General features: G+C 38.0%; 1 protein-coding gene across 1 annotated transcript; it reads left to right on the top strand.

Annotated features, from left to right (window-relative positions):
* Nucleotides 1-34331: 34331 nt before the first annotated feature.
* LOC149189358 (exocyst complex component EXO70B1-like) lies at nt 34332-35539 on the top strand. Its single transcript, XM_089410202.1, has 3 exons — nt 34332-34599; nt 34836-35109; nt 35239-35539. Exons 1-3 carry the CDS (start codon nt 34332-34334, stop codon nt 35537-35539), a joined length of 843 nt encoding a protein of 280 aa, XP_089266328.1.
* The last annotated feature ends 36550 nt before the right edge of the window (nt 35540-72089 follow it).

The raw sequence follows: 72089 nt of genomic DNA, 5'->3' as shown, positions 1-72089 counted from the left end.
ATGGTGTATGATAGTTGCTGCTGACTATCATGTTCTTGTTTAGATTACTAGTCATTGTTATAAAAGTCTGTATATCATTTGATGTAAAGGTCATGAAAAGACCTAATTTGTAACCCCACTTTGCATGGGAAGGATGATGTAATAATGTCTATTTCAGTCATGTATAAACATTTAGTATATCCCCACTTGGTTGGGTGGATGAGTCAAAATGGTGTATCCCCACATGGTTGGGAGATTGATGTATGTATGAGTCATTGGTGATAGGAAGGTCATACTCACTTAGTTGAGTTGTAGAGTCATGTTATTCTTTTGAAAAATATTTTTTGCAAACTCTACATGTGCTCAGGGGGAGCATGGATGGATTGGTACATCTTAGCATGTACAAAGGGAGAGATCAATCAGAGATTTTAGCATATACTCAGGGGGAGTATGGACAACGTAATGTATATCAAAGGGAGAGAATACCTTGGTGTGCCCTTTGCCCTTGATTTCAAAGGGGGAGAGTGGCTTACTATGGTTGTTGCCATCAAGTCCAAAGGGGGAGATTGTTGGCATTATGATACAGGTATGACACAAGTGTTGTCCTTGATGGAAACTCTCTCAGATGAAAGATCACAGTATAGCAGGTAAACAGCAAGAATGAAGAAAGAAAGGTATACGCAGGTTCACTATATACCAAGTCGCGTATACACGCAGGTTCACTATATACAAAGGCACGTATAACGTACACACGCACTTTCACAAAAGGAAAGGCACGTACATGTTGGAAAACTAAGTTTTGGTCCGTGGTATTTGGTCCATGGTATCTTGGTATTGGTCCATGGTATTTGGTCCAAGCTATTGACCCTAGGTATTGAGTCTAAGGTATTGGTCCTGCATGGTTTTGGACCATGGTATTCAGAGAGGCTTAAACCTATATAAGGAAGAGAAGATCATTAGGCCAAATTGTGGAGGTGAGGCAAGTATTGAATATCTATTGAAGTGTGAGATCCAGTATGCTGGTTATGGATTTGTGAGGCTTTACTTGATTTGAACCAAGCATGCACCTATGTGGATGTTGATGAATGATGGATCGGGATCATAAGGCTTGGAATGTATTATCATTATGTGGTCTGATGATGGATAGAATAGATCTGAGTTACTAACGCATATTTTATTGTATAAATGTTATGATTTGGGTATGACTTTTGTCCGGCATAGCTGCAAAAGCTATGAGTAAATATTTGCAGATCTGTACGTTGGTTCGCCTCGGTAAAAGCATGTATACACGATGGTTCAGCTCATTAGAGTCACATAATACTGTATGAAGTATGATATTTGAAGTTACAGTTGAATCTGGTTGTTGTTGTAGAGTTATGGGTTTTGCTCTATGTTCTGGTGACTAGGTTTTGATGACAGGTTTCAGTGATTCAGTTGTTGGGTGATTCAGAGATTGATAATGCAGTTGTAGATGATGGTTGTATTGTAGTGGTGATTGATTTTGAGCTTCAATGTTGTTGATGGGTCCAGTATGAAAATTGGATGAAACATGGCCTTCAGATTATGGTGTTGTACTTAAGGAGTATCTAGTTTGAAAATTTATGAAATGTGGTCCCTGGAGGAAGAGAGAAGGTAGTAGCCTTCTATAGGTTGGCGCCTATGTACTGGTAAACATATCAGCCAGTACAAGAGCCAGGGGGTTGGAGCTCCCTTCCAATAGCAGCTGGAAAACGAGTGAAGGTTGGAGCCTTCAGTAGGTCAGCGCCTACGTACTAGTAAACATATCAGCTAGTACAAGAGCTAGGGGGTTGTAGCTCCCTTCCAGTAGTAGCTGGAGAACAAGAGAAGTTTATAGCTTTCTGCAGGTGGGTGCCTGCGTACTGGTATGAGTCTGCGCCAGTACAAGATTGTAAATAGGTTTTTCTTATATTAAAGGAAGACAGCAGCAGGTGGCTTTTGTCCTGCATTGGGTTTCCACCTTATATCATGGTGTTCATGTGTGTTTCTTATGTGTGATGATCTGTTCTATTTTATTGCACCTGTTTATTGTTTATATGGTTAATGAAGTTCTGATGCACTGGTTAAAGATCAACATATAATGGATTAATTGAATCATAAGTTTACAGGATATACGCTAGTTGCATTAAACACAGTTGCGTGTACACACGGGTTCCCTTAACTGAAGTAACATATATGAATCTGATTATGGAAATGAAAAAGTTAGTGATTAGCTAATACTGATTCACCCCCCCCCCCCTCAGTGTTATTTCCAACAATAATCCATAGTTAACTCATAGTCATTAGACATAATCCTACAACTCTCACCTCCTATGCTCAACTACATATCAACTGTCTCGACACATATGTGTTTGTACAATCATCTCAAAACAAGATAATTGGAACACATACTTGTATTATGCAACTCATCAAACATTCAACCAACTTGCAAACATACCATGTTAAATAAATCAACTAGATGACATGATAGACACCAAACACTCAACATCAAATAGACAAAATAATCAATAATGAAGCACCAAGTATGCTACATAAGAAAACTCATAGCTTAGTGTAACTTAGGGGTGGTTATCTTGTCTGCACAATCAATCTAATTAGCAAGATATAAATTTACAACATGTAAACTCAAACATAAATAATATCACGATATCCATAACACTAACTAACAAACATGTTCACATCATAAACTCATAAGCATGTATCGTTCATGCATAACAACCATGTGCGCAAACTCATCACAAATATGTCAGCCCATACCTAAATATCGTAACAATAATCATCTACATATTCCAATCCAATTTAGCATGATACATATAACATTAAGATATTAATTTTATAACCTTAATCGTCAAGTTAACTAACATATAACAACAATCAGTTAAAATATAACTTGCTCATCAACAACATATAACCTAATCATCAAGCTAACTATCATATAACAACAATACATTAACCTATAGCATACTCATCAACAACATATAACATGATCATCAAGTTATCTAACATAAAACAAAATCAACAATGCATACAACCACATGTTAATATCGTTCATGACTATCTAACAGATGTGAATGTGACTATACTAATCAACTATCATCTATCATGTATGTAACCATAACATCAAAAACATGCACACAAACCTAATGTATATAAAACTAATGCATATGACAATCCTTAACTTAGATACTTGCATGCCAAACATATAATACTTGTATGACAATCTGCGCTTTCCTCGAGGTCCAATGCTGCAACTTCACTTTAATGATCTGCATCTTCTATTCTATCTCAGCCAACACATTAGCATCATAACCATCAATAGCACCATGATGACCTAAATTCTCATATAATGACATCACAAGGCATTTTTGACCTACTATTCATGCATAACTATAACCAAGACCATACATGCATAACAATTGTGTATAGACATGTAACTCATGAGTACCGAAACATATACACATCATTTTAGCTAGAGTTCAGTCATAAATCATGGCCATATCAACTACATAAACCATGACCTCATACATGACAACAACAACCACCTGACGTGCATTTGATAACATGTGAACACTAATGTGCATAAAAATGCATTATCAACCATACACACATGAAGACATACTCCACGAAAACACCCTCAACCTTCACATGGCAACATCACTACAACCATGATCAACACCATGCAAATGCAACAACATGAAGAAATGATAAACACACAAACCAAGGAGAGTGCAACCACGCTTTGATAAAACTTTGTAACACCCTCCTCCCACATCTACCTAAGCAACTGGCCAGCCAGGGTAAACATGCCATGAGAGACCACTATGATAAGACTCAACCTCCTAGGTAACCTTTAGGAAATGGAGTCAAAAAAACAAGACCTTACAAACCTCCCTCATGTGCTTCAAGACCCCCAGGAGCTAATCCACCACTCTAGGTGCTAAACCCTTGATTTAACCTAACATTTCAATGAAATAAACCCAAATTCACTCCCATGACAAGGCATGCATGCTACTGGAATCCTATAGTCACTCCAACAATGCTTGCAATGGAGATACTACAGTCTTTTTCAGTTAGTTCTGTGCCAGAGACTGCAAGATTTAAGCCACTTTTTCAGGGATAGTCTCCAAATCAATGCCTAGAACTTGATGAGACTTTCCAAGGCAATAAATGACACAAAGGAAAATCCTCTAACACAAAACTTGATTAAGGGATTGACCTAACCCAACCTAACCATGACAAACACTTTTTCAAACACTTAGTAAATATGCAACATATAGGTGTAAATAACAGATCTGAGCATAGGGGTCTCATACTTATCTGAGGTTTTCCATGAAGAATTGTTTCCTTATCACTTTAACTCCCATTCCATCCATTAGTTCATAGATACATTGTTCATTAATTTACAATTAAAAACATGATGAGAGCCATACATAGCTGCTGTCATAAAACTTATACATAACCAACATAATATGGACATAAATATCAATGAAATCACAACCATATACACCACATATAATCCATCATAATACTCATAAAAATACCAAGAGAAATAACATTTCATTAATGATGCAAAATCCAAAACTGGGATGAGACTTCCATGTTCCATCCGACCATAGAATGGCCGAGAAAATCTCTCTTCATCCATTCACCTCTGTGCCATATTCCAAGCATGAATGTGGTATCTCATAGAGCACATCAATAAAAAACCATCAAGGGATTCCAAATGCCATGCACCTCAACCCATCAGATAGTGATTCCACCTCACATCGTACATCACAAAAACCATCATCTGATTTGTCTTTATCCCAGCCTTCCGAGGCTCTAGAGCATTTGTTCCAACTTGTCTCCCAGGACTAGTAACTCAACCCACGAATGCTGCTTGGATTCAGAGTGTTTGTCCAACCAAGGCTCCAGGACTAGTAACACAACCCACAACTGTTGTTGAGCTTCAAGAGTGTTTGTCCAACCAAGGCTTCTAGGACTAGTAACTCAACCCACCAAAGGCTTCCAAAACATTTGTCCAACCAAGGATTTCAGCACTAATAACTCAACCCAAGTTGTTACAGGGATTCCAGAGCATTTGTCCAACCAAGGCTACAGGACTAGTAACTCAACCCAAGTTGTTACAGGGCTTCCAGAGCATTTGTCCAACCAAGGCTTCCAAGAACTAATAACTCAACCCAAGCTAAGGAAACATGAGAACCAACCAAAACAAAACAAGGAAATAAACCCACAATCTCCATGGCTATCCAGGAAATGGCAAGGCTAGGCAAATCCATTGTCAATCCAGGCAATCCTCCATGCCAGTGATAGATCATAACCAAGAAACCACATGCATGTGCCATGTATGCAAAAAATAGTGAGAAAAACATACATGCAACTCGATACCTGCAAGCAAAAAAGTTGTAGTTGCTGATCCCAATGCCTTCTTATGCTTTCCTTCTCTTCCTTTGCCTTCTTGCTCCAAAAATCCAAGAATGCCACATCCTCCAAGAGTGCTCCAAGAAAAATCTAAGTATCTAAGAGTATGAGAGAAAGAGAATAGAAGGGAGCTCCACCAAAACCTATTAAAATCTTACCAATTGATATTCAGAAGCCTTTTTATGAATGAGGCCTCTATTTTCTTCATTTTCCATTATTTTTCTTCATTTTCCTCCTCACATGCAACCTGTGACCTTTCACCTCCTTTTTATCCTAATTTCCATTATTTTCATAAATAAATGTCAATTAATGCCTCATGCCTTTCCAAAACCTTAGCCATTTCCTTTGCCAATTTCCTTAGCCATAATAAACTAAATCAACACCCACTAGGATGTTTCTTGTTAGAATTTCTAAGTCTAACTGTTAGAAACCTTTCATGTACTTTCTGATTTATTTTTGCCTACTTTTTCTAATTAATTAATAAGTTATTTACCATGTAAATACTAAAAATAAATACAAGTACATGCTCAACACATTACAGATCATCAACTGAAGGAAACAAAACAAGCACACAAGTGACGCTGTTGTTTTTGGACCAATGTCCCCGGAAAAATCTAATGCGGGAAAACCGGTGCAGCCATATGAGGGTTTTATTATCATGCAGTTTCTAAATACAATATGGATGCCAAAACTGGCTCACCCAATAGAGAATAATTTCGGCAGTAATTCCTCTCAGTCGGAGATAAATGTTCTGGCTGGAACCACGAATAAACACTCCGACAACTCCCAACTCCAATCTGCCCCACGAAAACCCCAACGTCTGCCTCTAGATACTATGTGAGTCCTTCCTGGCCCAACGTCAACCCTTCCTGGCCCAGCGTCAGCCCTTCCTGGCCTAGCGTCAGCCCAATAACTCATGTATCAACCTCTGGAGGCACTATGTCAGCCTCTAGAGCCTCTGTGTTACCCACACTGGATCTCTGAGGCACTACGCAGCTCCTACCTACCTCTACATGGGCTCTAGCTGGCTCTATGTGGTCTCTGACTAGCCCTACGTCCCTCTCTCCCAGATTCTGCACTGATTCTCCTATTACCCTCTCTGCCTATCTGCTTCTGTATTCATTACCCCTCAGCTGCAACTCTAATCACTCTTTCGACTTCCTCAACAAACCCTACCCCAGAAAATCAAAATCTTGATCAACTCGATGTGTTCTCCAAGTGACCCTCAAGCCTCCTCTTATACTTTTCTTGTTGACAAATAAACGGTCGAGATTATGTCCCTAATCAACAGCTAAGATTAAATATGGCTTGATCCATGACTTTTAGACCCTTCTAACAGAGTTTTATATTAATTCACATTAATATTTTATTTTCCCTAAGTTTAGACTTAGGGACTCCATTAAAAATATTAATTATTTTAATATCTCTCAAACTGTTTAGAATCTTCCCAAACCATTTTTGGCTATTGGAGATCTCATCCGCTTTAGCCTCTCCACCCATTTTTGTGGCTAGAACACATCTGATGCTATCCCAAATAGACGCTCCCTCTTATCGAGAACTGTGCTCTAGTAATACTCCTTACTGAGCATCACCCTGATTATACAAAATCGGTCTCTGTGCTAATGCTAGGCCTGCTGCCCAACATCCTCTGCACTATTGCATCATGTACTGTTACCATGGCCCTACCATTGCTGCATCAGTACGATAGCTCCCTCTACATTCGTATTACTACCCATGGCCCTACCACTGCCACTATTGCATCTGCAATTCAACCCCTCTCATCATGTTGCATCGTGCTACCCATATCGCTGCCACTGCTAATTGATACACTACAACTCAATTACTGAGAAATAACTAACTGATCTCCCAACTTTGACATCTCCTTCAGGCTAGAAACACTCCCGATGTTGAAGCTCCCTTTGGCACTGACAAGTGCTCCCTCTCTGACCTTTGCGCTGCTGCCACAACTCTATGCATCTCGCACTGATACCTCACCCTGTCCTGGGACTCCTGCACTGTAGCTCCCTATCTCACTTTATCTGCATCCGTCTCTACCTACATCTTCTAGTCCTGCTACTCCTCTTTGGGGCTCCCATAGCAAGGTATAATCCAAGAGGTTGGGTACCTCGAGGATCCTGGGCCTCTTCGCTTGCAGTCCATCTAAATACAACTCGATGTATCCCCACTTCCACTCAAGTGGCATATGAGCACTCATTGCACAGTCATTATTTGTCTCCAATTCCTTCTCCACCCTTGCTGGCGCAGCCTTGGTCTCGGAAGGCTCTCCTTTGATCTTCTTCCTCGGACATTGGCTCACATAGTGACCTAGTTCCCCACAATTGAAGCATTTGACCTTAGAGAGGTCCTTCTTCTTCTGTTTCTCCTGCTTTCCCTCAGATGCTAGGGTATCATCCTACTCGTCCTCCTTCTTGATTCTGATTCCCTTGCCATTGCTTCCTACCTTGCTTAGCCTTCTTATCTCTTCTTGGCGAAGAGCCGCCCACATTTACTCCCAATGTCAAAGGGTCGCCCTACCCAGTATGCTCTGGACAAACACCTTCCAATCTTCTGAGACTATGTTCAGGGTTGTCCTCACCATCAATTCTTTATCTGGCGTGGCTCCTATGGAAGTCAAATGATCCCGGATCTCCTTCAATCGACCGAGGAAGGGGTCGATTTGTTCTCCCTTCTACATCTGGTATGATGTAGCGGATTTTCTAGTAGCATCTTCCTCTGCATGAAAGTATGCTGATACAACTTCTTTAGGGCCTCCCACATCGCATTTTCCATATTCTTCTCGGCAATGTGTGGTACTACATGGTCCTTGACCCCTTCAAGGATCATTCTCTTGGCCCTTGCCATTGCATCCTCGTACTTATCGTTATCAGTTGGGTCAACAGGGACCACTATTTTCCTCAAGACAACTTGCTTGAGATAGCTCTTATCTAGAATGGATAAGATTCTGGCCTTCCAAACTACGAAGTTTGAGGCTCCGTCAAGTCTGTTTTGGTCTCTTACCCCATTCACTGCCATATCGATGCTCCTCTACTTCCCTTCTAGAATTTCTCGGTGTGAATCCCTCTGAGCCTCGATTTCCCTCCTGGAAAACCCTCTGTCAATGTCGAGATGCCCCCACTCCGATCCTGAGTGCAAATGCACCACTGATCTGGATTTCTTAGCTAGAAATCCTCGATAGCAACTCCCTCCTCCTTGGTCTTGCCTTGTTAGGTACTGTTCTGACTACAGTACCTCACCAGCTTCACTATGCAACTTACCCACAAACTCCTAAGCCCCAACAAACTAAGGGTTGGAGCTTCTAGGCTCTGCGCAATCCCGACATTGGCAAAATTCGCACCTCCTGGCCATGGGCGTCAATCCTTCATGACTGAGAAATATGACTGGGCACTGCGTAGGTCGAGTCTGCTCCCCTCTGCCACTGCACTAATCCTCTTCCTGGCTCAAACTTGATGACGCAAGCAGTGCGTCACCCCTTCCTTGCTACTTCTCTACTAGGAACAACTTCTGTCACTCGGGACAACTGTTTTATGCTGCTGCTACACTGCTTGGCTGATGTCCTCAGTTCTCCTATGACCTGTAACCGCATTCTGATACCACGTTGGAATTTCTAAGTCTAACTGTTAGAAACCATTCATGTACTTTCTGATTTATTTTTGCCTACTTGTTCTGATTAATTAACAAGTCATTTACCATGTAAATACTAAAAATAAAGACAAGTACATGCTCAATGCATTACAGATCATCAACTGAAGGAAACAAGAAGGATGATGCAACAACATTGTTTCTCATCTAATAAGTCTTGGATGAAAGTATTCGTCCCAAAACTGCAATAATAACTAGGTCTAGAGAAGCTTCGAATATATGGAAATGAGATATAGTGAAAGGGGGAACAACACCTCTCATCATCAAGTTGAGTCACATAAAATTCTAGTTGTTCATAAAGTGGTCATCATAATAGAAGAAGCTTTTGAAGAAGTTGTGGAAGAGCTAGACATCAACACTACAATTGTTGCAAAGAAATTTGTTTAAAAAATTGCAGAAGACAAAGGTGATTTTGTATGAGATGTAGAGAAAGAGCATGGTAAAGAAATTGAGGTTAATGAAGAAATGAAATTGCATTCGTAGTAGTAGAAAAATGTCAAGCGAGTTTAGTTGTAATGAATGTAGAGGATGACTATGAGGTAGTGTTAGCATTTCTTGAGGAATGACTTGCAAATCCCGAGTATGATGAGATGACAGTGGATATGGAAAAATATGTAATAAAAGAAGGGAAAAAAAAAGAAAATCATTAGAGTAATGTAAGAATTTGCAATAGTGAAAGAAAAGATGGAAGAAAATGAACATGTTCAAAAATATGAAAAAAGAAGAACCACATGAACAAAATAAAGAATATGAAGAAATATTGAATAAAAAGACCGTAACAAAGTTAAAGTTAAAAAAGAATAAAATGTAGATAGAATACAAGTATGGAACAAGAGGAAGAAAAGGCTTGTAAGGCCTAGACCTAAACACAAATTGTACTCACATATAAAATAAGTTTTTAAGTTTGGTCAAGTTATATCAATACCTAAAAAAAATAGGTATTAAAGTATAAAAGTAAATTGAATATATTTTATAAAAAAATTGAAAAAATTCTATATTATCTCTTACACATGACCCTCCTCTTCAACTTCTCCTTGTGGAATTTGAACCAATAAGGTGACTAAATCACACACTAACCAATTAATGTACACCTTAATGATATTTTAAAAACTATTATACGAGTACTTTAAGTAATATCGAGAATTATGTACTTTTACAAATATATTTTAATATAAATTTTACAAAATTAAAACTTTGATTAGAGATTGATGTTCTTAACTATAATGTATAGAAAATAATTTAATTTGTACTCATTAGAAATTATTTAGGCAACATCGTTAGAGCGGAGATTAATAAAACTTTGAGATCCAATTTTAAAAATGATTAGTGGTTGGAAATCATGTAACTATGTTTAAATTACTACATAAATAACTATATGCGAGCACATTGAGTAATATCAATAGTTATTTATTTTTAGAAATATATCTTAATATAAGTTTTACAGACTTCAAATTTTGACTAGGGAATGATGTTCTTAAGTATGTATTGAAAATATTTTAATTTGTACTAGTTAGAAATAGCCGAGGAAATATTGTTGAACAGAATTTTTGATATTCAATTTGAAAATGATTTATTTTTAGTTGTTGGAAATCAAGAATTGTTCTTATGGATTAGATGATATTTTATTTATAACTATGTTTGAATGGCCGCATAAATGAGATTCATTATTTATTGAAATTTTATTTCTATATAGCATGTATAAAAGTGAGTTATCTTTCGTTATTTTTGTAAAAAAAATTATAAATTTTATAACTATGTTTGAATTACCGCATAAATGAGATTAATTATTTATTGAAATTTTATTTCTATACGCTATATATAAAAGTGAGTTATTTTTCATTATTTTTCTTAAAAAACATAATTTTTATATTATTTATGATGAGAATCATATTTGTCAGTTATTTAAAGTATAAAACACACAAAATATAGTAAGTACATATAAATATTACACTTGCAAGAGTATAGGTGTTGACTCCATTGATAGATTAAATTACATAATTAATGTACATGTTATTTTATTTTATTTTAAGAAATATTTTTAAATTTTTTTTTCCCTAGTTATCTTTTTCCTTTCTTACCATTATGTCTTTTTTATTTTTTTTCATTTAACTATATCATAGTAACTAACTATGAGTCAAAAGCTGAGTGATTTGGATTTTTTAGAAGGAACTAATTATTGATTTGACGCTTCTGCGATCTATATTCTGTGAGCTGTTATCTTTAGGAGCCATCGCATTCATATTTGCTGTAATCGATGTTTTGAACCAACCTCTATAGTTCATCATCAGGATTAGATCTATGAGAGAATAAGTTTTAGTTATTAATTATTAAATTAATAATTAATAACTAAAACTAAAATTCTTAATGAATTAACAATAATAAAATTAAAATAAAATAAATAAATTACAACTAAACTGAATTATAACATTATCATACCTGTCGGTTGTCATTCATTCCCATCCCTACCCTAGCCTTATTTATTACCCTATTGGGTTCTGACTTATTCTCTCATGGATCTAATCCTGGTGATGAACCACGGAGGTTGGTTCGAAACGTCGATTACAACAAATATGAATGCGATGACTCCGGAAGATAACAAATCACAGAAACTAACTACTTATTGTTTTAACCCTATTTGAGTTTATTTTTCAGTAGGAGGAACCATAGTTCAAACCTCTTTAGTTGTTGGCTTGAATGCACCCTTCTTCACCCTTGAATGTGCCTACTTAATTAGTCCATCAATCCCACAAAATTGTATCCCTATATACCATCACTCTGATGCTAGTATATAGTTTGTCATTCAGGATATAGGTTTCCTTCATGTAGATAGTGATGGAGCTCAGGGTCTCTAGAAAATGGCCTTTGCAAGAGGGACTTCTTAACCTACGATCTCATGAGTTGGATTGGGATCAATAATTATGGAAGTTTTATAATTTTTTATGGCCCCAACTATCTTTATAAAAAATATAATAAGTGAAGTAGAGAGGTTAGAAAAATAAATCCACTCATTCCAATGGTCTCTCCAGGAAGAGTAAGAAAACCAAGTGAAAACTACCAATGAGGCTAAGGGAAATGTGATTGTAGTGATGATAAATGAGGCCAAGCAAATCATCATATATAAATGATAAATGCAATGCATAGTAGCCATCACAAGGTATATTTTTTTTTTTTGGAATCCTCCTGGGGTATAGCTAGAATACGAAAAAGAAGAGAAATTGAGGTCTATATTCAAAGTTATGACGGGTCTAAAGGAGGACAATTAGGCCTATAAAAGATACAACATGGACGCCAAGATGGAAAATAGGTGCTAAATTAGGGCATCCATGTAAAGGAAGGCTCGACTACACAATTTACAATGTGAAAATTTAGGAGGATTAAGGTCGCAAATTAACAAGAAAGGATTGAACCTCAGGTGCAATGAAGATGGCATCAATGGTAAATAATGCATCAGAAATTACAAGGAAATACCTACCCTTATATGCCAAGATCAAGAAAACGCACCTAAGATCCATTCGATATCATTAGAAAAACACCATCTTATTATGTAAAAGCCATCTAGAAATACTAAACCCATGGTTTAATCAGATAATGAAATAAATAAAAAATAGATAAGGTGAAATAATACCATATCTATATATATATATATATATATATATATATATATATATATATATATATATATATATATATATATATATATATATATATATATATATATATATATATATATATATATATATATATATATTGGAATTTTTCATGTATATGATGTATTATCTAAGTCAAGTTCAGATCTTCATTGTGACTTGAAATGATGTGATTCAAAATCCATGTTTTGTGGACATGCATGCTTACATAAATTCTCAATTATTGTGACAAATGTCAACATAACTAGAGTACTAACATATGTAACCTCTCGATCTCACCACGGGTGTGCTTATGATCAGCCAAAAGTATGTGAATGGCGAATGCAAATCAAACACCAAGCATTATAAGCATCAAACCAAAACAACTCACACTCAAGGATAAAAAATGCTCACATCACACACTAGACCAAAACTAAAATACATATGTACAAGGTGCAACATAGTATAATAAATTACATTATGTAGTGCCCACTACTAGGCATAGACCAAAGATTCCTATTGATATGTATGAACTCATAAGCAGTTGTTGGGATCAAATGACACACCATGTTAGGCCCATGCCACACATAGTTGAATTGATATATTCCTAAAGGTTAATGATTCCAGGGAAAGCCTAGAATCATAACATCATGAGGAAGTAACCGAGGACATAAGGAGTAAGTGGTATTGTGAGTGAGTACAACTCCTTGACAATGATTATCAAGACCCAATGGAGGTACAAAACACTGCTCAACGGGGAGGGGGCTGGTCCATACAATGTGCTGCTCCATTCAAAAGCGATGTCCATACTGCCATTTTCCTTGTCTAGTGTCTATCCCAATTGCTATTTGTGTAACCTGAACGCTGCTGCTCCACGCAGTGACCAGAACGCTGCTCCACGCATAGACCAGTCCGCCCAACTCCCATAAAGAAACGCCCTGCTCCACGAATTCACTCATTTCATACAATCAGCATAAGGTTTTCTGCTCACAAACAGGGAGTGAAACAAAAGAAGTCTGGCGAGCATTGGTATCTATGGTATGAGCGTTGATTTTCCTTTTAAATCCATGTTGAGGCCTGAAGTTTGAATGTTGTGTGTAATATGATTGACACTGCCTGTTATAAGTCAATTTATAAGTTAATACACAGTTCTTGTATTACATTGAACGCTGGTGGTCTAGTTTCTTGAATGTGTTGTACAGTTTTTTTTGTATTGAATGAAGAACGCTGCTTCCATAAATATTCCATAAGTATTCCTGTTTTGAAGAACGCTGCTTCCATAAGTATCCTTGGGAAATTACTGTACGCGCTGAGGGGAACGACTCTGTACCTACTTGCATTTTATGGAGCGAAATACGCACAGCTGTAATAGTTGAGACTACCAATTTCTCCGCCCTATGTGCCTTCAGGGATCACATTTCCCAGAAAGTCATTGTGTCTAAAGATAACAAGAATGAGCACATGTGCCTCCATTGCCTAGAGGGTTAGAATTTTATTTTGGATATGTAAAAAAAGGTTAGAATATTATTTTGGATCTGTAAAAGGTTAGAGTGATATTTTGGATCTGTAAAAAAAAACTTAACGTGAGGAAAAGTGAAATTCTGAACACTATATCATGCGCTACAAAGGGAACATAAAAAAAAAAAAAGGAAAGAAATTTGATATGGAAGAGATTTGAAATTTTTGAGAGTGCATACCTGATCTGAATATTTCTTTGGGAAATGATTTATATTTTCATTAAAGACAAAGATAGTACAAAACCCTATATGGAGAGAATGCTCCTTTAAATTGTAATTAAAAAAAAAAAATTACCACCAGAAGTACAATTTTACTGTATATTGGCAGAAGTATTTTTCTATCAGCAAAAGTAATTTTTACAGAATGCATTCAATCATATCCATGGTGGGAATAGTTCTCACTGGCAAGGAGAACTATCTTGAATGGTCCCGGATGATAAAACACACCCTCATTTTCAATGAGTTGTGGAAAGGAGTGTGTGTCGGAGACAGAGAAAATGAACCAGTACAGCCTACCTTAGACAAAAAGCTCGTCATTTGGGAAAATAAGAACAGCAAAACTTATACATTAATCGTAGCATCTATAAATGAAGAGGTGAGTCGCCATATTTCGTCATATTCAACTACCTTTGAAGCCTTACAAAATCTAAAAGAACTCTATGACTCACATTCTGCACTTGAAGTTGTTCAATTCATGATTAAACTCTTCACTCTTGAACTACAAAATAATGATCCTCTTGCTCTTGCATCTAAAGTAAAGTCTATAATGCATGATATCAAATCCACTAAGGTTGAATTAGATATTCCTCTTATCGCTTTTCTCAAGGAACTTTATCCTACTTACTCCAATTGTCTCGAGTCATTGCAAGAAAATGGAAATCTCAAGGATATCACCTTTGAATCTCTTGTGAAAAAGTTTGCTGAAAGAGAGAAAGCTTTTGGAAAGAAGACAGCCCCTGAATCTTCTGAAGAGGTTGTGTGCCTTGCTCACAAAGAAAAGCATCCTACTCAAGATTCTTCAAGGGGAAGATGTGGTTGAAGAGGAAGAGGAAGATATTTCAGAGGCAGGGAGGGCAGACATTCTCAAGGAGAAAAGGTAGATTTGCATTGCATTCACTACAAAAGAAATGGATCATATGATGCCTCTACATGCAAGCTACCATGGGACAAAATTGAGCAGAAAAGAAACCAACAGAAAGGTAAAACTGATGATACAGACAAAGGTAAAGCACCTGAATCCGCTCGTTATGTTGTGGCACAATGTAACATTGGAGTAAATGAAGATTTATTTAATGCTTCACTTTCTTCTTGGAAAAATGATTGGTTGCTTGATTCAGGAGCAACCTGCCACATGACTCAGAGAAGAGATTTTTTGAAGATTTCACTGACAATGTTGATGGAGCAGTATGCTTTGCAGACCAATCAAAAATCAAGCCATCAGGGCTTGGCACAATCAGGCTTAAACTGCCTGGTCTTCCAGACTTTCTTCTGCATCATGTTCTATCTCTCCCATAGGACAAGAGAAACTTGTTGTCCTTGGTCCACATCCACCAGCAAGGTCACTCCATTCATATGTTTGATGGCAAACTTGAGGTAAGAAAAGCATCTGACCACTCACTTGTCATGAGGGGAATAGAAGAAGAAAGGCTTCTCAAGCTGCAAGGAACCTCTGCTCGTGCACAACATTTCTCATACAATTCTCATCATGAAGAAGGTACACTTCCATCAAGTTTATTATGGCATGCTAGATTTGGACATTTGAACTATGACAGTCTTCGCTTGTTAAAGAAAAATGGTGTTGCTGGTTTGCCTACAATTCCTAGGAAACTTAAGCAATGCGATGCTTGCATTATAGGAAAGCATAACAAATAGTATTTTCATGATTCACATTCAAGAGCACATAGAAAACTTGAACTCATTCATTCAGATTTATGTTGTCCAATGCCTGTTCCTTCTGCAAAAGGAAATAAATATATAATGACATTTATTGATGACTACATCAGAATGTGTTGGGTTTATTTATAGAAGAACAAATCTGATGCTTTTCAAACATTCAAGAATTTTCATAAATGGATTGAAAATGATGCACAATCTCATATTGGGTCTATTCGCACTGATAATGGAAAAGAATACACATCAAATGAATTTGAAAACTATCTTCGCCAACATGGGATCAAACATCAAACAACTGTGCCTTATAATCCCCAATAGAATGGTGTCGCTGAAAGAATGAATAGGACAATCTTAAATATGGTACGATCCATGCTCTTCTTCAAAAATGTAAAGATAATGTTTTGGGCTGATGCTGTTCTATGTGCTGCATATATAAAGAATAGATGTCCATCTAATGCTATTAGAAACAAGACTCCCTATGAAATGTGGTATGGACATCCATTTAATGCTATTAGAAACAAGACTCCTTATGAAATGTGATATGGGCATGTTCCTTCGGTAAAGCATCTCAGGGTCTTTGGTTCCACCTGTTATGCCTTGATACCAAAGGTACATAGAAACAAACTTGGTGCTAGAAGTCGTAAGTGTATTTTTCTGGGGTATTCAAACACCTCCAAAGAATACCGTCTCACTGATGAAGTAAATAAGAAGTTTGTTGTATCTAGAGATGTAATTTTTCTTAAATCATCCAAAACTAACAATGTTGTTGAGTGGAAACTTGATTGCTTGGATAGATTCACAAAAGAAAAATCATTTCAAGAATTTGATAATCAGATTCCACATCTTGAAGGGGGGATTCCTATACTAGATCAACATGTGGAATCTTCTTCTGAAGAACACTCTCCCCCACATGAAACTCCAACAATGGATGATGCTTTAAGTGATGTGATTGATGGAATTGGGAGACTCAATCTTGATTCAGCCCCAACTCAATCAACGGAGCAGCCTGGACCATCTGAAAAAGGTCCCCCAAAGTGGCTGACAAAGACACTTGAAAGTGTTCATCCTGATGAGATTGGAAAGACAGGAACTAGAAATTCAAACCGGCAAAATGGAGGTGACGTGGATGACTCTAATTCACCTGTTGTTTCTTATGATTGTGAATTGAACTTGTCTACAAATTTTGAACCAACTTCCTTCAAAAAAGCTACTTCTCATGATGAATGGAAAGAAGCGATGCAAAAGGAGTATGATGCCCTCATAAAGAACAACACTTGGAAGGTGGTTGATCCTCCATTAGGAACCAAACCAATTGGCTGCAAGTGGGTCTACAAGAACAAGTATAAAGCTGATGGCTCACTTGACAAGGACAAAGCTAGGCTTGTGGCAAAAGGTTTTGCACAGAAGGAAGGGGTCGATTATGAGGAGACTTTTGCCCCCACAGCAAAATGGGCTACCATTCGGACACTCTTTGCCCTAGCAGCTGAGAACAATTGGAAAATCCATCAAATGGATGTAAAAACTACTTTCTTGAATGGAGATCTAAAAGCGAATGTTTTTATGTCCCAGCCTGAAGGATTTGCTGTGAAAGGACATGAACATAAAGTATGCAAACTGGTGAAGTCCTTGTATGACCTCAAACAAGCACCATGAGCCTGGTATGAAAAACTAATTGAGCATCTTCTGAAACTCAATTTCAAACATTATGATCTTGATGATGCAACTTTATTTGTCAAGAAAGTTGGCAAAACAGTTGTATATCTTGTGGTATATGTAGATGATCTTTTGATGACAGTGAACATTGAAAGCTACACTGCATCCATAAAGAAGGAATTGGGGAAAAGTTTTGAAATGACTGATTTGGGCTATGTTCATTACTATCTTGGCATTGAAGTAACCCAACATTCGAAGTCCATATTTCTTTCTCAAAAGAAATACATTGGAGATCTGTTGAACAGGTTTGGCATGACAGAATGCAATCTTATTACTACTCCAATGGAACAAAACTTAAAGCTCACATCTATTGAAGGAAAAGAATTTGAGGATGCAACAAAGTATAGATAGCTTGTAGGAAGTCTCAACTACCTAACTACTACCAGACCAGACATTTCGTTTGTCGTTGGAATCCTCTCCAGGTTTATGCAAAAGCCTTGTGAGGGAGATTGATCTACTATAAAAATAGTTCTAAGGTACTTGAAGGGAACTCAAGACTTTGGAATCAAGTATACACAGGTGGACAACTTCAGCTTGATTGGATACTCTGATTTAGACTTCAATGGAGACAAAGAAACTGGGGTATCTACTTCAAGATATGCTATGAGTCTTGGATCAGGAGTTGTCTCCTGGAGATCACACAAACAATCAGTTCCAACAGATTCCACAACAGAAGTAGAATATGTGGCAGTAGCTGAAGCAACAAAAGAAATTGTGTGGCTCAGGAAAATTCTTGAAGATTTGCAGGTAAAACAAGTACAATCAACTCCACTCATGATTGACAATACCTCTACAATAAAATTGGCCAAGAACCCAAAGTTCCATGATCAAATAAAGCACATCAATACTCAATATCATCTGATTCGACATCATGTTGAGGCTAAAACAATCCATCTCCATCATTGTTCCACAAATGAGCAAATTGCAGACATCTTCACCAAAGCGCTTGGAAGAGAAAAGCTTGAACGATTCAGAATGATGCTTGGACTCACCAACATCCCTTCAAATTAGGGGGGGGGGGGGGGGGGGGGGAATGTTGACACCTAATCCTCATGATTGGGTGAATATAATGTAAATAGATAAATAAATAATATGAACAGTCATCGGGAGATGAACTAAACAGTCTCTCCCTCATGTATTTAATGAAGACCTACCTGAAGGAATAAACATGAATCAATTTTTGGTTGAGGAGTTACTGCCTGGCCTGACAATAAGAATCATAAGGCTTATCCTCCCTTGAATTATGAGTTGAAATCATGACCTGCAACATGGCCTATTGTGAAGGGAACTTAACATTGAGGGAGTCCTCTTGAATAAGTGGAGTAGCAGCCCATGCGTGACAAGCATCCTAATCATATTCCACATTGAGATGGAGTTTCTGATTAGCATCAATAAGTGATGATGAGACCACTAGATAGGTAGTTTATTCCTCTAGAAGAGGCATGTGGTCAACATACAAGTGTACATCTGAAGGAGATGGTACCACCCAAGGGTCATTAAATTGATGGTATCTACTAGTGATGGAAGAGATTATATGCATGGGAGAAACAATAGTAGATGGAACATTAGGTGGTGACATAAGAAAAATTCTCATTAATTGCCTCAACCTCAGGCCCTTGTGCCATAACCTCAGAGAACTAGAGTTTGGGTAGTCAACCCTTTTATTCATTGCTGGTAAAAGGAAATTTGATGTGTTTTTCATGTCATTGGGCTTTGTTTAGTTAGAAATAGGCACAATGGGAAGAACAACAACTAGGATGTCATATGCACGAGAGAGCCCACCAAGTTATTTTCCTTGAGGATGGTTGGAATGACTTGCTACTAAGATGACATACACGCAAGAAAGCCCATTGAGTTCTTTTCCATGAGGATTGTTGAAATGACCTGTGGTCGGGATGACGTATGCAAAAGAGGAACCCACCAAGTTATTTTCCCTAAGAATTGATGGAATGTCTCATGGCTAGGATGACCTATGCATGGGTGGACAAATAGAGTTGACAGATAGACCCATGTCAGTATGACACCATTATATGGATAATTTAGAATGGATAATAGTCACAAAATATGATGGGGTCGAAATGATGGAGCCCACAACCTTATGTACATGTGGAAGGTGCCAATAGGCTAAGACATGTCTACGCAGATATCAGGTAGGTACCATGAGAGGTGTGAGACTATCAAGGATGACATTGTAGGTCCACAACAGTAACATGTGGGTGCCACATGGCGGTACCTTGTTAACATGGCATTATTTAGTTAGTCAAACTTTAAATTGGCATAAATTTTGATTTGAGGGTCAGATTTAGATAAAATTTAAATCATCGGAAAACTCTTGATGAGTTGAGCATGATGGTAATATCATAACTTAATTATGTAAGATTCAATGAAAGAGGGATTTTGTAACCCCATATCCATAATAGACCATGGAGGTCAGGTTAATTATGAAGTAACACCTCCCTCAACCCAAGAAGGTCCAAGGGGGTAGGAGGGAACATTACATAGCCAAATTAGTGACATGTGATTCCAAAACCCTTGATGAGACAACCATAATACTCTTCCTTAACTTCTTTTTCCTTCATTTATTTGATGCCTTAGCTCTTTTAGACATTTCCTTACATATACATGCCTTTCCCATATCTTGGCAAGGGCACCTCATATGAGGCAAATTTAGGTCAACTCATCCATCATGTGCTCTAGTCCACTTAGCCATGTCAAGCCTATCTCATTGTCTAATCATTTGCACCCAAGTGTCCCATTCCATTAGTCACTATTATTTCATGTCCAAGTCATCCAATTCTCCATCAATAAGTCCAATACATTTGCATTACCATTATTTTCAAGTCATGGGGGTAACTCCCCATGGGTCCTAACATCCAAATATTACACCCAAGGCATCTCAATTATTCTAAATAGAGGAAACTTGAATGGTCACCACTCCATGCTTTTCATCGTGCAAGCATGCCATGTCAATTTGTCTATCTACGGCAAGGATCACACTCTACATGGCACGATTCCTTTTACCATATGTGACAAAAGTCTCACAACAAGAGTTTATTGTATGAGAAGAAAAGTAAAGAAATTTAAGCAATGATATTGCAAGCAAGTTTTGGTATATAACAAATATGATGGATACCATTAATTGACTTCACACACATCATTCATGAAAATAAGAAATGTTATAATCAACTAGCATTCAAAGTTAGATTCCAACTTCAAGATGTATGTAATATTCCATCCTCACCTTATATACAAACTTAGGCACATAAACATTTTCCATTATTAATCCATGTCTAGGAAGGACTCTAGTAATCGATTTTCGTGTTGAACACTATTACTTTTGCATTGACCATGATACGTTATAATGTTTAAATTTATAAATAAATAATTAATTATTTTTTTTTAAATAAAAATAAATAATTTGTTAGTATTTCATTGTCTTAAAAAATTGTATGTCTTATTCAAGTGTTCCTGACAATTGTCCCATGTCAATCATGAAATTTTCTCACCTTGAGAACTCGTTAGTTTTCACAGGATCGCCGGTTTTCATGGGGATCTTGTAACCTAATTATAGAAGTTAACACATATATGAGTGTATATCATTAACCTAACATCCTCGGTTTTCATGGGGATCTTAGAAGTTAACACATATATGAGGGTATATCATTAACCTGACAGTTAGAGTCTTCCCGATATTTAAAGGGTATAAAAATAATAATATGTTGTTCATATATTTAATACGACAGGAAAAACAAAAGAAGCTTCCCCCAAACAAACAAATTTAACACATATTACTAAATGGTTTGTTAGGCACTTACGTCCAACAACCCTCACCTTACAATTTTAGAATATAAATGATTACCCTAACTATTTGGATGCATATTTTTATTTTGGTTTTGTCCTTCTATTTCTGACTGTGAAATTGCAGTTAATACTATTTTTTCTGGTCATCATCAGTCACTTCCTGAGTGATTCCTATTTGGCCTTACAATAGTTGAAGGTGAGAGACCCATTTTTAAAAGATTGTCTAATTTCAATACTGGTGTTTGAAGCCTAAACATGAAATGATAGCTAACACAAAGCACACGTTTAAACACTTGGAATGGGGCCATTACAAGCGGATGACATTTACACATGTAAGTAAATCACAATTATTTTTTGTTTTCTTTATATAAAATATAAATTATACATTTTTTTTGTTTTCTTTATATAAAAATGTATCATATGACATTTCTAATGTGATTTAGGGTTTAATGGCTAAGCTGTGCTATTAATTTGCATAATTGAATTGGAATTATTTTATAAAACAAAATTACAGGAAGAGAAGAGCTTTAGCTTTTGTTGTTTTTTTCTAAAAGGTATTTTTCTATATTCATTAAATATCTAATGTAAGATGTATCCATTACATATTTTTTACATAGCCTAAAAAATAAGGTTATGTCTAAACTATGAATTTCATGTAACCAATGAGACTTTAGGGTATGAAAATGTAATCAAATTCGTGCATAGAAAAACATTGAAATACCTAAGGGTATTATTCTTAAATAATATTTTTTTTAATCCATTACGTGCTATACTTATAATCTCGTGCTTTCATGGAATAGAGAAATATTTACTTTTTATTCCATTTTCTTTTCATATTTCCACATCCATGCAGGGTGGAAAGTGCTTTCAGTGTTACCATGGGTGCATCTAAATGAATCCATTCATAAAGATGCTTCGGAATGCAATCTTTGGAAGTGGCAAGGTTGAAATTTCAAATTTATTTTTAATTTTATAATAGAGACTCGTTTAAATTCTAAAATAAAAATTAATACTAAAAATATTATGTAAAGATATGATATGCCTTGTGTTGCAGATTTCATAATTCATATGAAAGAACATTTATGCTTTTTCCGGAAGTCGAAGGCTTTGTCCCAGACATGAACTTGCCAGAGTAGGGAGTGCTTTCTTCATTCATCGTTTGATTCTTAACTTCAGTTATATGATTGACTTATCCATTAATGAAAAATCTTTGTCTTAACTTCAGATATATGATTGAATAATCCAATAATACAAAAGTCTTTGTATTATAGTTTGTTTGTGAAACAAACCGTTTAATATCTAATTGAAGGCCGAATTAAAAACAAATTGCACATAGAAACTAGAACAACGGGATTGTGGAGTTTGAGAATGGATTACTCATTATCGTCCAACATTTTGGGAAAAAACAAAAATAGTGTGTAGGCGAGGAATGTAAATTAATATTGTAAATTCTTTAGTGCGTAGAAAAAATAAATTTATAGTTTTAGGAGTTTGAGAAAGGATTACTCAGTGTAATTCAGTATTTTGGGAAGACTTTAAATTAACATTGTAAGTATTTTATTGCATAGAAAAGATAATTTTTTTTAATGAAAATATTACAAAATAACAATTTTTGAATGGGTTTGTTTTCAAATATAAATGTAAATATAAAGGGAAAAAATTTAAGGATGCTTATAATAAAATATTTTATTAAAGTAAATCATAAATAAAATATTAATATAGAATTGTATTTAAAAATATATTAATAAAAAAATCATTTTAATGTGTACAATGAGATCCAAAATTAATTTTTATGTTTAACAAATTAGTATAAAATATTTTAAATATGGATCGATCTATTAAGGAGAGATAAATTTTGGAGCAAACCGATCTCACTCATCAAGCATGGAAAAAATGAAAAATAGCACATGCATTGGGAAGAATTTAAATTTAAATTCAAATTTTAATTTTAAGGTGATGCAAGAATTGTTTTGAAAAGTAATTAGTTCATCTAAATGTAGTATAGATTTACATTTTTTATATCCATATGCAAATTTATGTGTTTTGTTATTCCATTTATGGTCATATGATTTCTTTACACAAAATTTATGTACAAGAATATTGAAAATTGGATTGTTGGCAACCTAAACAACACAATTAAATAATTTCTAATATTTATATTAATATTAGATTTGACAATTTTTGTTATATAAGAAAAATTAATAGACAAGGAATGCAGAGTAACACTTGTTAATTTAAAAAAAAAAAAATATTTCCATTATTAATTTGAAAAAAAAATAATAAATTATTAAAAAATATAAAATCAACCAATCAAATAAAACGAGAATTAGGAAACCAATAATCTTTTCACTCCAATTTATAAATAAACATCACCCAAAAACCAAATCAAAAAGTACAACCGTTTCCAAAAAACATCCTGCTATAGAATTTTGACCATTAATCATAGTTATAGCAAACAACTCAAGATTTTGTATATGTTCTTAGAAGCTTATGAAGATATCTTAATGTTTGATATCAATCCTAATATTTAATATCAATTGCCTTATGTTTGATGTCAATTGATCCCAATCAGATGGTCATGATATAATGAGAGAAAACACATTGTCCTTTCAAGGCTAGATTTTATATTATTTCATATAAAATTAGTTTAAATAAAAATTCCACCACTGCCAATATCGAAGGGTTACAATTGATACGATGTAGCGCTCCTGCAATTGTAAATGGCATCCCTGTACATGTCGCTTCCTCATTTTCCTTGCAAAAGCAATGTTTCCATCCAGAACAAGCCTAACAAAAAAGAACTCGGTGTCTCGGTTTCTTGGGACTACTTTAAAAGGTAATTTATATGTATAATCCAATTAATCCGTGTAAAATAGTCATTTCTATCCCGAAAAAGTATTGAAATACATGCAAATAATAAAGCACTCGATCAACTCAGAGATGATATGCTGTTACATTTCAAGTTAAATATTTTTAAAAGAAATTAAAATTTAATCGATCAACTCAGGGATGGTATGCTGCTACATTTCCAGTTAAATATTTTTAAAAGTAAAATTAAAATTTAATTTACAATTCATTATGTGATATTTTGGAAATATACATATATGCAATTGTTTAGTAATTATTGGTTGCAACATTTGATTCTACATATTTGTGGACTAAAATGTGTAAGCGAGCATAAAGTCAATATGTTCAGTGGGGAGGAGAAATGGAGCGCGACTGCCGAGTGGAGGTGTGCTGCTGAAAGCATCCAACCAGAGGCTTCTGCGGTGATTCGATACCCTATAATCAAACTATAGGTGCGTATTTCTTCCAATGCATGCAGCGCATTCTTACTACGTTTCTACATGTCGGCCTCTGAACCAGGAGCGATACCCATGCTTGCATGACCTTCCTATCATGTTTCAATCACTGACATCTGGCTTACACTGAGGAAGGTGTCCTACATGCTTGTTGCTCCTGTGACACGCTCATCAAACTCTCAATATGTTGATTCTCCATCTGAACTATTAAGCCATCACTGAATTAAGAGGGAAGTTTTTCTGGTTAATCTTTCTTCCTCCTCCTTGCGAACTCTTTGCGCAATGACGGTTTTTCCTTCTTTAGAACGTTTCTATTTTGTAAAGGAGCTTTCTACCCTGGTTCTCTGTTATCCTGGACCTTTCTCTCGGCTTCCATTAGCTTCGGTCTCGGCTGTTTGGTCGTGGTATGTTGGCATTTACTTCTCAGCACCCTTCTCTCGACATGCTTGCGACTCCAGGTCAGTGATTTTTACTTTCTCCTGATCTTCATAAAGAAATTATGTCTAGAGAGAATTTTGCACTTATCAAATGGTTTTAATTTTTGGTTTTGATATCAGTCTGAATCTAGTTTACTGTTATAAAAGACTGAATTTGTCCTAGAAGGCATGTTTGTTTTTCTACTCGGGTATTCTTATTGAATTCACATGTCGGGGCCTATCAATTCGTTCTGGTTGTGGGTATTCGCATTCAAGCTAAAAAACTACTTTGTCATAACCAAACCTTGCTCAGATATACGTTTTAAGTTCAGCCCCTGGTGGTGTGTTTGCGAAGTTTTTTGTTGCTGCATCGTATGTCCTGAAGTTTCATCCTGAGCAATCTATGTATCTCTGATGCAAGAGATGTTTTGTCATCGGGGTTTTGATTGGGAGGATCATGTTAACCTTGAGATGATTTTTCGCATGAACAATCCCATGTAGAAGAGACCTCTGGAGGACTGGTAGTAGTCTTGGTCGCATTTCTGGCATTCCTTCAACACCGCCGGTCTCCTAGTTTTTCCGGGCCGGATTCTTTTTTCTGAGTATCGAAAATTAGTTTGGGTTCCGGGAAATTCTCCCGATCACATCCCTACTTTTCAAGACATCCTCGGGCAGAGTTTCTTGTAGATTCAAATCTTATGATATTCAGGGATAATTAATATTATAAGGTATGAGGTCAGATAACTGGGGACAAGAGAAGCCACCATTTTTCAAATAATCTTTCTCTATCTGCCATATCCTATCTCATGGTAACATCACGCTCTTTCAAAATCGGAAGATAGTTGGCCCTTTGATTAATGCTCTCCTTTCGGAAAGGGTGCCTCTTTATTCTCGAGGCTTCCTCTTGCCAGTCCTTTTGTCAGATAACCTCGATCTTGCCTTTTTGAACCTATTTTCTCTGGGTATTATACTCAGAGGGAGTCAGTCCACACATTCTGCCAATTTAATGCTTGATCCGACATATCTTCTTTTGGATTTATTAGTACTCCCGTGTTAATGACAGTAGGTGGACTTTTTAAGAATGGACCTTGCATCCGACACATCAGCCATGGAGGCCATGGTCCATGCAGTCCTTCAAGCAGAATCCTACCAAGGTGTCGCCACGTTGTCAAATGAATGGAAATCCACGCTGGATGATATGTTTGTCTGTCCCTCGGTTCCTTTCGATGACATGGATGGAAATGGTAGGGCAAAGGTAAGACCAAATCGCGAAGCTAGCCAAACCAATGTCCATCAAAAGGAAAAGGGTCATGACGAGTCTATGAACTATTCTAAAAAGAATCTGAAGCTTGTCAAAACTATTCCCCCACCTGTGGCGATCAAGCTTGAAAGTTCTTACCTGTCGGACCGCATAGAAAGCCTCCAGGAATATGCTCTGGTTGGTCGTTGGCACTTTCCAGAGATGGATGACACAAAGATGAGAAACTGGCTCGAACTGCAATGGAAACCTCTGATCGGCTACACTCCTATTGTGGCCAGACTGTTGAAAGAATGGTATTGCTTTCATTTCTTGAATTCTATCGACCTGGAAACCATTCAGAACCGCCCATGGGTTTATGGAAGGAGTTTCCTTGCGTTACATAAATGTTATTTGGGTTATAACCCATTGAAGAATACTCCTATCAATAACTTGATATGGGTTAAGCTACCTAGGCTTCCCCTGGAGTTGTGGTCAAAGGAAACCTTAACAAAGATAGGAAATGCCATAGGAAGATGTGTATATGTTGACCCTAGATGCCTGGGGCAAAAAGACAAACGTGTGGCTTGGATTCTCATAGAAAAAACCTACAGAGGAGGGTTCTCGGACCATATTGACATATTCTGGAGGGAGCTAAAAATAAATCATAGATTAGAATTTTGGGGAGTCCCCTTTAGATGCTCAGCGTGCCATCGGACGGGTCACCTAATCAAAAATTGCCCTCGTCAACCTGTCCTAAAAAACCGAAAGCATCATGGTTTATCTCAGTTTGCAGCAAACTCTTATAGGATGAAATCCCCATCCCCGGGAATAGAGAAGTTAACATCTACAAAAAGCATGTCTCCATCAGAGTCCGGTGAACAACAAAGGGTTATTAATCGTGAAGTTTATCAACAAACTCCATCTCCTCTCAAGAATCCAAATCCTTTGGATATTATTTCCCCTTCAATGCCTCCTCTGGAGCCTGCCTCTAATCACGAAATCCCCATCCCTCCTCCAGTTCCTCAATCTTTTAAAGATTCCAATAGGGAGGTTCATATTACCCTCATCCCATCCTCCTCTCCGTCACCAAAAAAGAAAAGGACCCCATCTGGAAAAGGAAAAGAACCTATGGTTACACCTACCCCCTTAAACTCCCCAGTCTCTTCTCCGACGAACTCAATTGAAGTGACTTGGACTATCTTATAAACAAGAAATCACTGGAACTTAGACCCCTCACTATTCATAATCCGGGGAAACAATCCTCTCCTCAAATAATCCCAAATTCTGCAAGGAACATTACGGTGAGAAGAGAAAACAACAGAGGTAGTAGACACTTTAAGGGGAGGGGCGATGAGGCAGGCAGTGGTGTTCGGAATCTTTCTCTTATAGATGTCCCTATCATTGATATGACTGAAGAAAGGCCTCTTAGAGCAAGCATGGCCGAAAAGAATCCCAAATGACTTTCATCATATCCATGAATGTAAGAGGTCTGGGGGCAGACAAAAAAAAATTGGCTCTAAAGAATTTTTTCCATTCAGTAAGACCTAAAATCATATTAATCCAAGAAACCATGCATAACACTTCTGTATCAATTTCCTATTTTAGGAAAATGTTTCCCTCCTGGCATATAACCGCTTCGGAAGCAAATGGCCTTTCTGGAGGCCTGGCGGTTTTATGGGATCCTGATTGGATCAAAGCAAAAGCATACAGATGTTTGGCAGGCATTCTCATCTCGGCACAAATTAGGGGGAAAGGCTGTCCGATCAACATATTGAATATTTACGCTCCTTACAAAAATAGATTGCCTTTCTGGGAGAAATTATTTGCTTCAGAAATTTTTGACATAGAATCTTTGATCATTGCAGGAGATCTAAATGTCACTTTAAACTTGGATGAAACATGGGGCATCAACAGAAAAAAGGACCCCCTTGCAGATCGCATCAAATATGAACTACTAAGCAGGAATCTTGTTGATATAAATCCTCCCAAAATGCTTCCGACTTGGGAAAATGGAAGGATCGAAGAGGCTTATATAGCCAAAAGACTTGATAGATTTATCCTTCATGCTAGTATAATCGATAGAATGGGCATGCCTTTCTCAACAATTGGGAATGTGTTCATATCAGATCATAGACCGATCCTTCTAGGCTGGAGAGAAAAGGGTTTTAGAAAAGGCTATTCATTCAAATTTAACAGGACACTTTTGGAAGAACCAGAGTTTAATGAGGTTATAATAAGAACCTGGAAAGAGCTGTCATCAACAGAGAATATGCCCCCTTTTTTGACCTTTAGGGACAAGCTGGACTCCATTAGAAAGGTGGTTAAGGATTGGCAATTCAAAAACAAGCAAATGAATAGAACAGCTCTCCGGGAAATTCAAAAGGAACTGGACAGCATCTCAAGAGTTCTGGCTGCTCAACTACTCACTTTCAAAATGAGGTGCCATATAAAGGAGCTTCAAATGAAAAAATTAAAAATCCTGGATCAGGAAGAAGCTTTTTGGAGATTAAAGAGTAGGGCGATTTGGCTTAAGGAGGGGGACAAGAACACAAAATTTTTCCACAAGTTTGCGAGCTCCAGACATGAGAAAAATTCTATATGGAAAATAAGTGATGGAAAGGGGAGTTTCCTATACTCTCAACAAGACATCTCAAACGAGGCTGTTAGATATTTTCAAAATCAGTATAAGAAAGTTGAGGACTGCAGGATATTCTATGGGGCATTGATTTATTCACACAAATGTTCGATGAAGAACTAAATGATCGTCTTTTCCAGCCAGTAACCGAGGAGGAGCTGTTAGAAACAATGAAATCTTTTAAAAGGGATAAGTGTCCTGGCCCAGATGGCTGGACCGTAGAATTCTTCATCCACTTTTCTGATATTATCAAAACTGATTTGCTAAGGATGGTAGAAGGATCCAGAATATCAGGGAGCATTCATCAGAAAACTTCTTCCACTCATATAACCTTCATTCCGAAAAAAAGGGGAAGCAGAATCATTCCAAGATTTTAGACTGATATCCCTTTGTAACATTTCCTTCAAAATCATCTCAAAAACTATTGCAGAAAGAATCAAAGAAACTCTTTCAAGGTTCTTAACAAAGGATCAGCACGGATTTTTAAAGGGAAGGAATATTCTGGATGCAGTTGCAAACACACAAGAAAGTCTGTTTGCCATGCATGCTAAAAAAAGGGAAGTTGTTATTTTCAAAATCGACCTCCGAAAGGCATATGATTGCCTTAATTTGGGTTTCATTAGGTGCTTACTTGCAAAGATTGGATTAAGAACCAACATGATAAACTAGATAATGGCATGTGTTGAGAAGGTGAACTATGCTATCATTGTAAATGGGATTCCATCTTCTTACTTTCTAGCTGCCAGAGGTCTTCGCCAAGGCTGCCCACTGTCGCCTCTTTTGTTCATCTTAGCAATGAATTCGCTAAGTCTCCACATCAATAAGGCAGTCAAGGAAAACAGGTGCCGCCCATTGAAAATCTGCAGAAACAACTTCATCTCGCATAACTTATTTGTAGATGATATTCTTATGTTTGGAATGCTGTGCAGACTCACCTGGCTGTGCTTTTATGACATCCTAAAAAATTTTCAAAAAGCCACAGGATTGAAAATAAACAAATCAAAGTCAGTAATCTACCATAATGATGTCAATTTGGAAGCAGTAGAATGGATATCCTCTCTGTTTGGAATAGAGACGCAATCCATTAAGCATGGAATAAAATACTTGGGTTTCCAGCTAAAAGCAAAGGGATATTCAAAATTGGATTGGCAATGGATTCTAGATAGGTATTATAAAAAGATATCAGTTTGGGAATACAGATGTCTATCATTGGCAGGAAGAGTGATCTTGGCGCAATCGGTCTTAACTCAACTTGCAGTATACTGGGCTCATTTATTTTTTCTTCCTGCAAGTATCATTCAAAAAATGAATAAGCTAACTGCAAATTTTATATGGGGCGGCCAATCAGAAAAAAGGAAATTTCATTTGTCTAAATTATCTAATATCTCTCTGCCGAAGAGCCTGGGTGGATGGGGCCTGCTAGACTTGCGGACTTTTGGAAAGGCACTTTTATGTAAGTCATTATGGAGAGGGATTTATGGAGAGGGTCCATGGAGTATCACAATTCAAAAGACATATATGGGCAACAAGGATATCTCACACTGGTTTAGGTTGGGAAGGATTGGTTCCACATATGGGTCAGCAATATGGCTGAGCTTCCGCAAGATAGAAGGTTATTTCCTGAAGAATTTAGCATGGTGTTTCCAATCCGGCAACAGGATCCTTATTGGAATAGATCATTTTCAGAGCGGTTTGGAAGAAATCAATGTGCCTAAAGGATTGATAAAATTTTTCCATAGAAAAGGTTTTTTCTATTGGGACAAACTAATTTCTGATTGGCAGGGTCCGATCCCTCTATGGAAAGAGGCAGAAAATATGGAGATGCCAGATACTATAGCCCAAATATGGAGGAACATCAGAACATGCCTGAGAAACTGCAGCATATATCGCTCTTTGGAATCTGAATGTCTTATTTGGAAGGATTCAAAAGGTATTAACCTGGTTTGTGTTAAGGATATTTATCAGAATATGATTGGTAAAAAGGGTGCTCTTCCCAGTCCTATTTTCCCAATTGCTTTTTGGAAAACTGGATGTCCTTCCAAAATGATTCATTTTTCATGGTTGACTTTCCACAACAAAAATTTATCATGGGAAAACTTGAAAAAGAGGGGATGGCATGGACCAAGTATCTGTTTAATATGCAAATCGGCTGAGGAAAGCAACTGTCACATGTTTTTAAACTGCCAAAGAACTCAGCAATTATGGCAATCTCTGGAAAATATTTATGGAATCCCACATATTTCTCATGCTTCCACAAAAGAAGCATTTCTTTGGTGGAGTGGGCAGAAGGAATCCTGGAGGCCGATAGTTATTATCACCCTCTGGAGCATTTGGAGATGGAGAAACAATGTTATTTTCAATGACAGGAAAGAGCCTTTCTTGGAAATTTTGACTAATATTGTATCCCTCTATGACTCTTTACCGGAAAAGACTCACAAGCAAAAAAAGGAGAATTGTAAAGAACATGCGCAGGCTCACACAATGCTTCCAAGAGCGTATTTCGATGGAGCTGTGCAGAATGGTTCCTGTGGTTGTGGAGTGCACATCATAATGAATGAAAATGTACAATATCTCATCCATTGGAATGGGGGAATGGGCTCCAACAGCAAAGTTGAGGGGATGGCTCTTGCAAGCCTTCTAAATTTTTGCTTTTTTCTCAACATTCAGGCAGTCTCAATCTTTGGAGATTCCAAAGTTATGGTGGATTATGTATCAGGGAAAAATAATATTTACAAGCCTCACCTTGTAGGCTGGATGGATAGGATCAGGTTTTTCTGGAGGATGGAAGGATGCATTATTCACCATATCAAGAGGGCTCAGAACCAGCAAGCAAACTTTTTGTCAAGGGAGGGTCTTCAATCAGAACCAGGTTTTTGGTATATGAAGGTAAAGTCTGAAGAGGATTTTTTCTCTATCTAGGATTTCTCCCTTCTAGGTTTTTAATTCCATATTAGCTGATACACAAGTATGCACTGTTTTTTGTTTCCTCTTTTGTCCTATTGTCCCTCTGAATTTTGTTTATGAATGAGCGAAGTATAATGTGAATCTCCTATTCAGTGCTCCCCTCCTTCTGGTAATCTAATTTCTTTCTATTTCCTTTCTATGAGAAATGCAAAATTTTTGAATCTTGCTGGAAGCTCCTTGAACTGTGTTTTTCCTTGAAATCTTGTCTTTATGCTAGGATTATGATGCCCATCTCATCTAGTCTTTATAATGGTTCATCTATAAATTGACCATATACAGTACTACATGTAAATGTACTTTCTGTCTCTTTATATATCTTATATAATACAATCTTGGTTTTTTTGCCCTGAAAAAATTGTTTAGTAATTATTATAGAATTAAATACATTTTAAATATAATATAATTTATTTTGATAACTATAAAATATATATTAATTGATGTGTGTGGACTATAGTTTTTATTTTATTCTAAATTTTATATTTATTTTTTATAGCAACATTTTACACTGAAATTATTAATTGATGTGTGTGGACTGTAGTTTTTATTTTATTCTAAATTTTATATTTATTTTTTATAGCAACATTTTACACTGAAATCATTATTCTATTTGACATTAAAACTGAACCCAATTTTTACTTTTACTCCAATCCCACTCTAACTCTGCAGTGACCATGAATTAAAATACGGTGCCTTCACGATATAATAAAAAATTGTATACCAACTCCAAACCCACGAGAAGTCGGGACATGACATACAAATCGAATCCCGGAAAGACTACTTGAATAACCTCGACACAACGTAATTCAATTTTATGAGAGATTTTCGGTTGATATTTTATTTTATTTGTTGACGCGTTTTTAAGCAATTAATATGGTTTATGAGCAGAACAAATTGAAGAATCAAATCCAGATCTAGCTTTACATGTTATAATAAATAACCATTAATTACATTTAACTGGGAAAGTGATAAAGTACCCCTTTCAAGTCAAACAAATTCTAACTTTGGCAGTCATTGTACGGTGCACCTACTTATGTAATAAATATATTCCACCAAGTTACGAACATATAAATTAATATATTCGTGAACGGCGAATGTCCCCGAAGTGTCGGAGTGTGTAAGTCTCTCATATTGACTCAGCATCCTTCCAGAGCTCTGCATCATCGGCGCTGAAAATGTCTACCACGCGTATTGCTCAGCTGCTGACACCAAATCATTTCTTTTTTGTCTTGAGTGTTTCAAAACGCAGAATGGGTCTAAATTTTGGAGTTGATCACTTCCACAATCCATACATTTAGACTCCTTTAATTGTAAAATTTTTCGAGGCTCTTTGTACTCACTGCTCATAGTTCCGGACCCCAGTGTTCATACGCACGATTTCTAAGTTAAAAACAGAGGCAGTATCCTACGCAATCTGTTCATATAATATACTCGTTATAACCAATGGAGATATAAGAAACAACAGCAGATCACCGAAGAGAAGAAGACAGCGTAGTGCCCACGGCGCATCCGATAACATGAGGAGAGACATGCTCACAGACCTCACCACCTTCGACAAACACCCTTGCGCGATAAGCCGTCAAAATCCGGAAAACCCGAGTGGGCAATTGGCCGATTTGGATGCCAATTCGGCCTCAGCCGACCAAATAATGCTGTGTTGGAACTAGAACTCGTCCAAACAATTGATGTTGTTCCAGAGCTGCAGAAAAGAAGCCAACGAGTATCTCGCCACCGTGGATGGCCTCCGTTACTTCATGGAAAATCTCGTCACTGACTGCAGCTCCGCCAAAGTGATGTGCGCCCAGTGCCTCATGGAAGTGTGTATGACCCGCCTCAAAATAGAATTTCAGCGAATTCTGTCCACTAACGTCGAGCCGAACATGGCGCCCCACGATGGCAACTCGAGCCACGCTTCCTCGGACGACGAGTGGACAGGCGCAGACGGGAGCAATGACGGCTGCCATCAGTGTGGGAATTCTAACGCTGACCAGATTTGCGAAATCGAGATGATGCCGCTGGACGCCGTGCAGGACCTCCACAGCATCGCGAAACATATGGTTGCCGCAGGGTACGGCAGGGACTGCGTTCGAATCTACGGGCAAACCAGAAAGTCTGTAATCTAAGGGTGTCTCAACAGAATTGGCATCGAATGGCTGAGTATGAGCGACCTGCAAAAATGGAGTGGGGACTTCTCGTCATTAAGATCAACAACTTGATACGCGCCTTCAGAATAGCAGTCAGGATTTTGTTCGCGAGCGAGAAACGGCTCTGTGATGAGATTTTTGCAGGGCTTCATAACGTCAGGGATTCCTGTTTCGCCGAGGTCGTCAAGGGGCCAACAACAAAGCTTCTGGCATTTGGGGAATCCGTGGCAAAGAGAAAAAAATCGAGCGAAAGGCCTTCAGGGTGCTCGACATGTAGAAGGCTCTGTCCAAGCTAATGCCCCATTTCGACGTCGTTTACTGCCAGAAATCGTGTGCGTGCTTGAGGACGCAGCTTTCTACCATCGTCGTTCGGCAGGGACAGTCGACATGGGAAATTTGGACGGAATTCGCAAAGGCAATCGAGGTGGACTATTCAAACACACCGGTAGCCGGCGGCGCGATTCATCCGCTTACAAGGTATGTTATGAATAATCTGAGGTGTGTGTCAGATTACAAGGAACCTCTCATGAGCATAATCGCCAATTCGCCCTTTGATATTCCCAAGGCCGTGCCTCATGGCCTCAAGGACTTGTTTGTGGACTTGAATAGGCCGGCCTCTGATCTGTCTATGAAACTGGGATGGATTATCATCATTCTGCAATGTAAGTTGGATTTCAAAGGTAGCCTCTACAAGGACGTTTCCCTGTCATACCTGTTTCTAATGAACAATCTTCATTACATTGTCAAGAACGTTAAAGGATCGAAGCTTCTAGGGCTGTTAGGGTATGGCTGGTTGAAGAAAAATCAGAACAAAGTGAGACATTATTCCGAAAATTATAAGTAAGTGGCCCGGATGAAGGCTCTTAATTTTTTGATGGATGAGGGGATTCATGTGAGTTTGTGTATTTCCAGTGGGATATCACTGCAAGCCCTGAAAGACAGACTCAAGCGTTTCAATTTTGTATTCGAAGAAGTGCTCACGAACCATTCAGGTTGGATGGTGCCGGATGCGCAGCTCCGTGAGGAGATTATGATTTCGATCGCAGCGAAGATAATACCAGCCTATCGGTCTTTGTTGGGAAGATTCAGAAAGTATTTGGTATCTAGAAGGCACTCTGATATGTATATTAAGTACAGTGCTGAAGGCCTGGGAGCTCATCTCTTGAATTTATTTCATGGCAATCCATTATCCTTGAGTTCAAAGAAATTCTAGAAGGAAGGAAGAAGTATATTTCATTGGAATATTGCAGATATGCCATTATAATAAAATACTTTTCAATTACAAACACCACAGCAAAAGTATGCACAGTAGTACTCCGGGCCTGTGTTTTTTTAGTTTTGTGCTTTGGTGAAAGCCCAATACTTGAGAATGTAATAGCTGCAATTTGTCGTGTATTATAAATAACTAATTTAGTCATATAAATTGAATGTATTATAAATAATTAATTTAGTCATATAAATGTAATGAATTGTGAGCATGGATTAAATTATTATTAAATATTACGTTATTTATTTTATTGGGTTGAGGAAGTTTTTTTGTTTAATGTAAAAGAAATGGTGTAATGTGCTGTATGTAAAAATTTTGATTCAATAAAACTACATAAAAACAAAAATAAATAAAATAAAAAATATATTTTTATAATTATTAATTAAAATATATCAAAAAAATTCCATAAAAATAATATAAGATAAAATTTAAGATAAAATAATTATTAATTATATTTATTAATAAGTAAACTAATTTAAATTTACCTTTATTGGAACTTATAATTACTCTAGCATACAAGAGATGGTTAAATTAAAGAGTTAGTTAACTGACTAAGTCTAGTGAATTTAAGTTTAGTGAATTTAAGTTAAATCACATTTTGGGAAAAATCAAATTTAAAATATATACCTGTTAAATTATACAACCCAAAAATTTAAATACTCCTCAGCTAATCCTAATTCATTGTAATAAAGAACAACTAAAGTCTCCAAAAATATGCAGCTGCAGGCTGGGTGAAAAGTTAAGATTTGTTTTTTGGAGTGTAAGAGGGAAAGTGTAACGCCCTGCGGTTCATACCGGGCGCGCGCTCCTCCAACTCGCAAAATTGACTAAGTGTCGAATCACCATCGCACTTGGGCGCGCGAGTTATGGGCGTGCGAAGCCATACTTATATGCGATGGATGATGGGTAATGAGCATACCCAAGCCGACGGTGAGAAACGAAGGCAAGGGGCGCTCATGTTAAACATTTGAAGGGTCGGCCAGGAGACAACGCACAAGGTAGTGTGCGTATAAATATGGTGGACTGCGATTCATTTTGGCAAGCAATCTTCGCTCTTGCTCCAACGCACAAGGAGGAGTGCGCAGAAAAGAGGAGCGCAGAAGTGTGATACGACGAGCGGTTGGATGAGCCCGCCGAGTCGGGCGTTCCGGGTGTGAGTCGGTTGTGTGGTGCGAACGGGCGCCACCACACGGTTGTATATCTTGTTGTGTGTTGTGGTTCGGCGGTGGGTTCGTGCACGGGTGCGCCCGCCCGCCCAACGACACAAGAGGTGTATATGTTATATGTTGTAAACTTGTATTCGGTGGAGTTTTGGCAAGGCCGCCGTGCGCTCTTGCACGGGCGGGCGCCCTCCCGGTTTTGTAACTTTGCACATATAATAAAAGAGATTGATTATTATTATTGCCGAGTTGATTTTATTATTGTATATTGTTAATGGTTTCCGCACATTAATAATATGAATTCATGTTGATTATGAATTGTTAAGGCGTAGTTCGTAAAGTTTATTAATGATGGAACATCTTAATAACTTAGGCGGTGCCGCACCCGCTCAATTAAACGAAAAAAGAATTGGGGGCGTGACAGGTGGTATCAGAGCAAAGGTTGCTCGTGACGAAGGTGAAATGATGAAGCCTGATAGAGCAGGGTTGCTCATGACAGGTGAAGCTGATAAGGTTATGGAGAAATCATGGATGAACAGTCTGGGTTTCGTAGACTTCATGGTTCATGGCAAGACCATTCAAGCTCTGGTGGACACAGGTGCCACACATAACTTTATGACGACACGGTTGGCAAAAGAGGTTGGGCTGACGATCACCCCATCAAATATGGAGGTCAAGGCAGCGAACTCTAGAGCTAAGGTGGCGAGTTTGGTACACGAAGTACCTGTGCAGATAAAAGACTGGAAAGGTCAGTTGGACTTCACGGTGATGGAGATGAACGAATTGATATGATACTCGGACGGGATTTCTTGAAGGGCAACAAGGCTATTGTTGTCCCCTTCTGTGATGAGGTGGTGCTGCTTGGACAGTCACAAACTTGGACTTTCCCACTCATAGGCAAAGAAGGGAAGTCAAGGTGCAGCATGTTTCAGCACTGAGTTTGGAGAAGGCTATGAAGGATTCAAATATGGAGACATATGCGGTGATGTTCAAGGATGTTGAAGGTGATGGAGTGGGGACGCCTGTTCCAGCTAAGATATCTGATGTGCTTACCAAGTATGCGAATTTGATGCCTGATGAGCTTCCGAAGAAAATTCCACCAAGGCGTGCAGTGGACCATAGCATTGAGCTTGAGCCAGGAAAGCAACCCCCGGCTAAAGCACCTTATCAATTGTCAGGGCCTGAGTTGGAGGAATTGAAACGCTAGTTAAAGGAGTTAACTGAGGCAGGTTTCATTAGACCTTCAAGGTCCCCTTATGGAGCTCTGATATTGTTCCAGCGGAAGAAGGATTCGAATGAGCTACGGATGTGCTGTGATTACTGTGCATTGAACAAGCAGACGGTAAGGAACATATATCCTTTGCCATTGGCTGCTGATTGCTTTGACAAGCTTGCGAAAGCCCGAGTGTTTTCCAAGCTGGACTTGAGGCATGGGTATTATCAGGTGCGGATAGCTGAAGGAGACGAGAAGAAGACCGCGATAGTAACAAGGTATGGTAGCTTTGAGTTCCTTGTTATGCCATTCGGTTTGTGCAATGCTCCTGCTACGTTTTGCACTTTGATGAATGATGTTCTACTACCATACTTAGATTCGTTCGTAGTAGTATACTTGGACGATATAGTGGTGTTCAGTGACAACATGGAGGATCATAAGAAACACTTGGCGATGGTATTCGAGGCACTGAGGGCAAATCAGTTGTTCTTGAAGAAGTCTAAGTGTGTGTTCGCTCAGACCGAGATTCCATTCCTTGGGCATATTGTTGGTCAAGGGTACATACGGATGGAGCCGAGCAGAGTGAAGGCAATTGAGGACTAGGTTGAACCGAAGAATGTCCATGAGATGAGGGTGTTTTTGGGCATGACCAACTACCAACGAAAGTTTGTAGAGGGGTACTCCAAGGTGACATCGGCACTGACAGACTTATTGAAGAAAGACAAGAGGTGGAGTTGGACGAGCAAATGTCAAGAGGCATTTGATGACTTGAAGAAGAGGATGGTTACAGCACCGATACTGAAGTTGCCTGACTTCGAGAGACCGTTTGAGGTGCACACTGATGCTTCAGATTTTGCCATAGGAGGAGTTCTTATGCAGGATGGGCATCCAGTGGCATATGAGAGTCGGAAGTTGCAGGATAGAGAACGGAGGTATCCGGTCCATGAGAAGGAGATGACTGCCATCATCCATTGTCTTCATGTGTGGAGGCATTACCTGATTGGGAAGCCGTTTGTTGTCAAGACTGACAACGTTGCAGCAAGTTATTTTGCATCACAACCGAAGCTTTCTGCGAAGCAAGCTCGTTGGTAGGACTTCTTGGCAGAATTCGACATGACTATCGAGTATAGACCGGGTAGACACAATGCAGTAGCAGATGCCCTTAGCAGGAAGGGACAACTTGCAGCATTGGAGGAAGGAGAAGACCGGGCAGCAAAGAGTAGGATTCGAGTTCAGATGTCAGAAGAGATGCAGAACAAGATCAAGGAAAGTGTTGAAACCGATACTTTGGCGCAGAATATAGTGAAGCAGATAAAGGAAGGGAAGACACGAAAGTTCTTTCTACGAGACGGGTTCTTGTTCTTTGGAAACCGACTCTATGTTCCAAAGTCATCCGGACTCAGGAGGCACCTTTTGAAGGAGTGCCACGATTCTCCGTGGGCTGGCCACCCAAGGCAGCGTCGTTATTTGGCATTGTTGGAGAGAGGATTCTTTTGGGAAAAGATGAGAGAAGATGTGGAGGAGTATGTACATACGTGCATCATTTGTCAGCAGGACAAATCGGATACTCAGAGACAAGGAGGACTGTTGCAGCCTTTACCGATTCCAGAGAGGCCATGGATGAGTGTCTCGATGGACTTCATCACTCAGTTACCACAGGTTCAGGGGTATAATGGGATTATGGTCGTGGTTGATCGTTTTCCAAAGTATGTTGTCTTTGTTCCTACAAAGATACCTTGTGGATCCGAGCGGACTGCGGAGTTGTTCTTTAAGAACATAGTGAAGTATTGGGGGATGTCGTTGAGTATTGTGTCGGATAGAGATCCGCGTTTTACAGGGAGATTTTGGACCACATTGTTCAAGCTGGTCGGGACAGAGTTGTTGATGAGTTCGAGTTACCATCCGCAGACAGATGGGCAGACCGAGAGGATCAACGCATTGCTGGAGGACTACTTGCGACATTATGTGACGACTGATCAGAAGAATTGGCCCGAACTCTTGGATATTGCTCAGTTTAGCTACAATATTCAAAAGAGTTCCGCGACGGGGTATAGTCCATTTGAGTTGATAAATGGACAGATGCTGGTTGCACCGCATACTGTAGTGACGGGAGGCTTCTTGAGAAGTCCTCATGCGAAGAAGTTCATGAAGGCTTGGGAGGAGACCTTGGAGTTAGCACGGTTACGCTTGCACGATGCTGCAAGGAGGATGAAAAAGTATGCTGATCGTGGAAGACGGGAGGCACACTTCAGTGTGGGAGATATGGTGTTTCTCAGGATTACCGGGGAGCAGTTTCAGCCAGCCAAGGGGACGACGAGCAAACTGACACGGAAGTATGAGGGACCATTCCGAGTGAAGAAGAGAGTGGGGGAAGTTGCTTACGAGCTGGAGCTTCCACGCCATATGAACATGAAACACCCAGTTTTTCATGTGAGTCAGTTGAAGAGATGTAGACTTGATTCAGACCATCCAGAGAGGGTTGAACCGACGAGAGGACCAGCCGGGATTGTGGACAGACCAGGACTAGAGTTGGAGAAGATTTTGAGTCTCAGAACTACAGGAGTTGGTTGCCACATGCGACGGGAATTTCTTTGCAGATGGAAAGATGCACCGGAGGAGGACAGCTGGGAAACGGAGGATTCACTTTGGAGATGGAAGAACAAGATCGCGAAGTACGACAGGAAGTTGAAAAGAAGAGCAGGAATTGTCGGGACGACAATGACTTCTGGTGGGGGAGGATGTAACGCCCTGCGGTTCATACCGGGCGCGCGCTCCTCCAACTCGCAAAATTGACTAAGTGTCGAATCACCATCGCACTTGGGCGCGCGAGTTATGAGCGTGCGAAGCCATGTTTATATGCGATGGATGATGGGTAATGAGCATACCCAAGCCGACGGTGAGAAACGAAGGCAAGGGGCGCTCATGTTAAACATTTGAAGGGTCGGCCAGGAGAAAACACACAAGGTAGTGTGCGTATAAATATGGTGGACTGCGATTCATTTTGGCAAGCAATCTTCGCTCTTGCTCCAACGCACAAGGAGGAGTGCGCAGAAAAGAGGAGTGCAGAAGTGTGATACGACGAGCGGTTGGATGAGCCCGCCGAGTCGGGCGTTCCGGGTGTGAGTCGGTTGTGTGGTGCGAACGGGCGCCACCACACGGTTGTATATCTTGTTGTGTGTTGCGGTTCGGCGGTGGGTTCGTGCACGGGTGCGCCCGCCCGCCCAACGACACAAGAGGTGTATATGTATATGCTGTAAACTTGTATTTCGGTGGAGTTTTGGCAAGACCGCCGTGCGCTCTTGCACGGGCGGGCGCCCTCCCGGTTATTGTAACTTTGCACATATAATAAAAGAGATTGATTATTATTATTGCCGAGTTGATTTTATTATTGTATATTGTTAATGGTTTCCGCACATTAATAATATGAATTCATGTTGATTATGAATTGTTAAGGCGTAGTTCGTAAAGTTTATTAACGATGGAACATCTTAATAACTTAGGCGGTGCCGCACCCGGTCAATTAAATGAAAAAGGAATTGGGGGCGTGACAGAAAGGGCCATAGCCACGCCACAACCGTTGTAATTCGCTCGGACTGTGATCAGTGAGACGAGCCGCACTGTGTGAGTGAGGGCCGCCAGCAGACACAAACGGTCAGCGCACAACAAACACGAACAACGGAGATTCCAAGAAAAAGTGGGATTAAAAATAGGGTTGTCTTTAAACTGAAGATTTTTTTGTGTAAGAATTTGTGGAAAAATTTGAGGTAAGATCTTGATTTGTGTTATTTAAACTAGTTTTTTTATTATATGGATTCAACACTTTGGAAAGCTTTTAGGGCACTTCAATTGCACAAGATTATCCATCAACCTTGTGATTTCAATAAATTCATACTAAATTTAAAAAAAATTAAACCAAAAAAACCTACTTAAACTTCCAAAAAAATATAACATTACAAACAACTCTTAAAAAAAACACATGGAGAAAATATTTCTTCTTAAATAACCTAGTCAACGAGCACTTTTTTCATACGAGTGAGACTGTAAGGTAATTCGAGGAGGCATTTATTTTTAAATCGAAATGTTATGAAATATGGAAAGGAGTCGTATAATAGGTTTGGGAGGGCTCTAAAAGTTCTCTATTATTTTTTATTTAAAGGAGAAGATTTTAAAGGGGTTTTATCACAAGGACCTTGCAAAAAAAGAGTTTATCATATAGGTTTTTTTTGTGGAAAAGAATAAAATGAAAATAAAAATAAAAATTTAAAAGATTGTATGGTAAAGTTTTCAGAATTAAAAAAAATAAAAGCGTTATGTATTATTTTATTTTTATTTAAAAATATAAATATATATAAGGTTTTATTGAAAAAAAGTTTAAGGTTTTGTAAAGTTTATTAGTTTATAACAAATATTTTGGTGTTTTGTCAAGTATGATAGTGGTTTCGGGTGAAGATTGTGTCTTATCGGGGCATATATTAAAAATTATATTTTTTTTTAGGGTAAGACAAAAAAGAAATCAAGGGTGATTTGTGTAGCTTTGATCTAATACAGCCTCCTATGTTTACACGTAAATATTTTAATCATAGGGTTATCAAGATGCTAAATTTTCTTCGAGCTAAGAAGTTAATTGAATATGAGTCTAATAATTCATATGATGAAGTATGTGATACTTTAGCATTGAATTTTATAAAATAGACATTGGATGAGAAGTTTCCATGCAAGGTAGCGAAAACTACAACTTCCAAGGAAGTGTGGAAAATCTTAGAAGAAGAATTTGGTGCCAGGGGGGTGACATGCAACAGTAGGTTATGTCATAGGCATAGAAGCCAGTCGCAGATATGAAAGTAGATGAGAAAGACTCTAGGAAGACAACAGAGCTTGAAGAATCCCACTTAAAAGTGGATGATGGTCATGAAGACTATAAAAGTGACACCCCTTATGCAAACATGCATATGGATAAAGAAGATGCAACAAAGATTGCAGAGAGAGAAGTTGAAGCATAGAAAGAGCATATAAATGCTCAAAGACTCCATTGTAACGTGGATGGTGCAGATGTTGGTGAATCCCACTATGACGAAACAAATGTGGATGATGACTACAATGTGAGATGTAAATTGGTGAATCCAATTGCAGCTGATGAATTTGGTGAAGTTGAAATTGTTAATGAGCACATGCATGCTCCAATAACCCACAACAGAATGTATGAATTATGTTGATGTCAACTTTGATGAAGATAGTTTAACTGGTGATGAGTGATTACACATGATGCAACAAAAAGATATTATTAATATGTTGTTATTTGGTGAGAGAAGTTCACTTGTGTCTGAAAGTCAAGTGGAAGACAACTTGTTTGCAGCAGCAAAGCTTGGGAAAGAAGTGGAAGGTAGAGAAGGAAGAGGAAGAGAAGGAAGCTCTCATTGTAGAGCATAATTAATAAATTTCTTACATTGATCTTGAGTGTGTCGGGTATAAGAAAAAAACAACAGTATGTGATGATGAGAGTGAACAGAAGAATATTGAAGTTTTTGAAAACAAGGAAGAATGCATTAAAACAATTTTTTAACAATGGATTCATGAACAATCAAGATTTTTCTATCAAGAAATATGGCAAGAAGAAAGTCATGAATATGAAGCACAAGAAGCAGAGCAAAGAAGACAATTTATTATTAAACCAACTCACAAAATAGAAGAAGAGATAGATCAACGAATTCAAAATTAGCCTTTTTGAGGGGAGAAGCTCCTTTACATTACACAAATGAACAATTCTTGGATGATTCAAATGACAAAACTTTTTTTTTTATAAATAGGAGTCTAAGGGGTCACAATATAATCAGAGTTGACATCGCAATAATAATGTAAGGGCACAACAATAACAATAGTGCATTTCTATGGGGCACAATAATAACAATATGGGTACTACATGGGCATAACGATAACAATGAGGCAATACACTAGTATTATAGGGACCTAGCATGCCCCTCTCCTTCAAAAAAGTGTTTTCCTCAATGCTTGAGTAGTTCTGGATGCTTTGTATAAAATTCTCATCCTCCCATTTGGAATCTTCAGTAGCTAAGTTCTTCCACTTGATGAGATACTCTGAAATTGATCGATTTCATAGCTGTTGAGTTCTTGTTTCCATGACTGCTTCAGGTTCCAATATAATTTTTCCTTCCTCTTCAATGTTTGGCAATATTTTTTGAACTGGAATATTGTCACCTATAACCTTCTTTAGGCATGAAACATGGAAAGCTTGGTGCACTCGGGAAGATGCAGGAAACTCCAATTTGTATGCCATAGTACCAATATTTTGCAACACCTTGTAAGGACCATAATACTTTGGTGATAATTTATTATCCTTTTAGTTTTCTTAAGGGACATTTGTTTGTATGGTTGTAGCTGTAAAAATACCCAGTCGCCTACATCAAAACTTCTTTCACTGCAATGTTGATATGCTTGTTGTTTCATTCTATTCTGTGCCAAATTGAGGTTATCCTTTAAGAGTTGGAGAACTTGTTGTTGATGCTCGATGTGATCTTCCACTGCTTGAACCTTAGAATTTTCTCTTAAAGATGATGTGATGGACAATGGGTGATATCCATAAAGTGTCATCAATGGGGTCATTTTTTGCTGCAGTATGGAAGGAAGTGTTATATCATCATTCAACCATAGGTGACCACTTGACCCATTGTGTATGTTTATCATATACAAAGCAATAAATATATCCTTCCAAACATTTGTTCACTGTCTCAGTTTGCCCATCAAATTGAGAATGATAAGATGAGCTATGAGCTAATTAAGCACCCAAACAAGAAAATAATTATGTCCAAAAATTTCCAGTGAAAATGGGATCTCTGTCACTTACAATAAACTTTGGGTTTCCATGTCGCTTTCGAATTGTTTCCATAAATGTAGTAGCAACTGTACTAGCTTTAAAGGGATGAGATAATGCACAAAAGTGTGCATACTTGGTAAGTCTATCAACTACCACCATGATGATGCTCTTTCCTTCAAATTTAGGTCAACCTGTGATAAAATCCATTGAAACCTCCTCCCAACGTTGACTTGGAATGGATAAAGGTTGTAACAAACCCGGGGTCTTAATTGTCTCAACTTTATTTTGTTGGCAAACCAAACATTTTGCCACAAAATTTTGAATATCATATTTAAGGCCATCCCAAAAAAAAATCATTCTCAACCTTGTGGTAAGTTTTTAAAAATCCTTTGTGCCCTCCTAAGGGAGAGGTGTGCAATTCTAGAAGAATCTTTTGTTTGATTTGGGAATTCTTACAAAGGTATAAGCGATCTTTGTACCATAATGAATCATTTTTCCAGCTAAATGTATGAAATGTATTGAGATCTTGCTACAAATTTTGAATGAGTGCCCACACTTCTTCCTCATTCTTCCATTCATACCTTGGTTTAGTTATTCAATCTAGTTGGATAATAGAAATGGCACAAAGCAATTCTTCCACATCCTCATCCTTTCTTGAGAGTGCATCTGCAACAACATTTTTCTTCCCTTTTTTGTAGATGATTTCAAAGTCATAACCCAAAATCTTTGTGACCCATTTTTCCACTCTTCTAAAGATAATTTTTGTTCTAAAAAGTATTTAAGGCTAACATGATCTATGTTTACCTTGAAGTTTCTTCCCATTAGGTAAGGTCGTCATTTCTTAAGTGCATGTAGTATTTCCAACATTTCCTTTTGATAAATGGCTTTGTGTAAATACTTTCCTTTGATTGGAAGACTTTCAAAAGAAATTGGTCTTCCTTCTTGCATTAAAACAATAACAGTTCTATTTCCTGAGGCATCACATTCCACAATAAATGTTTTTGTGAAGTATGGCGTAGCTAAGACTGGTGCTTGGTACATTGCCTCTTTAATATGTTCAAAGGCCTTAGTTTCTTCTGGAGTCCAGGAAAATGCATCTTTCTTCAGTAATGTTGTTAAAGGTGCAACTATTCTCCCATATATCTTAACAAACTTGTGATAATACCCTGTCAAACCGATAAATACTCATAGATGCTTTATGGATGTGGGGATTTTCCATTCCTTAATGGATTTAATTTTGTTAGGGTCTACCTTAACACCCTTACAAGATACAATATGACCCAGATATTCCACCTCCTATAATCCAAAGAAACATTTCGAGGTTTTTGCATATAATTATTTCTCCTCCAATAGTTTGACCACCTTGTCAACATGTTGAACATGATCCTTACAAGACTTGTTGTAGATTAGTATATCATCAAAAAATACTAACATACATTTTCTAAGGAAGGGTTTGAAAATGGAATTCATCAAACCTTGAAATGTAGAAGGGTAAGGCCAAAAGGCATGACCAAAAATTCATAATGATCCTCATGAGTTCTAAATGTTGTTTTTAGAATGTCTTCGGTCTTCATTCTTATTTGATGATATCTTGAACGAAGATCCAACTCAGTGAAGTAAATTGGTCCATGTAATTAATCTAATAATTCATCAATGACAAGAATGAGAAATTTATCTTTAATAGTGAGCTTGTTCAGCTCCCTATAATCTGGACGCATGCCCCATGATCCATCCTTCTTGTGCACCAATACTACTGGAGCAGAGAAAGAACTTTGACTAGGTTGAATTATTCCATCCTCTAGTATTTCTGCAACCATACGTTCAATCTCACTCTTTTGGGCATAGGGATATCTGTAAGGCCTAATGTTTGGAGGAACACTTCCTGGAATCAAAAGAATAGCATGATCATGATCACAAATAGGTGGGAGGCCTTTGGGAGTCTCAAATACCTTGGAATGATTATCCAAGACTTTTTGGAGATCTGGAGAAATAGATGATTTCATTGTTTAAACCTCTGGTGAACATAATTGTGCAATTACACCTCATTTTTATTTATTTAGAAGCTTGGTTATGCAATTAGAGCTTATTATATTTCCCGGTTTCCCTGCGATACCCCTTAATTCAACTTCCTTTCCTTCCCAAAAAAATTCAAGAAAAGTTCTTGAAACTTAAAAGCTATCGTACCTAAAGATTGTAACCATTGGACTCCTAGTACAACATCGACACCAACCATTGGAATGGAAAGCATTGGACTATTCAGGACATATTCTCCCATGGATAGCTTGATATTATGGCACTTTCTAGAATAATTTATGGTTCCTCCATTTGCAACCATCACTTGACACTAGTGTTGTATATAGGAAGAAATTCAATTCTTTGGCTATCTTACAATGAATAAAATTATGGGTACTACCGGAATCAATCAACACTATTATTTTTTTCTTCTTGATATGTCCTTATATCTTGAGATTTTGAGTAGTGGTAATTCCTGCCAATGTAGTACAAGATATGGTCGGATTCATTTCTTCTTTATCTAGGTTTGGCTCCTAGTGTATATCCTCCTCTTTTGATGTTTCTTGTTCTTTTTCTTCCTCCGCTTCACAATCTATGTAGAATAATTTCTTCTCAGCACACTTATGACCTTTAGTGTATTTTCTATCACAATCGTAGCAAAGCATTTTTTCTCTTTTTTCCTCCAATTTTTGTGTTGTCAGCCTTGTAGGTTGTTTAAGACTAGGACCAACAACACTTCCATCTTTATAGTTTTGTGTGGTAGACTTCCTTGTTGCCATAATTTTGCTTTCAAAGTTTCTTTCCACCCTGAATGCCTTCTCCAATGAATCAGGTTCCCAAAGCCAAACCTCATGTTGGATGTTATCATTTAAAGTCCCTATGAAGACATCAATCCTATGCTCTTGTTGAATATCGGTTACCCTAATATTCAATTTTTGGAAGTCTTAAATGTGCTCCACGATTGAACCCTTTTGTTTGAGATTTATCAACTGGCTAAAGAATGTGTTGCTCTTTGTATATTCATATTGTGCTATCATTTCCTCCGTAAAAATTGACCAGGTGAAAAATGGTTTATGAGAACAAAGCGATCTATACCATACAAACTGATTGGGTTCTAAATAGAAAGATGCAATACATACCTTTTGTTAGGGTTGCACATCATGTAGATCGAAATATTACTCCATCTATAGTATCCAAGTTACCAGATCCTTGCCATCAAACTTCCTCATATCTATATTTGAAATGTGGTGGTTATTAAACCCCACATTGGAGTCTCTAAAATCGTAATTGATATTCCTTTTGTCTTCATCATGATTTTCATGGATTGCCTTGTCACCACTAGGACGCCTTTCTTCTAGCAATTGTGCCAAACCTTTCTTCAACCCCTCTATCTTGGCATTCATCATTGCTTCCATGTTTGATTTTAAACCATCATTCAAAACTCCCATGTCCCTTTTTATACCATCTATCTTAACATTCATCATGGCTTCCAATTCATTTTTTGTTACGTTTTGCAAGAGCAAAATTTGTTGCACTTGGTCTCATAAATTTGATATATCAAGCTGCATTTCTTCCTCTTCTTCATGTGTCATAGTAGAGATTTCAAGTTTCTTACTCGGTGTTTCCATTTTATTTCTTCAGGTCATCACTTAATGATAATTATGCTTCATTATGCCCTTTGAATTACTTCAAACTAATTTTTAAACAAAACCTATGCAAATTTTAAAACTACACATTTTTTTGTTTCGCTTTGCAGGAGATCGATATTGTATCATGTTGCATCTATGTAATTTTAGAGCTACGAAGTCTAAAGTTTAGTCCTCTGGTAGCCCTCTGAGTCCTCTTTCCAACCCCGCAATTTTGATCGATATTGGATTCTTCAATAAAGAGTTATGCCCAATCTCCCACGATGGCTTGATTATTGACTAGTTGAGTAGAGAGAACTTGTATGGAGTGCCACATGTCACTATTTCGACCTTCGGCCCTCAAAATGATACCCAAAAAACTATAGTCCATCCTCTTTCTGTCATTTTTTACTAAATTTAAATCCGATGCTTAGAGAGAAAGTTATGACACTCTTCCCAAGGTCACTTGTTTGAGATGGAATTATGGATCCTGCAAAAACCCTAACTTACTTGGATCATATCTCCGAACATATAGTGATACAAGATCTGAAATTTGTACACGAGGTTCACCAAGATTTAGGCTCCACGTGGTTTCAATTTCAACTTCTGAATCTTCATAGAAAAATGTTATAGCGAATATGCCACAATGACCTGTTTGAAGCAATGAAACCCTAGAATCAAAAGCTCTGATACCAAATGTTATGTAACCAACTCAGAAAATAGAAGAAGAGATAGATCAACGACTTCACAATTAGCCTCTTCAAGGGGAAACCTCTTTTACATTACACAAATGAACAATTCTTGGATGATTCAAATGAAAAAATATCATTTCTATATATAGGAGTCTAAGGGGTCACAATATAATCAAAGTCGACATATCAATAATAATGTAAGGGCACAACGATAACAATAGTGGGCTTCTACGGGACACAATAATAAAAATATGGGTACTACATGGGCACAACAATAACAATAAGGGGGCTACACGCACAATAAGAATGAGGGAATACACTAGTATTATAGGGACCTATCACAATTTGGAGATGCAATGTTGTGGTAGCATCCATTGTTGAATGAATATTTGAAGAAGGAGGTGTAGAAGATAGGATCAGATTATTTTTTAGCACAAATTCAAGAGAATTCAAAGGAATATTGTAGCAGAAAAACGTAAAGAGATACCAAGTCTACAACAAGAACATGCAACAGAGAATGAAACAATTTCGAGGATATAAAATCTGGAAGAAAAGAAAAAGAAAAATAAAATTTGTAAAATTTTTGAGTCATTGTAAGCCTAGCTGAGACATAAACCAGCAGGAATGTTTAAGTGATGATATAGTCAATTTCTATTGTAAGCCTAACATGCATAATAGAGTCATTTTGAGTCATGTTTGAGTTATGTTGAGTCATAAGGTCATAATTAAGGGGGAGTATTGGAATTTGTAATTACTCCCTCATGCAAGAGTTGGCTAAATTTGGAGAGTTAGTTAATTGATTCAAGTCGAGTGAGTTTGAGTTAAGTCATATTTTGGGAAAAATCGAATTTAGAGTGTGTGGATGTGAAATTATTTTGGGTGAGTTACTAGACGAAAAAGTTTAAATACCCTTCACTGGGTTCATTGTAATCATCAAGTTTGGTTCATCAATTGAAGAGTCACAACTCATGTTGTTGTGTGTCAATTTGGTGCCTTCCCTCCTCTACCTTTCCAAAAAAAATTGGATCTACCAAGAATTGAGATGGATCACATCTATTGAGGTGAAAACTTCTTTTAGAGTGAAAACATATTTGATCCCTCTAGACAGATGGTAAAAATAAAGTTAAGATGGATTTAGGCTGGTAGTATAAAAAATATAAAAATGAGCTCTCATGTATTAATTAAATGTTTGTTAAATTTCCATAGGAATTAATCCATAATAAACATCAAAGAACTTACTTCTTTATACATCTCACATTGCTGAAATTAAGAGAATTATAAAACTAACTATATTATAACATTTTTTGAAATTATTATTATTAATTATATAAATAATTAATATATAAATTCAACATACATACATTTAAAAATATGGGATAATATTCTTAACCATGGGTATTTATCCCCACTTTCCTATGGAGATTCCTAATATGTAAATATGTTTTCTTACAATACTATGGGCCAACACAATGGCTTATCAATACCACATGCCCAAAAAAATCATAACTAACTTTATATGACATATCAACACAATCAATTAAATTATAAATTTATTTTAAATTATTATTATTAATTATAAAAAAATTAATAGATGAGAAAAACATATATACATTTCAAAAAACATACAACTAAATCTTTAATTAATTATGGAGATTCACCCCAATTTTACCAGGAATGTTCTTAACTTGTAAATAGGTTTTGTTACAATATCATGCCAATACCATGGCTTATCAATACCACATACCCTAATTCATTTCACAATCAAAATATTTTATATATAAATCTCAAGCCTTTATCCATCACTCCTACCTAAAATATTTAGTAGATATTTTGTAAATGTTAAATCCTTGCCATTCACCTATTAATTAGTGGTAATTAAATTAAAATTTTGGAAGCCATATTCCAAAATGAACACGGCTATTCACATTCATGTTACTTAGTGTAAATTATACTATGAAATAGTGTTATTTAGAAAGTTTTAGAAGAATCTTAATCGTTAAAGTTTTCTATGTCAAATTTCAAGAGATTTGATCCATCTTTGAGGAGTTAAGATGGATATAGGTTTGTTTAATTTCTCCCTTTAAATAGGATATATTCCACATGAATACCATGGGTTCTCATAAACGTAGACATCAAAAACTATTGGTACTAATTTATAAAAAATTAAGAAAATAATAATAAATTATTTTTATTTTTTATTTTATTTTGACCAAGTTAAAATGTTTATAGGACATTACAATACAATTCAAAATCTCTACCATACTCCGCTGGAGAGTACTTCTAAGCTCAATAATTCCTCTCTAAATATTTGGAGAGAAGTATCTTCATCTTTTTTTAAAAGAAACTATATATAAATATGTGTTTTATGAATCAATGAAGAATCATCTTCCTATTTCATTGAATTGATCATTTTATAGGTTCATCATCATAATGTCTAGCTTCTCTCACTTATTTTATTATGGTATTAGAGCCAGCTTAAGCCTCTTCCAAAATACAAGAGTAGGATTAAGTGTTGAGCTAATGATTAGACAATGGATACATTTTGAGAGTGAGAGAGAAAAAGAAGAAATCAATTGAAAAGAAATTGTGATGAATTAGATATGGAGGAATCAAGACATATATGTGTCCAGAGAAGGAAAAACAATTAAATAAATTATGAGACAATAAAAAAATTGAAATAAGATCCCACGAAATTATGGATCGAGGGTTTAAAATTTGGTGGTTTTTGTCATCTAGCAATAAGAAATTTGAATAAGGTTATAGATCAAGAGAAATAAAGAGGAAATTAGAGATCAAGGGTTTTAAGAAATATGGTGTTTCAGGGAGGGTTGTCATTTGATCACCATGTGAAAAGATACTAAGTGAAGAATACAAGATGAGTTGCGGATCAAAGTTGTGTTTTTGTTAAAAAGTGAGGTTAGAGGAGACCATTGGTTTTTTGAGAGGAGCAAATTGTTGAGTAGCATCAGCATTGAAAGAATTGGAATCCACATGATGAATGGTCCTATTAGTACTCCAAGAAGCTCTCCTAGGTTGTAGCTCACAAATGCCTGGAAACATATAAATCTTCAATATCGTTCTCTAAACTATTGGAATGGATTGGGGTTTGGATCAAGTCAGATGACTGCTTCAACTCTATTTTCACTCAAAACATGCATGAACAATCTTAGCTTGACAAGGTTTTCAACCACTAATGATTAATAGTTTATAGATTCAATGAATAGATGGAGAATCATGACTGTACCAGCAAATACATACATAAACACATATGAATGGCTAGCTACAGAAAGTAAATGAAGCTTACAAATCTAATTTATCAATGCAGAGATAAGATGACAGTTATCTGGCATTCGACATAGAAGAAAACATGAATAACCCATTCAAGTGTAAGCTTAGAACAGAGGAAAAGATGGCAATTGATCATATAGCAGCAAAAGAAGCTTGTATTATTGGAATGAAGATGGAATGCTAGGATGAATAGAGTATCCACGATCTCCAAAAGTTGAACCTCTAATACCTCAAACTTTCAGCCATTTATAGGCTTTTTACAATGCTCTCGAACCCTCTGAGGCTTGAGATGTCTTAATCTATCCCCTCTATCTTCTAACAAACACAGTAACCAGATTCTGGTAATTTCGTCGTGCTGTCAGGTAGCTCGCTCGTGCCAGCACTGCTCCATGATCACTTCTGTTGGTTCGGCTGCATCGTGCTATGGCTTTTTCCCTTTTTTGGCTTTCTGTCTCCCAGCCTCTATCAGCTCGAATCCCTCTTCTAGCATTAAATAATCATTGCATAACGCCTTAAGGGGAGGTGGTCATCTATTCTGCAACGGATGAGTGCATCGGGCCTTTGAAATCCCTGAAATGGCCGCTTTCTGTTAACACAGAGAAATGCATTCAAACTGGGAAAATCTGCCAAAAACATTGTTCAATTGGACTTCAAATGTCCTCAAATCCGGTCTATTCTCCTATCGGGTCCGCCTGTGAGTCACTATCGCATGTCACAAATGGCCTGTCCCTTTGTTTTTTAGAAATACATTAAAACACTAAAAATCCCAAAAAAATGGCCTTGGGTGGATTTGAAATGACATACAATAGCCTTACGGAACCCTTTTGGGTCCAGTTTATCGCATCGGCGCTTTATATAGGTATAAGCCTCGCTCCATTATGTTTCTCCGATTGCGATATCGCGATGCGATTGATCACAATCCCATATCGTGATAACCCCGGGCCGTTTGGTGAGCGCTCTATTGTTGTTTTCCGATCAGATCTGGATCGTTGATCGACCAGATCTGACAGTTGTTGTGCCAAGTTGTTTTAAGCCTCCGCTAAGCCTTATTTCACTGTTTTCTTGTGTTTTTCGCCTCCCGATAGTGTTTTTCTGCTTGTTTGAAGGTTCCCCTTATGCGACGGTTTTGATCTTTTGAATGATTTTAAGAAGATTGATAAGACTTAGAGAGTGTTTTGGATCTGTTTGGATCAGGGCTAACATTGGCTCCTTCTGGGGATGAAAGCCTCCCTGTGAGGTTTCAAGAACTGCAGACTATTGCCTTTCCAATAACAACCCAAACAAACTTATCTCCTAGTGTTCCAGTGGGCATGGAGTTTATTTGTATAGAAAACAAAAACTGAAAAACCTATTACAATATTAAGGCCTTAAAGCCTCATATGAAGTAAAATTTCAAAAACCGCCCATTGATTGGGCCATGAAAAAAACCTTCCCCCTCCAAATTGTGCAGAATAAAAGTATTGTTCATCGGAACTTGACAAATGAAAAACGGTCCCGTCCATAAGGCATCAAATTTACCATGGTTGCCCTTCTTTTCGTTCAATGCATCCCATTTGAGAACCCAGTCACCAACCTGAAAACTGTCCATTTTTGCCTTCCTATCAATGGTTTCTTTGATTTTCTTCTGATGAATTCTTGACTTCTCAACCAGTAGTTCTCTGATCTGTTGTAATTCAACCAAGCTACTCATTCTCCTCGCCATATTGTTCTCTTCATCATGTTCTTCTTGCAAGAATTTGGCCACAGGAGAATTAGCTGGATAGGAAAAATAACATCAGTGCCATAAACCAGCTTAAATGGAGAATTTCCTATGAACTTCTTGTTGGTAACTCTGTCAGCCCATAGTGCAAACTTCAACTTGGAATCCCAGTTCTTTTTGTTGTCCTCCAACAATTTTTTGATTATCCTTACAAGACTCTTGTTAGATGATTCTACCAGGCCATTTCCGTGAGGATAATATGAGGTGCACCAATTGAATGCCCATGGATTCACACATGTCCACCAATTCTTATGCCCTGAAAGCTGCCGCATTATCAATGACTAGTTTGGTTGGGCAACCAAATCTAGTGAAAATATTCTCATTCAATAACTTTATGATAACCCGATGATTAGCATTTTTAGTGGGTATGGCCTCAATCCATTTGGTGAAATAATTAGTGGCTACCAAGATCCATTTTTGATGGCCACTGGAATGTGGATTGATCTCACCTATGAAGTCCAAGCCCCACTGCTGGAAAGGAACATTGACGTGTATTGGCTTCAAGGGCAGAGATTTTAGTTGTTGTCTTCCTACAAACCTCTAACATTTGTCACAATATTTCATAAAAGAAAACACATCAGAGAAAATAGTAGGCCAATAATACCCAGCTCTCAGGATCTTGTGGGTTGTGGTTTTCTAATAATGATGCCCTCCATAGATGCTAGAATGGAACTGGTGCATGGCTTCCACAGATTGTCCTTTGTCTAAACATCTCAAGAGGATCCTTGATGGGTATTTCCAATAAAGCAAGTTTTTATTAATGCAGAATTTGGCTGATTTGAGCTTAATGGCCCGGGCTTGAATGGAAATGCCGAAGAAAAATTCCAAGGAGGTAAACAAATGTATTTGTTTAATGAAATTGCTGACGAAAGTTTTCGATGTAATGATTTTGAAGCCAGGATAACTCAGGAAAATTTCCAGAATGAAGGTAGTGATGAAGTGCTAAAAAGATTTCAGAGGGAAATCGAGTTTTTGGAACGATGGCTAAAGGAACCTGATGGAGGAGGAAAACCTGTAGAATCTGATCCAGGAGAAATTACGGTTGCTGTGCATGATAGAAATGAAATATTTTTAACATCTATGGAGTTGAATGAATGTCATAAATTTTCAAATAATGATATAACTGTAGGTTCCGAAAACGACATTAACAGATATGATGTCGAAATCAGAGGAATCGAGCAGAGGTTATTTGGCAGTAAGATGGAAGATCAGAATCCGCAAGGAAGTTGTGTCTGTAGGGACATTAAAGAAACTGTGAATCAGCAGGATGAAGACGACAGCAGCCAACAATTCGAAGCAAGATCTATTGAAGTCCAGAAAGAAAATGATGGGGGATTGATGCCTGAAGCATCAAAAGAGACCGAAAGGTCCTATTTCTTTAAAACTAACGATTTATTGGTGAATGCAGGTATTGTTGTCGGTGCTGAGAAACATTTGACTCAGTCGAGCAGTCAAATGGAGGAAGAAGAAAAGGCCGAAGAGCCACCACAGTCTACTGACAGTGAAGACGATGGAGAGGCCAAGACTGAAAAAAAAGAGTCAAGAGGCCGCACAAAGGTGGGATTGAAGACTGGCAAAGGAGATGAATTTGTTGAGGAAACGAGCATGGCAGTTTTGGAAGAAAACCCATGTTGCGTTGATAGCAAGCGTGGCGCCAGTAAAGATAAGAAGAGGAGATTGAGAAGCGACTCTTATAGGCCGCTAACCCACAGACCTGAAGGTGGTTTTATTGGGGAAACCGGATTTTGGGTTCGCCCCAGAATTCGTTTTCAAGAAGAAAATTCTGTGGAGATGGTTACCGAAAATGATGGGCTCCACATGTCAGGTAGTTCTATGTTTGAAACAAGTATGCCATTAAGCATTCCAATTGCTGCCAGTGGTAAGGATGGTGCTTCTGTAGTTAGCAAGAAGGAAAATAACAGAAATGTGAAAAGCAAACATAACACTGATAAGCAGGGCGTAAATATCAGTTCTGTAGGGTCATCAGAACATGATATCAGTATGTCTACACAGACAAATAGCATTGGTGGGGATTCAAAACATGGAATAGAAAATGTAATTAGTAATTCCATCAAGGAAGTGAATAACGATGTTGATATGCAGAATGGAAAGTCTGAATTTACTTCTGTAGGAGCTGGTGGGAATGATGTCAATGTAGTCCATGATGCTTCGGGAGACACAAAGTGTAGACGTGTGGGACAAAGGAAGATGCCGCTGGACAGCAGCAACCAGCTAGAGCAGGAAGGATAGAATAGAAGGGAGCGAAAGCTCAGAGGGGGGATGTTTTCTGATGGGATGCCTTCGGGTAGTTTGTAGATGGCCTAAATGTTGAATATTCGGCAAAGACCAGCGCTGTAAGTATTTGCTTTTGTTGATAAAAAAAAAACAGTGTGTTTTCAGAATTGGGTGGTTCCATCTATGGAGTGGTTTTCTGTAACTGAGTTTTAAATTGAGAGTGCACATTTTATAATATTCGGTGTTGTGAAATCATTGTTTATGAGTTAAATGCAAAACTGTTGAAGACAGAGTACTTTGGATCGAGCGCTGAATCTTGGTGTGAATGAGTGTTTGATTTATATGTAATTGAATCTATGATTTTGATGGATCGTTGGGTAAACAGTAAGGCTGGAAACTGTTTGATGTGTGGAACTGAATATACCTCAAATTGGACAAGGTTCGATTCAGAAATAGTTCTGCGAGTAGTAGAGTATTAATTTCTGTAATAGCTATAGCATTGGTGTGACAATTTGGGCACGGAATAACGTTGAAATCAAATGATATAGAAATCGTGTTAAATTCCCAATTGAATGGTTTTTAATGCATGTAAAAAAAGCGCTGTCTGGAATCAATGGCGGACAGAGGTCGATTGTCATCGTGCTATTAAAACAAACGTAGAGCAAAAGGGTCGATGGAAGAAATCCTTGAAATTGACGGAATGTGAAACGGAAAACCGAAAGTTGAGGTGGAGGTGTGAGAGCGTTGGGAAGGGCGCACTCGAGTTTGCATAGATATTCATGAAGTGATGAAAATCGATGCAGCGTTCTGAAACAGAGAGGGGTATTGATTTGCCAGTTTAAGGCGCATTTTGTTTTATTGTATTCTGAGATGATGGGCGCATTGTGCCAACTACAGTATGTGTTTAAATGAATGAAAAGGTTGTTTACTGGGTTGTGGAGCTGAAACATCTGTTGAAGATAGTTCCTGCAATGATAACGGCAGGGGGTGAATTTGCATGGTATTAAAATTTTTATGCTGAGATGCATGTTGATGTGCAGGGTAGGAAAGATTCTGGGTCTGCAGGGTAGACCTGCATCAAGTGGAGAATTTCCTATGAACTTCTTGTTGGTAACTCTGTCAGCCCATAGTGAAAACTTCAACTTGGAATCCCAGTTCTTTTTGTTGTCCTCCAACAATTTTTTGATTATCCTTACAAGACTCTTGTTAGATGATTCTGCCAGGCCATTTCCTTGAGGATAATATGAGGTGCACCAATTGAATGCCCATGGATTCACACATGTCCACCAATTCTTATGCTCTGAAAGCTGCCGCATTATCAATGACTAGTTTGGTTGGGCAACCAAATCTAGTGAAAATATTCTCATTCAATAACTTTATGATAACCCGATGATTAGCATTTTTAGTGGGTATGGCCTCAATCCATTTGGTGAAATAATTAGTGGCTACCAAGATCCATTTTTGATGGCCACTGGAATGTGGATTGATCTCACCTATGAAGTCCAAGCCCCACTGCTGGAAAGGAACATTGACGTGTATTGGCTTCAAGGGCAGAGATTTTAGTTGTTGTCTTCCTACAAACCTCTAACATTTGTCACAATATTTCATAAAAGAAAACACATCAGAGAAAATAGTAGGCCAATAATACCCAGCTCTCAGGATCTTGTGGGTTGTGGTTTTCTAATAATGATGCCCTCCATAGATGCTAGAATGGAACTGGTGCATGGCTTCCACAGATTGTCCTTTGTCTAAACATCTCAAGAGGATCCTTGATGGGTATTTCCAATAAAGCAAGTTTTTATTAATGCAGAATTTGGCTGATTTGAGCTTAATGGCCCGGGCTTGAATGGAAATGCCGAAGAAAAATTCCAAGGAGGTAAACAAATGTATTTGTTTAATGAAATTGCTGACGAAAGTTTTCGATGTAATGATTTTGAAGCCAGGATAACTCAGGAAAATTGCCAGAATGAAGGTAGTGATGAAGTGCTAAAAAGATTTCAGAGGGAAATCGAGTTTTTGGAACGATGGCTAAAGGAACCTGATGGAGGAGGAAAACCTGTAGAATCTGATCCAGGAGAAATTACGGTTGTTGTGCATGATAGAAATGAAATATTTTTAACATCTATGGAGTTGAATGAATGTCATAAATTTTCAAATAATGATATAACTGTAGGTTCCGAAAACAACATTAACAGATATGATGTCGAAATCAGAGGAATCGAGCATAGGTTATTTGGCAGTAAGATGGAAGATCAGAATCCGCAAGGAAGTTGTGTCTGTAGGGACATTAAAGAAACTGTGAATCAGCAGGATGAAGACGACAGCAGCCAACAATTCGAAGCAAGATCTATTGAAGTCCAGAAAGAAAATGATGGGGGATTGATGCCTGAAGCATCAAAAGAGACCGAAAGGTCCTATTTCTTTAAAACTAACGATTTATTGGTGAATGCAGGTATTGTTGTCGGTGCTGAGAAACATTTGACTCAGTCGAGTAGTCAAATGGAGGAAGAAGAAAAGGCCGAAGAGCCACCACAGTCTACTGACAATGAAGACAATGGAGAGGCCAAGACTGAAAAAAAAGAGTCAAGAGGCCGCACAAAGATGGGATTGAAGACTGGCAAAGGAGATGAATTTGTTGAGGAAACGAGCATGGCAGTTTTGGAAGAAAACCCCTGTTGCGTTGATAGCAAGCGTGGCGCCAGTAAAGATAAGAAGAGGAGATTGAGAAGCGACTCTTATAGGCCGCTAACCCACAGACCTGAAGGTGGTTTTATTGGGGAAACCAGATTTTGGGTTCGCCCCAGAATTCGTTTTCAAGAAGAAAATTCTGTGGAGATGGTTACCGAAAATGATGGGCTCCACATGTCAGGTAGTTCTATGTTTGAAACAAGTATGCCATTAAGCATTCCAATTGCTGCCAGTGGTAAGGATGGTGCTTCTGTAGTCAGCAAGAAGGAAAATAACAGAAATGTGAAAAGCAAACATAACACTGATAAGCAGGGCGTAAATATCAGTTCTGTAGGGTCATCAGAACATGATATCAGTATGTCTACACAGACAAATAGCATTGGTGGGGATTCAAAACATGGAATAGAAAATGTAATTAGTAATTCCATCAAGGAAGTGAATAACGATGTTGATATGCAGAATGGAAAGTCTGAATTTACTTCTGTAGGAGCTGGTGGGAATGATGTCAATGTAGTCCATGATGCTTCAGGAGACAGAAAGTGTAGACGTGTGGGACAAAGGAAGATGCCACTGGACAACAGCAACCAGCTAGAGCAGGAAGGATAGAATAGAAGGGAGCGAAAGCTCAGAGGGGGGAGGTTTTCTGATGGGATGCCTTCGGGCAGTTTGTAGATGGCCTAAATGTTGAATATTCGGCAAAGACCAGCGTTGTAAGTATTTGCTTTTGTTGATAAAAAAAAACAGTGTGTTTTCAGAATTGGGTGGTTCCATCTATGGAGTGGTTTTCTGTAACTGAGTTTTAAATTGAGAGTGCACATTTTATAATATTCGGTGTTGTGAAATCATTGTTTATGAGTTAAATGCAAAACTGTTGAAGACAGAGTACTTTGGATCGAGCGCTGAATCTTGGTGTGAATGAGTGTTTGATTTATATGTAATTGAATCTATGATTTTGATGGATCGTTGGGTAAACAGTAAGGCTGGAAACTGTTTGATGTGTGGAACTGAATATACCTCAAATTGGACAAGGTTCGATTCAGAAATAGTTCTGCGAGTAGTAGAGTATTAATTTCTGTAATAGCTATAGCATTGGTGTGACAATTTGGGCACGGAATAACGTTGAAATCAAATGATATAGAAATCGTGTTAAATTCCCAATTGAATGGTTTTTAATGCATGTAAAAAAAGCGCTGTCTGGAATCAATGGCGGACAGAGGTCGATTGTCATCGTGCTATGAAAACAAACGTAGAGCAAAAGGGTCGATGGAAGAAATCCTTGAAATTGACGGAATGTGAAACGGAAAACCGAAAGTTGAGGTGGAGGTGTGAGAGCGTTGGGAAGGGCGCACCCGAGTTTGCATAGATATTCATGAAGTGATGAAAATTGATGCAGCGTTCTGAAACAGAGAGGGGTATTGATTTGCCAGTTTAAGGCGCATTTTGTTTTATTGTATTCTGAGATGATGGGCACATTGTGCCAACTACAGTATGTGTTTAAATGAATGAAAAGGTTGTTTACTGGGTTGTGGAGCTGAAACATCTGTTGAAGATAGTTCCTGCAATGATAACGGCAGGGGGTGAATTTACATGGTATTAAAAATTTTATGCTGAGATGCATGTTGATGTGCAGGGTAGGAAAGATTCTGGGTCTGCAGGGTAGACCTGCATCAAGTGGAGAATTTCCTATGAACTTCTTGTTGGTAACTCTGTCAGCCCATAGTGAAAACTTCAATTTGGAATCCCAGTTCTTTTTGTTGTCCTCCAACAATTTTTTGATTATCCTTACAAGACTCTTGTTAGATGATTCTGCCAGGCCATTTCCTTGAGGATAATATGAGGTGCACCAATTGAATGCCCATGGATTCACACATGTCCACCAATTCTTATGCCCTGAAAGCTGCCGCATTATCAATGACTAGTTTGGTTGGGCAACCAAATCTAGTGAAAATATTCTCATTCAATAACTTTATGATAACCCGATGATTAGCATTTTTAGTGGGTATGGCCTCAATCCATTTGGTGAAATAATTAGTGGCTACCAAGATCCATTTTTGATGGCCACTGGAATGTGGATTGATCTCACCTATGAAGTCCAAGCCCCACTGCTGGAAAGGAACATTGACGTGTATTGGCTTCAAGGGCAGAGATTTTAGTTGTTGTCTTCCTACAAACCTCTAACATTTGTCACAATATTTCATAAAAGAAAACACATCAGAGAAAATAGTAGGCCAATAATACCCAGCTCTCAGGATCTTGTGGGTTGTGGTTTTCTAATAATGATGCCCTCCATAGATGCTAGAATGGAACTGGTGCATGGCTTCCACAGATTGTCCTTTGTCTAAACATCTCAAGAGGATCCTTGATGGGTATTTCCAATAAAGCAAGTTTTTATTAATGCAGAATTTGGCTGATTTGAGCTTAATGGCCCGGGCTTGAATGGAAATGCCGAAGAAAAATTCCAAGGAGGTAAACAAATGTATTTGTTTAATGAAATTGCTGACGAAAGTTTTCGATGTAATGATTTTGAAGCCAGGATAACTCAGGAAAATTGCCAGAATGAAGGTAGTGATGAAGTGCTAAAAAGATTTCAGAGGGAAATCGAGTTTTTGGAACGATGGCTAAAGGAACCTGATGGAGGAGGAAAACCTGTAGAATCTGATCTAGGAGAAATTACGGTTGTTGTGCATGATAGAAATGAAATATTTTTAACATCTATGGAGTTGAATGAATGTCATAAATTTTCAAATAATGATATAACTGTAGGTTCCGAAAACAACATTAACAGATATGATGTCGAAATCAGAGGAATCGAGCATAGGTTATTTGGCAGTAAGATGGAAGATCAGAATCCGCAAGGAAGTTGTGTCTGTAGGGACATTAAAGAAACTGTGAATCAGCAGGATGAAGACGACAGCAGCCAACAATTCGAAGCAAGATCTATTGAAGTCCAGAAAGAAAATGATGGGGGATTGATGCCTGAAGCATCAAAAGAGACCGAAAGGTCCTATTTCTTTAAAACTAACGATTTATTGGTGAATGCAGGTATTGTTGTCGGTGCTGAGAAACATTTGACTCAGTCGAGCAGTCAAATGGAGGAAGAAGAAAAGGCCGAAGAGCCACCACAGTCTACTGACAATGAAGACAATGGAGAGGCCAAGACTGAAAAAAAAGAGTCAAGAGGCCGCACAAAGATGGGATTGAAGACTGGCAAAGGAGATGAATTTGTTGAGGAAACGAGCATGGCAGTTTTGGAAGAAAACCCCTGTTGCGTTGATAGCAAGCGTGGCGCCAGTAAAGATAAGAAGAGGAGATTGAGAAGCGACTCTTATAGGCCGCTAACCCACAGACCTGAAGGTGGTTTTATTGGGGAAACCAGATTTTGGGTTCGCCCCAGAATTTGTTTTCAAGAAGAAAATTCTGTGGAGATGGTTACCGAAAATGATGGGCTCCACATGTCAGGTAGTTCTATGTTTGAAACAAGTATGCCATTAAGCATTCCAATTGCTGCCAGTGGTAAGGATGGTGCTTCTGTAGTCAGCAAGAAGGAAAATAACAGAAATGTGAAAAGCAAACATAACATTGATAAGTAGGGCGTAAATATCAGTTCTGTAGGGTCATCCGAACATGATATCAGTATGTCTACACAGACAAATAGGATTGGTGGGGATTCAAAACATGGAATAGAAAATGTAATTAGTAATTCCATCAAGGAAGTGAATAACGATGTTGATATGCAGAATGGAAAGTCTGAATTTACTTCTGTAGGAGCTGGTGGGAATGATGTCAATGTAGTCCATGATGCTTCAGGAGACAGAAAGTGTAGACGTGTGGGACAAAGGAAGATGCCACTGGACAGCAGCAACCAGCTAGAGCAGGAAGGATAGAATAGAAGGGAGCGAAAGCTCAGAGGGGGGAGGTTTTCTGATGGGATGCCTTCGGGCAGTTTGTAGATGGCCTAAATGTTGAATATTCGGCAAAGACCAGCGCTGTAAGTATTTGCTTTTGTTGATAAAAAAAAAACAGTGTGTTTTCAGAATTGGGTGGTTCCATCTATGGAGTGGTTTTCTGTAACTGAGTTTTAAATTGAGAGTGCACATTTTATAATATTCGGTGTTGTGAAATCATTGTTTATGAGTTAAATGCAAAACTGTTGAAGACAGAGTACTTTGGATCGAGCGCTGAATCTTGGTGTGAATGAGTGTTTGATTTATATGTAATTGAATCTATGATTTTGATGGATCGTTGGGTAAACAGTAAGGCTGGAAACTGTTTGATGTGTGGAACTGAATATACCTCAAATTGGACAAGGTTCGATTCAGAAATAGTTCTGCGAGTAGTAGAGTATTAATTTCTGTAATAGCTATAGCATTGGTGTGACAATTTGGGCACGGAATAACGTTGAAATCAAATGATATAGAAATCGTGTTAAATTCCCAATTGAATGGTTTTTAATGCATGTAAAAAAAGCGCTGTCTGGAATCAATGGCGGACAGAGGTCGATTGTCATCGTGCTATGAAAACAAACGTAGAGCAAAAGGGTCGATGGAAGAAATCCTTGAAATTGACGGAATGTGAAACGGAAAACCGAAAGTTGAGGTGGAGGTGTGAGAGCGTTGGGAAGGGCGCACCCGAGTTTGCATAGATATTCATGAAGTGATGAAAATTGATGCAGCGTTCTGAAACAGAGAGGGGTATTGATTTGCCAGTTTAAGGCGCATTTTGTTTTATTGTATTCTGAGATGATGGGCACATTGTGCCAACTACAGTATGTGTTTAAATGAATGAAAAGGTTGTTCACTGGGTTGTGGAGCTGAAACATCTGTTGAAGATAGTTCCTGCAATGATAACGGCAGGGGGTGAATTTACATGGTATTAAAAATTTTATGCTGAGATGCATGTTGATGTGCAGGGTAGGAAAGATTCTGGGTCTGCAGGGTAGACCTGCATCAAGTGGAGAATTTCCTATGAACTTCTTGTTGGTAACTCTGTCAGCCCATAGTGAAAACTTCAATTTGGAATCCCAGTTCTTTTTGTTGTCCTCCAACAATTTTTTGATTATCCTTACAAGACTCTTGTTAGATGATTCTGCCAGGCCATTTCCTTGAGGATAATATGAGGTGCACCAATTGAATGCCCATGGATTCACACATGTCCACCAATTCTTATGCCCTGAAAGCTGCCGCATTATCAATGACTAGTTTGGTTGGGCAACCAAATCTAGTGAAAATATTCTCATTCAATAACTTTATGATAACCCGATGATTAGCATTTTTAGTGGGTATGGCCTCAATCCATTTGGTGAAATAATTAGTGGCTACCAAGATCCATTTTTGATGGCCACTGGAATGTGGATTGATCTCACCTATGAAGTCCAAGCCCCACTGCTGGAAAGGAACATTGACGTGTATTGGCTTCAAGGGCAGAGATTTTAGTTGTTGTCTTCCTACAAACCTCTAACATTTGTCACAATATTTCATAAAAGAAAACACATCAGAGAAAATAGTAGGCCAATAATACCCAGCTCTCAGGATCTTGTGGGTTGTGGTTTTCTAATAATGATGCCCTCCATAGATGCTAGAATGGAACTGGTGCATGGCTTCCACAGATTGTCCTTTGTCTAAACATCTCAAGAGGATCCTTGATGGGTATTTCCAATAAAGCAAGTTTTTATTAATGCAGAATTTGGCTGATTTGAGCTTAATGGCCCAGGCTTGAATGGAAATGCCGAAGAAAAATTCCAAGGAGGTAAACAAATGTATTTGTTTAATGAAATTGCTGACGAAAGTTTTCGATGTAATGATTTTGAAGCCAGGATAACTCAGGAAAATTGCCAGAATGAAGGTAGTGATGAAGTGCTAAAAAGATTTCAGAGGGAAATCGAGTTTTTGGAACGATGGCTAAAGGAACCTGATGGAGGAGGAAAACCTGTAGAATCTGATCCAAGAGAAATTACGATTGCTGTGCATGATAGAAATGAAATATTTTTAACATCTATGGAGTTGAATGAATGTCATAAATTTTAAAATAATGATATAACTGTAGGTTCCGAAAACAACATTAACAGATATGATGTCGAAATCAGAGGAATCGAGCATAGGTTATTTGGCAGTAAGATGGAAGATCAAAATCCGCAAGGAAGTTGTGTCTGTAGGGACATTAAAGAAACTGTGAATCAGCAGGATGAAGACGACAACAGCCAACAATTCGAAGCAAGATCTATTGAAGTCCAGAAAGAAAATGATGGAGGATTGATGCCTGAAGCATCAAAAGAGACCGAAAGGTCCTATTTCTTTAAAACTAACGATTTATTGGTGAATGCAGGTATTGTTGTCGGTGCTGAGAAACATTTGACTCAGTCGAGCAGTCAAATGGAGGAAGAAGAAAAGGCCGAAGAGCCACCACAGTCTACTGACAGTGAAGACGATGGAGAGGCCAAGACTGAAAAAAAAGAGTCAAGAGGCCGCACAAAGGTGGGATTGAAGACTGGCAAAGGAGATGAATTTGTTGAGGAAACCGGCGTGGCAGTTTTGGAAGAAAACCCCTGTTGCGTTGATAGCAAGCGTGGCGCCAGTAAAGATAAGAAGAGGAGATTGAGAAGCGACTCTTATAGGCCGCTAACCCACAGACCTGAAGGTGGTTTTATTGGGGAAACCGGATTTTGGGTTCGCCCCAGAATTCGTTTTCAAGAAGAAAATTCTGTGGAGATGGTTACCGAAAATGATGGGCTCCACATGTCAGGTAGTTCTATGTTTGAAACAAGTATGCCATTAAGCATTCCAATTGCTGCCAGTGGTAAGGATGGTGCTTCTGTAGTCAGCAAGAAGGAAAATAACAGAAATGTGAAAAGCAAACATAACATTGATAAGCAGGGCGTAAATATCAGTTTTGTAGGGTCATCCGAACATGATATCAGTATGTCTACACAGACAAATAGGATTGGTGGGGATTCAAAACATGGAATAGAAATTGTAATTAGTAATTCCATCAAGGAAGTGATTAACGATGTTGATATGCAGAATGGAAAGTCTGAATTTACTTCTGTAGGAGCTGGTGGGAATGATGTCAATGTAGTCCATGATGCTTCAGGAGACAGAAAGTGTAGACGTGTGGGACAAAGGAAGATGCCACTGGACAGCAGCCACCAGCTAGAGCAGGAAGGATAGAATAGAAGGGAGCGAAAGCTCAGAGGGGGGAGGTTTTCTGATGGGATGCCTTCGGGCAGTTTGTAGATGGCCTAAATGTTGAATATTCGGCAAAGACCAGCGCTGTAAGTATTTGCTTTTGTTGATAAAAAAAAAACAGTGTGTTTTCAGAATTGGGTGGTTCCATCTATGGAGTGGTTTTCTGTAACTGAGTTTTAAATTGAGAGTGCACATTTTATAATATTCGGTGTTGTGAAATCATTGTTTATGAGTTAAATGCAAAACTGTTGAAGACAGAGTACTTTGGATCGAGCGCTGAATCTTGGTGTGAATGAGTGTTTGATTTATATGTAATTGAATCTATGATTTTGATGGATCGTTGGGTAAACAGTAAGGCTGGAAACTGTTTGATGTGTGGAATTGAATATACCTCAAATTGGACAAGGTTCAATTCAGAAATAGTTCTGCGAGTAGTAGAGTATTAATTTCTGTAATAGCTATAGCATTGGTGTGACAATTTGGGCACGGAATAACATTGAAATCAAATGATATAGAAATCGTGTTAAATTCCCAATTGAATGGTTTTTAATGCATGTAAAAAAAGCGCTGTCTGGAATCAATGGCGGACAGAGGTCGATTGTCATCGTGCTATTAAAACAAACGTAGAGCAAAAGGGTCGATGGAAGAAATCCTTGAAATTGACGGAATGTGAAACGGAAAACCGAAAGTTGAGGTGGAGGTGTGAGAGCGTTGGGAAGGGCGCACCCGAGTTTGCATAGATATTCATGAAGTGATGAAAATCGATGCAGCGTTCTGAAACAGAGAGGGGTATTGATTTGCCAGTTTAAGGCGCATTTTGTTTTATTGTATTCTGAGATGATGGGCGCATTGTGCCAACTACAGTATGTGTTTAAATGAATGAAAAGGTTGTTTACTGGGTTGTGGAGCTGAAACATCTGTTGAAGATAGTTCCTGCAATGATAACGGCAGGGGTGAATTTGCATGGTATTAAAATTTTTATGCTAAGATGCATGTTGATGTGCAGGGTAGGAAAGATTCTGGGTCTGCAGGGTAGACCTGCATCAAGTGGAGAATTTCCTATGAACTTCTTGTTGGTAACTCTGTCAGCCCATAGTGAAAACTTCAACTTGGAATCTCAGTTCTTTTTGTTGTCCTCCAACAATTTTTTGATTATCCTTACAAGACTCTTGTTAGATGATTCTGCCAGGCCATTTCCTTGAGGATAATATGAGGTGCACCAATTGAATGCCCATGGATTCACACATGTCCACCAATTCTTATGCCCTGAAAGCTGCCGCATTATCAATGACTAGTTTGGTTGGGCAACCAAATCTAGTGAAAATATTCTCATTCAATAACTTTATGATAACCCGATGATTAGCATTTTTAGTGGGTATGGCCTCAATCCATTTGGTGAAATAATTAGTGGCTACCAAGATCCATTTTTGATGGCCACTGGAATGTGGATTGATCTCACCTATGAAGTCCAAGCCCCACTGCTGGAAAGGAACATTGACGTGTATTGGCTTCAAGGGCAGAGATTTTAGTTGTTGTCTTCCTACAAACCTCTAACATTTGTCACAATATTTCATAAAAGAAAACACATCAGAGAAAATAGTAGGCCAATAATACCCAGCTCTCAGGATCTTGTGGGTTGTGGTTTTCTAATAATGATGCCCTCCATAGATGCTAGAATGGAACTGGTGCATGGCTTCCACAGATTGTCCTTTGTCTAAACATCTCAAGAGGATCCTTGATGGGTATTTCCAATAAAGCAAGTTTTTATAAATGCAGAATTTGGCTGATTTGAGCTTAATGAACTACACTGGAATACCATTCACAGGTGGCTAGATTTTCAGCCAAAGACTGATTCTGCTGTTGCTCTTTTGCTGCTTCCTTTGTATGTTCACCACCTGAATTTGAACCCATGCAATTTCTGTCTAACAAACTGCAATTTTCCTCAGCCATAAGCTTAGCCAGGCCCTAGCCTTTGACAATCTTGGTGGGCTTTACCTCTATGTTGAACTCTATGAATTTTACAATCCATTTAGCTCTCTTTCCATCAATATTTGGCTGAGTTAGGACATCTTTTACTGAGGCCGAAGGTACATACGCAACCACTTTGGAATGCAGAATATAAATTTTGAATTCCTTTAATGATTTTATGAGAGCATAAGCTTGTTTTTAAATAAGGTCATACCTTATTTCAGCGTCCCTCGGAGTTTTGATGAAAAAGGCCACAGGGTGTTCTACACCTTCATCGTTTTTCTGCAATAGAACTGTTGCAATTGTATTGTAAGAGGCAAAAGAGAAGATATAAAACTCCTTGGTATAATCTAGGCTGATTAGAGTGGGAGCTTCCATGATAGCTTGTTTGATGGCTTCAAAAGAGCTTCTTGCACCATCTATCAATTTTATTTCTGATCCTTTCTTCAGCATGGAAGTGATGTGCTTCACTAGCTCTGCAAAGTTTGGAATAAACCTTTTGACAAAGTTAATCTTACCTAGGAAAGATTGAATGTCCCTTTTTGACCTTGGGATGGACAATGTCTAAAGTGCTTGAACTCTTATTAGATCGATCTTCACACCTTCAGCAGAAACAATATGTCCTAGAAGTTTGCCTTCTTCTAGAGAAAATTGTGACTCTTTGGGTTTATAGAAATTCCAAACCGTCTGCACTTTAGAAACACCTTTAAATGCTGCAAATGGTCCTTGTGACTGTTGGAAAAGACTGTTATGTCATCAAGGTAAATAAGGACAAACTTTTCCTTCTCTCCCACAAAGGCTATGTCCATGGCCCGCTGAAAAGTAGCCCCATCATTCATCAGTCCAAAAGGCATATTGGAGTACATGAAAGTGCCCAAGGAGTAGTGAAGGCAGTCTTTTCCTGATCTCCTAGATGTAGAACAATCTGATTGTTACCTGAAAATCCATCTAAGAAAGACATGACTCTAGCCCCAGAAACTTTTTGCAGCAAGTGTTCCATCTTAGGCAGGGGGTAGTTGCCTTTTTTAGAGCATTTGTTCAGATTCCCGAAGTCAACACAAAGCCTGATTTCTCCATTCTTATTTCTTACTACCACAAGGTTAGCTATCCACTTTGAATACCTTAGGGGAACTATGATCTTGGCATCCAACAACTTCTTGATTTCCTTTTCAATTAAAGGCAGTAAGAGAGGGTTGATAGGTCTTAATTTCTACTTAAAAGGGATGGTGTTCGTCTCTAGTGGAATCTTATGTTGAATGATGTTGGTGTCATAGGTCTTAAGATCACTGTATTCCCAAGAAAAAATATTAGCAAATTGTTCTATCAGGGTGCAATACTCGGAACTTTGGGCAGAAGACAAGTGAGTGGACAGATTTATGTACTTTAGATGGGCTAGACTCCCTACATTATGTCTATGAACTGTAGACTCATTTTCCTTTTTGGCAAGCTTATAAGGTACATCATTATGATCAAACAGCTTCTTTAGGGGCACCAATCCTTTGGGTATATGGTTGCTAGGCAGCTGAACAATTCTATCCTGACCAATCTCGTCCTTTAGCTTGGACTAGTTGCATTCTTAAATGGTTTCATTTTCTTGGTCAATGTGCATTTCAGAAAATTCATCAATGACATGTAAAAACCTATTAATTTCATCATCATCTTCAAAAACTTTCCAGTATTTGACATTATCAGGCAGAGATGGTCTATACTTCACCTGGAATTCATAAGTCGATTTAGGAGGAAAACGAGGAATGAATGTGCTAGCAGACACATCAAGGGAATCAACAAGTTGGTTCTTCATTCTAGGGATGTAAGAAATGCTGAAACTATTAAAAGAACCTGTGAGCTTCCATACCTCATCTTTGTATGCTTTAAGCCTTGGATGCTTTTCTTGGAAAGTTTTTTTCACCTACTGAATGATAAGGTCTACATCTCCGAACACCTTTAGACCTTTGATGCCCATTTCTTTAGCAGCATTTAAGCCCAATATCAAGGCTTCGTACTCTGCTATGTTATTTGTGACCTGAAAAGTTAACTTGAAAGATAAATGAATGCATTCTTGTGTGGGGGACACAAGTACTACCCGTACCCCTATAGCTTCCTTAGAGCAAGCTCCATCAAATAACATGTCCCAAATTTGTTGGCCTTCTTTCTCTACGATTTGGAAAATCGGTTTCCTAAGCTGCATGGAGGCCAACTGGGATTCTTCAATCTGAAGAATACAGGCTCCAAAATCAGTGTTGACAACATAGATGGGATGATTAGTGGGATTCATTTCATCACTGATGATATAAGACAACTGAGCTTCTCTGTATAATCTCCTACTCTCACCTCCAAAAACTGGGACAGTAGCATAGGACATATCATTTTTCAATGTTCCACCTAATCTCTTGATCCAACCTCTAGAAAGCAACATGCCAAACTTGGGGGGTACATCTGCTACCACAATATCTATCATCATGCTCTTCATAGGCAACTGAGACAAGGTGATGGCTAGGTATTTAATTAATCCCAAACATTTCACTTTTCTGGAGTCAAAAGAAAACAGGTCATGATAAGGCTTGGTAATGTCAAGACCCAACTCATCCATGATAGCCTTGGGCATTAGACTATGGCTGGCTCTTGTGTCCAGAAGGCAGTTGTGAAGGATTTTGGTCATGAATAGTTAAAGAGACATATAATGATGGGGAGCTGTCATCACAATTTTCAATCATTGGGATGAGAACAACAATTGATTTGTCATCTTGTAGATTTACATAGTCAGTGGAGGCTTGGATGGCTTTAGGCTTAAGGGCCTCGAGGATAGATCTCTTGAAGGACTCATTCTTCACTAGTTCAATTAGAGGTATAGGTATGCTTAGCTTTTGAATTTCTGATTCGAAACTGAAAGGAGAAGGAGACTTGTCAAGACCTCTTACCTCATGAGTTGGAGCTTTGAGGATGATGGGATCAACTGCTGGTCATTTATGCTTTTTAGCTGGTTGTATTGCAGGGACAACAACTTTATGAATAGGAGTTTCCTTTACATTATTCATCTTCGACCTTAGATAATATATGTGTTGATCACCAGTTCGCAGAACAACTCCACCATCCCACTGTTCGCTGATCTAGTCATTGAATAATGACTTTGCATAGGTAGCTAAGGTAAAAAATGAGGCACTGCCTTTGTCTTGCATAAAATGGATCTCATCATCTTCATCAAATTGCTCCTCTTCCATGACTACATTCTGAAAAGGGGTCTTCACCCTTTGGTCTTCATTGGCATCTTTTCTTCTTTACAGAATCTGCAATGGCTCAATGGCTTATTAGCTCTTCTATACGGATTTGGATTTCTGGGAGCAAAGGTATTAGGAACTCTTCCTTTCCCAGGGTGCTGCTCAACCTTTAATTTGGAGATTTCAGAGGCTAATGACTCTATCATCTTGGTCATTTTATCTATCTTGGGATCTGAAGATGATGAAGCTTTGCCCCTCTGTCTCCTTCTATCAACATTCCCCTTGAGCTTCTCTGCAGCCATGATGTTTAATTCTAGTTCCAAGGCTGCATCCTACATATTAGCCAAGGTAGCACATCGTCTCTCCCTCAACAGTAGACAAAAGTCAGAATCAAAGGCACTGGCATAGGTGAGTTTAGCAGAGGTAGTGGTGGGTTTTACTTCAGCTGGTATCTTGTTGTACATGCGGTTAAACCTCTTATTAAAATCAGACAACAACTCACCATTTTCCCTCTTTAAGTTCCCAAACTTAGTGTAGGAATTTACAGGGTAAGTTCCTCAGACAAAACACCAAAGGACACCACTCAAAAACAGATCATAGATCAATACACTAGTACTTTTGACGTGGTTA

Source organism: Pinus tabuliformis, chromosome 3_1 (genome assembly GCF_031772625.1).
Source record: "Pinus tabuliformis cultivar Carrire ecotype Pingquan chromosome 3_1, CPIR1, whole genome shotgun sequence".
Lineage (NCBI taxonomy): Eukaryota > Viridiplantae > Streptophyta > Pinopsida > Pinales > Pinaceae > Pinus > Pinus tabuliformis.
Note: the sequence above shows the minus strand (reverse complement) of the source record. Positions and strands in the feature narration are given on the sequence as shown.

Excerpts from the sequence above, each read along its gene's own strand:
- LOC149189358 (XM_089410202.1), top strand. The coding sequence starts at position 34,332 with ATGGCTGAGTATGAGCGACCTGCAAAAATGGAGTGGGGACTTCTCGTC. Across the intron at positions 34,600-34,835 it reads GCCTTCAGGGTGCTCGACAT|ATTACAAGGAACCTCTCATG; the intron begins GTAGAAGGCTCT and ends GGTGTGTGTCAG. Across the intron at positions 35,110-35,238 it reads AAGCTTCTAGGGCTGTTAGG|TGGGATATCACTGCAAGCCC; the intron begins GTATGGCTGGTT and ends GTGTATTTCCAG.